Here is a 72,089-nt window from a genome sequence, read left to right on the forward strand (position 1 = left end):
TCTGTCATTCCCTTTAACAGAAAGCAGCACGACTTCAAACAGCCCATCGGTATTTTGCTGGTCACCGGTGCATTTGAAGGAATCTGCTTGCATGCAAGACCGTATGGAACAAGTATTCCACTAAACCATGCTTTACTAAAACCTAGCAGAGTAGATAGCCTACACGCATCTGCACTCATCTATTATTTGAACTCATTGGCAAAGTGAAACTAACTTCACCATGGTCTCATAGTCAACAACAAAACAGTTACTGTATACACAGTTACTTTCACTAATGACAATAGGTTACCATCGAAAACAAACCCTGAAAAAAGCACTTACCCCAATAATGTTTGAATGACTGAATAAAAAACCTAAGGACATTTATCCTGCAGAGGAGTATGTCTTCAGCTGTGCTTCATATTTGCCTCTGGCCTAATCACTTTTATCCGTCATTACCAATCTGCAAATGATGGTGAATAACTACTCTTTGTGAGATGTATTTTGTTATATCTTTATTCTAATTATGTTTCCCATTGTAATCGTGTAATTCGTAATGTTCGTGGATGAGAGAAGCAGGGTGCCCATATCACTGTTGACAATGCGCTCTTAAAATGACTCGCCACGGACTTCTGGACAGGTTTCTCTTGGCCAGTGGCGTAATGCGCTTTAGGTAGTGTATGATAGCGATTTTTAGACAAAGCGCTAGACCCCTCCTTAGGTCGTTAATTGCTACAACCCTTGGCGCGTTGCTAAAAAGAAATACGGGCATGGCCAAAAACTTGAGTCTACGATAGGAACAAGCTTTGCGTCGTGATGATTATAGACTTTGGACTGCATGTCAAATTGTTGTGTCTTATGCAGAGAACCGTGTTCAGTGCATTTAAAAAAGTGCCATTTTGAATGGCAAAATGTGTGTAAATGTGTTTATGCGGCTAATACACAAGACATTACTGTCAGTGTCCCCTTGAAATGCCTTTTTTCATTTTTCTTTCCTCCTGTACCACCAAGATTCTGTGACACTAAAAATATATCTCAATCTCATTACATGACAAGCTTGTTGCATTTAGTCTCAGAATATGCCATCCTGACATTTATACATTTCAGCAGTGTCACAAACTGCATCAAAAGACATCAGAGAAATAAGTTGACAGGGTAAAGCATTCTTAAGTGTTCTGCAGGTGTGAACACGTCTCTTGCAAATATCTGTATGTGCCACAACAATCTGTAAAGACTTCATGAAAGATTTGAAGTTATCCACATATCCAGCATAGTATACACAATAAACCATTATAATATGCAGGCGTGCAACATCATTTGATGATTTTCATTTGGATTCACCTGTTGTCATGATGAGGATGAAGAGTAGTGATTTACAGTGGGTACCACTTGGAATCGTCCAGTTTCACGCGTGATTCTCACGGGACCTCACGCATGAATCATGCGTCTTTTATTTATATTTCCCCAGTGAAGCTGCAATGACCCAAGTGAGTACCGTCACTATGATTGACTATATGCTCTGACTGCCCTACCAATGATTCTGGCTCTTTGCTGTTGCGGTCAAGCTGCACGTTTAGTACCCTGGAAACCCAGGTTTGCGACCGGGTGGGGTCACTGCTCTCTCCCTCTGCACTGGAGAGGTAACATGTAATTATTCCGTGTGTAGTGTGTGCTTTACCTCACTGTGTGCTGAGCGTGTTTCACTAATTCACAGATTGGGATAAATGCAGGGATCAAATGAGTATATATACTTATACACTGTCATGGCATACTGTAACTAGTTCATCATATTTACTTTCCAGATTAACCTGTTTTGCACACAATCATCAGATATCGTGCTACACTGATGTGTGAAGTGTATGTTTCAGAATATATCTGATTATTTTTTTAATCAGAAAACACTTTCACAGCTGGCCCTGTTATTCATTCGATGCTGCAGTGTGCTCCAGGTGTGACTACAACTCTGAGGGTTAATTTGGAAGAATTTCATCATGTTGGTTTGATATGTTAAACCCTGTGGGAAGATTACTTTGATGTGTTTTATCTTAACAACTATTTCTTGTGTTTAGGTTTTTGTTCAGCTTTTCAGTGAGTTTGTATCACTGGGCTCCTCAGGGCACAGTAGTAGAGAGCTGTGTCTGCCACAGACAGAACTGTAATGATGAGCTCAGTAGATCTGCTGGATGTTGTGGAATCAAACCGAGTGTCAGTGATATCACTATAACTACTCCTAGATCTGGCTCCTTTATACGTGGACTATAACAACTACAGTATTAGAGTGGATAGTTAACTTATTTGAATATCTGGAAAATACATCATGCAGCATTTAATGCTACATTAGTGAAATACAGTAGCACCCATAAGTTCATAAGTTATGAAATATACCATAAACCATAATGACCTTTTTGAAATGAAGACAAAGGTCATATCAGAACAACCAGAAACAAAGGCAGAAACACAGGACTACTTTTGCACTACTGCAAATGTTTTTGTATGGAGCAGCTGGGTGTTGCATCACTGTGGGCTGCATGGCACAGTAGTAGAGAGCAGAGTCTGACACTCGGGTGGAGGAGATCTCCAGGAACACTTGGGTTTTCTCTTTATTCAGTCTACCAGCAATCCGACCATCTTCCTCATATCTCTGGTCTTTCTCACCGAACACATTCATTAGAAATGTGGGAGTTGATCCTTCACACTGACGATACCACTGAAGAGTTACTGCAGAAGAGTAGTTGCAGGAGAGGATTGTGTTAGATCTTTCCATAGTAGTAATCTCAGCCCTGTTTGATGTTATCGGATTCCCTGATGATTGCCCTGTTGGATCATATTGAAGATTATAATCCTTGATCATGATTTCACAACTTTGTCATAACTCAGTCTCTCTCAGTCACAACGCATATGTTAAAAGCCATTAGGTAAGTACACAAGAATGTTTACCTGTGAGCATTGTGAGAAAAAGGATTGAAAAGATGCACATAATGCAGGTAAGTCAATTCAAGAAATAAACTGAGTATTTTGGCTTCTGTCGTAACAAAAAGTCTTCTGAACATTGCCAAATCTACAAGCTGTCAAAAACATTGAGCCATTCCTTCTGGTGTCACACCCTCTTGATACAGTAAGCTGATTGGAGGATTACATTAAAAGGCAAGAGAAACTCCTCCTTGGTGAAAAAGTGTTTGCGCACTGATTTTTACTGTAGTATACCTGTATGCTCTCATAGGGTTATTTTAGCCAATGTAATGCAAAGCCAGAGGCTTAAAGGGTTCACAGAAGATTCCTTAACTAAATGTTATTCATATCAGGTGTGATGAGAGCTTTTATTATGCAATGCCTTGTTATCATTTCTCCTCTTTCTCTATGTCCATCAATAGGTCAGGGCACAGAGGTTAATTTATGTTTTGTACAAAACAATTGATGAGGTGTTGTGCCACAGTGATTGCAGAGAGAATGCATGCTACAGCTAGAGCAGTGGGTCAGAGAGGTTGTTGTGTGGGTGTTATTCTCACTGTGGGCTGCAGGGCACAGTAGTAGACAGCAGAGTCAGACACTTGCAGATTCCTGATTGTCAGAGGAACAGAGCTGGAGGAGAAGGTGCAGTGGAATCTCTCACTGAATTCAGTGCCGTTATAACCAGATCCAAAACTTCCACGTCCCAGTAGGTAGTCAGGCATTTTACTCTGTTGCTGTTTGTACCAGAAGAGGTAAGGTTTGGCACTGGTTGTCTTATATTCACAGGTGAGAGTGACTGTTTCTCCCTCAGTACTTATCACATGGGGCTCCGTTTGATTAACAGTCTCTTTACTTGCTGCACACACTGCAAAGACAAACACAGTCCACATAAACATTCAGTCCATAATCCATATAAACATATGTATATTAAGATGTAAACAAAAGAAAATAAAAGTTATAGATATTTTTGAATGATAAACAAGGTTGTGAACCATACCAGCACAGATTGCAGTTAGAATGGCCAAGGTGTTCATCCAGCAGGTCATGGTGAGGCGGGTGAGGCATGGAAACGTGATTCTGGCAGCAGTGTGATCTGTAAGCCTGACAGACGTTTCCCCTGGTTCTTGTTACCGAGCTGCCTTTCTATGTCTCAGACACTGACAAGGGTGTTGTTGTGCCTATATGTGTACACATGTATACAATATGGAGCTTGACATGACTTCTGTCACCATAGATTTATGAGCAAATGCCGCCTCCCTCTGGACAAAATGGGTACATGCCATCAGTCTCACTGTCTTATACTGTAATTATGCCAGCATCCAGGCTGAAACCTACCAAAAGAAGCAGTTCTCTTTACTGGGAAGTGATTTGCTCTATGAATAAGTCATCCTGCCATACTCTGCTAGGTTTTAGTAAAGCATGGGTTAGTGGAATAGCTGTTCCACATGGTGTCGTGTGCAAGCAGATTCCTTCAAATGTGCCGACTATCAAAATACCAATGTGCTTTTTGAAGTTGCGCTGCTTGCTGTTGACAGATGTCATTCTCATTGGTCTAAATGATGTTATGCCCAAAACACACACACCCATGACTGATTAAGAATCATAGGAACGCCTTGTTGTGCCATCCGCCCGACATTTGATAACGAAAATACTCCCAATGTGGACTGGACATCCCCCTAAATTTAAATAAGCTTTTGACTAGTGACCATGTCTTTTAGACAACAATATGTGGTGTCAAATCCACATTAAATAATACAACATCAAAAGAAGTCCGCACACCGTGGATGTATACTGCAGATGATGGCTTTAATGCACTCCGGAGCATTAGTGAAGCAAGTAAGTAAGTGAAAAGCAAAGTACGATAAGTGAGCAGTGAGCAAAGTAAGCTAACATCCTCTGGCTGTTGTCCAGCCTTTATACCCCTTCAAGTCATCCCAGACAATACCCACTCTGTCTTAACTCCCACTCCCACTATCTATCCTTAACAGATGGCTGACCAGGTCACATATGGTCCTTCACCTTTGCCCTCTCATCCTGTTTTTCCTACATTCTTTAGGTTTTGATTACATTTCCTGGCGCCAAACCTTATTGATGACCCTGTCAGCCATCTGCTCTTTCCCTTAAACCAGTCTTCCTTTCCCCCACACTGAACATACTACAGAGTTCAGTTTCACAAAACAGTGATATTACACAGAATAAAGATACTACATAAAAGATATATAAACTAAAGGATATATGTCAATAAAGACCACGACAAATATTAGGGTCCTTTGTCTCTCTGGCTGGAGGTTTCAAGACACTGGATTGGTGAGGGGTTGATTTTTGGGCACAGGTGGACTACAGTAACATACACACTATTGAAACATGTTAATATCTTTATTTTTTTTATTTTTTTTTATTGAAGACTATGGGCCCTATCTTCATGGTCTAAAACATTGAATCCCATGAGCTGTCACTGTCAAAGTTCGTTTGTGTTCCCCTGCCTGACCATTGCTGTCCATCTCATACAGTAAGAATCAGTGTCCCACAGACTGTCAGTGTCACTGTCTTGATCCTTTTCTTGGTCTCTCTCTGTCACTCTAGTGTTCTCCTCATCAGAGTCCATACTCCATGAACCATCACTGTCCTGCTCTATGATCTGTCCTTTCCACTGTGTCCCTGCATCCTTGTTCAAATCATCCTTCAAGTCTCACTAGTTAACTAGTCCTGTTCCATTACTAGTAAACTAGTAAGGTCAAACATGTCAACTAGTTAACTAGTGAAGGCCAATGTGTCACTGGTTAACTAGTAAAATTATTTTTTGCATTACTAGTGAACTAGATAGCTCCAAAAAACAGCCACTAGTGTGTGTCTTGTGCGAACTAGTTAACTAGTGAGCTGCTTCACTGCCACACATGCAAACTATTGAGACTTAAATTGTTACACTAGTTAACTAGTGGACAAAAACGGTCAGCTTGTTTGTGTTTTTAGGTGTAACTAGTTAACTAGTGAACAAAATATGCATGCCACTAGTTAACTAGTAAGGCCCACAACACCCTCACTAGTAAACTAGTGGGTATTTTAGCCTTCACATGTTAACAAGTGACCATTTTGGCATCTCACTAGTTAACTAGTGGGGCTGAAATGGCCTTCACTAGTTAACTAGTGGGCATTTTGGGGCACACTAGTAAACTAGTGACACTTTTTGCACCTCACTAGTTAACTAGTCGAATGGAAATTGCCATCACTAGTTCACTAGTGGGTGTTTTGGTGTACACTAGTAAACTAATGACACTTTTAATGACTAATGACGCTAGTTAACTAGTGGGCATTTGTGTCTTCACTAGTTAACTAGTGAGCAGTTCTGCCTTCACTAGTTTATATGTAAGTGTCACACTATAGCCACTAGTTTACTAGCTAGAGTTCCTTTGGCCAGCATGTTAACTTGTGTGCCACATGCAAATGTTGTGGGTGGGATTTTGTGAAATTCTGCACTGTGATTGGTTGTCATATTCTATTTGGACATAGGGAGCCAATAGAAAGCCTCAATTTCCGGAATTCTCTGCCTCCTAATTTGAATTCTGCGCCACTAGTTTACTAGTGTGAATTTTGTCTTGAACTAGTTTACTAATATACATGTATGACCTCACTAGTTAACTAGTTTGGACAAATGATGCATCAACTAGTTAACTAGTGAGCCTACTGCCATCACCTAGCTAGCTAGTCAGCCATTTATGGTTCACTAGTTAACTAGTGACATTGACCTACTGCAACTAGTTAACTAGTGAGGTGTTTTGCCTTCACTAGTAAACATGTGCACATTTTTGGCTGTCACTAGTTAACTAGTGACACCCAAACGCCTTCAACTAGCTGACTGGTATGCATTTTGGCCTTTACAAGTTAACTAGTGGGCATTTCTGGTTCTCACTAGTTAACTAGTGAAGCTAAAATGTGTTCACTAGTTAACTAGTGAGCCTTTTGGCTCCCACTAATTAACTAGTGTGCATATTTTGGCCCTCACTAGTTAACTAGTTCACACAAACATGGCTCACTACTTAACTAGTTCACAAAAATGGCTTACATGTACATGACAATTATAACAATTATAACCATTTCTCAACGACACTGAGTGCTGTTGGTATGAACAAAACTGAAACAATCGGTTTTACCTAGCTCGAGTTGTTGCAGCTACAGTGCTACACACTGGGAGTATGAACATGGCTGCCTTAGCTGCTGGCTGCAGCAACTCGAGCTAGGACCAAAGTCCTTTTAGGCAAGTACCCCCAAATAAAAGTAACTAAGTAACTTTTACTTAAAGTACATTTTAAATTAACTACTTTTTACTTTTACTTGAGTACATTTTCAGATCGGTATTTTAACTTGTACTTGAGTAATATTTCATCAAAGTATTGGTACTTTTACATGAGTACAATATTTTCGTACTTTTTTCACCTCTGCTGGAGAGGTACTGTAACATGTAATTAGTCTATCTTTATTGGTCAAGACAGTAATTTTCCTCTCTAAAGCTCACCTTAGCCTATTCAATTAGATTAGGTCTGCCAATATCTCTACCTCCACTGTCTTGGCATAACTAGTTCCTTGTAAATTAAACTTGTTATTGGCACACGTTCACCAAGATCTACTTTCATTTAAAATATATTTAACAGTGCTACACAATCTTATGTCTCAGTTTATGTTTCAAAATTAAACTTCTTCAACAGAAAACACTTTCACGGCTGGCCCTGTTATTCAACCCATGCTGCAATGTGCTCCAGGTGTGACCACAACTCTGAGGGTTGATTTGAGAGAATTTCATCATGTTGGTTTGATATCATGAACCCTGTGGGAAGATTACTTTGATGTGTTTTATCTTAAAAACTATTTTTTGTGTTTAGGTTTTTGTTCAGCTTTTCAGTGAGTTTGTATCACTGGGCTCCTCAGGGCACAGTAGTAGAGAGCTGTGTCTGCCACAGACAGAACTTTAATGATGAGCTCAGTAGATGTGATGGATGTTGTGGAATCAAACCGAGTGTCAGGAATATTACTATAACTACTGTAAGATCGAGCTCCTTTGTATAGTATATACTGAGGTGCTTCATTTGGATACTGTCTGTACCAGTAAAGCCAAATATTGTCACTGCTAGTTTCATATGAACACTGCAACTTTCCACGATCTCCTTCCAGACTTTTTATGGTGGAGTTGGCAGGAGTGAGATGATCGGCCACAATGTCTGTGAAGAATTCAAAAAGGGTTATGACATTGAAAATGACCATGTGTGCAATACTGTATATCAACCAATGCTTTTAATTTGAATTCACCTGTTGTCATAATGAGGACCAATAGCAGTGATGTCTCCATGTGGAATATGCTGTGCTAGATGATGTGAGGATGTTCTTAGTTCTGTAAATAACAAACCTCTCTGAGGTGCCTCTCCTTGGGTAACTGGTACTAAAATAAGTCACATGACCTTCATTCAGGAAGGCCTCACTCTGAACACTGATTGGTAGAGCTACAGTGGCTATGCAACATGCAAACAACTATTAGATCATTAGGTCACTTATTGTATAACATATGGAAAGACATCTTGCTAACATAAAATATTACATGTGTGAAATACATAAGTTATGAAGGTCTTATCAGAACAACCAGAAAGAAAGGCAGAAACACATACTGTACTTCAGGACTACTGTACTTTCTACTTTTGCACTACTGCAAATGTTTTTGTATGGAGCAGCTGGGTGTTGCATCACTGTGGGCTGCATGGCACAGTAGTAGAGAGCAGAGTCTGACACTCGGGTGGAGGAGATCTCCAGGAACACTTGGGTTTTCTCTTTATTCAGTCTACCAGTAATCCGACCATCTTCCTCATATCTCTGGTCTTTCTCACCGAACACATTCATTAGAAATGTGGGAGTTGATCCTTCACACTGACGATACCACTGAAGAGTTACTGCAGAAGAGTAGTTGCAGGAGAGGATTGTGTTAGATCTTTCCATAGTAGTAATCTCAGCCCTGTTTGATGTTATCGGATTCCCTGATGATTGCCCTGTTGGATCATATTGAAGATTATAATCCTTGATCATGATTTCACAACCTTGTCATAACTCAGTCTCTCTCAGTCACAACACAAATGTTAAAAGCCATTAGGTAAGTACACAAGAATGTTTACCTGTGAGCATTGTGAGAAAAAGGATTGAAAAGATGCACATAATGCAGGCAAGTCGATTCAAGAAATTTTGGCTTCTATCGTAACAAAAGGTCTTCTTAACAATGCCAGATCTAGAAGCTGTCAAATACAGTGAGCCATTCCTTCTGGTGACACACCCTCTTGATACAGTAAGCTGATTGGAGGATTACATTACAGTTTTTCTCAGTCGCTTTGGTGCTTTTTGCAGATCAGAATGAAAATTCTCATAACTATTAGTTCAACCTCCACAACATTTAGTCATTTGTGCACATCATAGTAGCAAATTCTCCTTCCTCTGAACAAATTGCCAATGCTTTTGGACATGTATCAGTTGCTTTTATACAATTCTCTGCTGTTTTTTAACATTATCATTTGCTTATGTCATGTCAGTCAAAATTAACTATACTTATGGATACTGAATAGTCGTTACCTATAAAACGAATAGTCTTCATTTCATTGCTTGAGTCATCACATACAAAATTGTTGAACTAGTTATCAAATTCTGTCACAATGCTGTAGAATTGCAAAGAGCATACAGTAAAAATGTACGTATTCAGTGTCTTGTACTCACTTACTCCCCTAACTACAGCAATGTGTAGCTTTACCGTAGTTTTCAAATGGCTGTACAAGTAGTGTATAGTGCTGTCTTGAGCATGTTCAGGTAGTGTCACCGAGTTCTGACCTTTTTTTGCATTGGAAAACACTGAGAGAAATGTCATAATGAAAACATGACAAAGCCATTTGACTATCTTGTTCATAAACGATGGTGTCAAGACTTCTCATTTTGATTACACTGACAGTTTCATTGACATAAATATTTGCTTTTGAGGAATGGACTATACATTTTGAGCAAGTGACTTGCTTTTGCAGGTCATCCACTAGGTTTTGCAGTTTGCACTAATTGTTTTGAGAAATGCACTAACTGCTGTGCAAATTTTAATAGTGATGTGAGAAAAGCACCAAAGCGACTGAGAAAAACTGTAAAAAGCAGGAGACTCAAACAAACCCCTCCTTGGTGAAAAAGTGTTTGCACACTGATTTCTACTGTAATATACTGTATGCTTTCATAAAGTTATTTTAGCCAATGCAATGCAAAGCCAGAGGCTTAAAGGGTTCACAGAAGGTTCCTTAACTAAATGTTATTCAGATCAGGTGTGATGAGAGCTTTTATTGCAGTGCAATGCCTTTTTGTTCTCATTTCTCATCTTTCTCCATCAATAGGTCAGGGCACAGAGTTTAATTTATGTTTTGTACAAAACAATTGATGAGGTATTGTGCCACAGTGATTACAGAGAGAATGCATGCTACAGCACAGCTAGAGCAATGGGTCAGAGAGGTTTTTGTGTGGGTGTGTACAGTGTTGTTCTCACTGTGGGCTGCAGGGCACAGTAGTAGACAGCAGAGTCAGACACTTGCAGATTCCTGATTGTCAGAGGAACAGAACTGGAGGAGAAGGTGCAGTGGAATCTCTCACTGAACTCAGTGCCGTTATGGCCAGATCCAAAACTTCCACGTCCCAGTAGGTAGTCAGGCATTTTACTCCGTTGCTGTTTGTACCAGAAGAGGTAAGGTTTGATACTGGTTGTCTTATATTCACAGGTGAGAGTCACTGTTTCTCCCTCAATACTTATCACATGTGACTCAGTTTGATTAACACTGTCTTTACTTGCTGCACACACTGCAAAGACATATAAACATTCAGTCCATAATCCATATAAACACGTGCATATTAAGATGTAAACAAAAGAAAATGAAAGTTATAGATATTTTTGAATGATAAACAAGGCTGTGAACCCTACCAACACAGATTGCAGTTAGAATGGCCAAGGTGTTCATCCAGCAGGTCATGGTGAGGCGGGTGAGGCATGGAAACGTGATTCTGGCAGCAGTGTGATCTGTAAGCCTGACAGACGTTTCCCCTGGTTCTTGTTACCGAGCTGCCTCTCTATGTCTCAGACACTGACAAGGATGTTGTTGTGCCTATATGTGTACACATGTGTACAATATGGAGCTTGACATGACTTCTGTCACCATAGATTTATGAGTAAATGCCGCCTCCCTCTGGACAAAATGGGTACATGCCATCAGTCGCACTGTCTTATACTGTAATTATGCCAGCATCCAGGCTGAAACCTACTAAAACAAGCAGTTCTCTTTACTGGAAAATTACATGCTGTATGTGATCCTGCCAGCCTTTTAATAACATGATTTGCTCAGTGGATTTATAACATTATAGGTATCACAGTACTCAGAACTGAATATATATATGTTGTTTGTTGTTTTTTTTTCTTCTGCAGGGTCTTCACTGGCCTTTGCTATCTCAAGCCAGGTTTTTGTGTTTGTCAGTCACTGTGGGCTGCAGGGCACAGTAGTAGAGAGCAGAGTCTGAGAGTTCAGCAGACGAAATGTGCAGATAGAGTTTCTTTGTAGTCCTTTCCCCAGACAGATGACGGGCGATTTGTGAAGTCTCATTTCGCTCAAGAGTGTAAATGGTCAGAAGACATTGAGGGGCTGATTGTGGATACTGTCGATACCATTGTAGAGACTGTACAGTTAAAGAGGAATAGTTGCATGAAAGAGTTAAATCAGATCCCTTCATATCAGAGACCTTGATCCTGTCCGGAATAATTTCATTCCCATGAATTTGTCCTGCCAGAGACAGACATTTCATTTACTTATGCACAATACAATTTTCAGTTTGTATAATTAATATATTTGAAATTCATTATGGCATTTATAAACATGACATAATGTTTTAATAAAAAAACTGTGCTATTTGTGGCAGCATGTAAAAGCATAATATTGTGAAACTGTTACCTGTGAAGGCAGTGAGGAGTAGAGCTACATAGAGCAGCATATTTGGTTAGGAAAACTCAATAATGTTAAAGAAACAACACAACAGAGTGCAGCTGGTGTAGTTTGAACTCTTCTTGTGTGCAAAAACAATTTCAGAGCTTGTCATGCAAGCTCCTCCTTCTCAATCAGACCACCTAGTTTTCGGCAAGTGCATAATGAGTGAATGGTTTACTTGTAACTAGTACCTCCCATTTCAGCTAACTGAATGTGTGGAGACTGCAAGTCCTTCTTGATGAAGGACATTTATCTGAGAGGGAGTGAGATTATCAGCCATGACACCAATAATTAAATATTGAACAGCCGGAAACATTATGTCAATACTTCACAATACGTTAAAATAATAGATATTATATCTACAGTATAGATTTAATATGTGTACATGAAGATCAGCAAGACTGATTTATGTATGTGTTACAGTTTTTCTCAGTCGCTTTGGTGCTTTTCTCACATCACTATTAAGATTTGCACAGAAGTTTTGGACGTTTTGGACTTGGAAGTTTTGGTGCAATTCTCAAAACAATTAGTGCAAACTGCAAAACCTAGTGGATGACCTGCAAAAGCACGTCACTTGCTCAAAATGGATAGTCCATTCCTCAAAAGCAGGTATTCATGTCAATGAAACTGTCAGTGTCATCAAAATGAGAAGTCTTGACACCATCGTTTATGAACAAGATAGTCAAATGGCTTTGTCATGTTTTCATTATGACAGTTCTCTCAGTGTTTTCCAATGCAAAAAAGGTCAGAACTCGGTGACACTACCTGAACATGCTCAAGACAGCCCTATACAGTTCTTGTATAGCCATTTGAAAACTACAGTAAAGTTACACATTGCTGTAGTTAGGTGACTAAGTGAGTACAAGACACTGAATGCATACATTTTTACTGTATGCCCTCTTTGCAATTCTACAGCACTGTGACAGAATTTGATAACTAGTTCAACAATTTTGTATGTAATGACTCAAGTAATGAAATGAAGACTATTAGTTTTATTGGGAACGACTATTCAGCATTCATAAGTATAGTTCATTTTGACTGACATGACATAAGCAAATGATAATGTTAAAAAACAGCAGAGAATTGTATGAAAGCAACTGATACATGTCCAAAAGTATTTGCAATTTGTTCAGAGGAAAGAGAAATTGCTACTATGATGTGCACAAATGACTAAATGTTGTGGAGGTTGAACTAATAGTTATGAGAATTTTCATTCTGATCTGAAAAAAGCACCAAAGCGACTGAGAAAAACTGTAAATGCAGTAGGTGATCAGATCAGTGCTGTGGCCCACTGTCCTTGTCCACTGTCCAATGAGTTCAAATATTAGACAAGTGCAGATGTGTATAGGCTATAGTAATCTACTAGGTTTTAGTAAAGCATGGTTAAGTGGAATACTTGTTCCATATGATCTCGCGTGTAAATAGATTTCTTCAAATGCGCCGCTGACTATCAAAATGCCGATGCGCTGTTTGAAGCTGCGCTGTTTGCTGTTAAAGGGAATGACAGATATCATTTTCATTGATTTAAAGGATGTTACGCCCAAAACACACCCATGAGTGATTAAGAAACATAAGACCAACCTTTTTGCGCAAGGTGCCGACGATTGATAACAAAACCACCACCAATGTGTACTGGACAAACCCCGAAAGATATTCGCAGGTGACCATGCATTTTAGATCGCCAAGATATAGCCATTAGTCTGCCTGGGTGAAGGTTTTAAGACATTGGAGTGGTGAAGGGTTTATTTTTGGGCACAAGCGGGCTATAGTAACATACACAGTGTTGAAATATGTTAATATCTTAATTTTTATTTTATCGATGGTATATAAATAACAAAATAACATTCATGGCCTTTGTTGAGATGTATTGTGAAGTATGGAGATCATGGAGACAGCCACGGTTCTGAAAACTCCTTGAAATCCGTCTTTAGTTTCTGAATCCCATGAGCTGTCACTGTCAAAAGCAATTTGTTTCTGTTCCCCTGCCTGACCATTGCTGTCCATCTCATAAGAATCAGTGTCCCACAGACTGTCAGTGTCACTGTCTTGATCCTTTTCTTGATCTCTCTCTGTCACTCTAGTGTTCTCCTCATCAGAGTCCATACACCATGAACCATCACTGTCCTGCTCTATGATCTGTCCTTTCCACTGTGTCCCTGCATCCTTGTTCAAATCATCCTTCAAGTCTAAATTCCACAGGTCACAACTCTCCACTTCTGTCTTCTTTGTCATTTTCCTCCTCCCTCTTTCCATCCCTTCTTCTAAAATATCATTCTCTGGCTCTTTTACTGTGTTTCTTTTCACCTCATTGTTAAAGTTTGTGTCTCCGTGTCCACCACTCTCCTTCCCTGTAGCTGTGCTTCTGTCCTTGTCTTCTGCACTCTTGGCACATTCTGAGCCACGTGTTTTCTCTTTCCTCCCCACCTTCTCTGTCTCATCTTCATCTTCCTCCTCTACCTCACAGTCCTCCTTTCCCTCACTGACACTCTTTCCGTATAGATGTTTTATTTTGTCACTGTTCTGCTCTTCCTCAGAGTCCTTAATATCTGCATTCTTGTCATCTCGCTCCTTTCTCAACATGTTTCTACTCACTTTCACTACTAACTCAAATTCTGTAATGTCCGCCGAACTCTTCTGTTTATCCAGGCTTGTTTCAGTCCGTCCCTGTGTCTCCATCTCCTTTCCTTTAGCACTCTCTTGTCTTTTGTCTCTTGGCCTCTTTTCCTCATCCATGCTACTGAGTCCTCTCTTGTATCCAGACTCCTTTCCCTTAATCATGTGCTTCTTTCCTTTCACCATCTTTACCTCCAACAGTCTAACGTCCCCTCTCAGTTTCTCCATATTTTTCTCTAATTCCAACAGTCTAACGTCGCCTCTCAGTTTCTCCATATTTTTCTCTAATTCCAACAGTCTAATCTCTTCTCTCAGTTTCTCCATATTTTTCTCTAATTCCAACAGTCTAATCTCTTCTCTCAGCTTCTCTATATAGTCATATAGTTTCTCTAACTCCTCTCGCTCATTTTCCCTTAGCTTCTCCATTTCTATTTGTTTTTCCATCTCTCCTTTCCTAATATGATCCTGTCTTTTCTTTTGTTTATCCTTGTGACACTCTCGCTCCTCTCTCTCTCTCTTCTCATCCTCTCTGCCGGACTGGTCAGCTCTGGCACACTTTTCATCTCTACGTCCCTTAGGTAGCTGCTCTTTCTCTCCATCTTTGTTTCTAGTTAACCCCTCCACTCTCCCTCTTTCTCCCTCTTTGTGTTGTCTGTCGGGTCTGACTGTTTTGTTGATGTTATCCTGCTTCACTTCCGTGTGTGACGCTGACTTCCAACGTTCACTTCCAAACAGACGCTGTCTCAACCACCTCTTCCAATCACTCTCACTGTGTTCCTTCTTGCTCCCACAGAATGCCTAATTTTCCAGAATTGACAAAATAACATTATTAGAGTTTCTGACTGCTCTACAGTCTTCCTTTTGCCAATATTGTTACTGCTAATAACTTGGTAAATTCAGATCAACGTTACCCCCTCAATACACACTCACAGAGTACAAAAAAACACACACACACACACACAAACCTTGTCCTGACTTGTGCCCTGTTCCTTCCCGTCTGGGAGTGTCCTGTGTTTTCTCTCCCGTCCTCTACCTCTCTGTTTCTCTTGGCCTGAGTGGCTCTTCTTGGCACTCTGACTGCTTGGCTGCTCCCCTCTGGTCTAGATCGACCACATTTTAGGCTTTATGAATACTACAGGCTAAAATACGATGTGAAACCTCATGGTTTCATGAGATAAATTCAGTGTCTTATATTTCATGATTTTATAACTATTGATTGTTAAATTAGTATAGATTTCATGTTTACACTTCTAGATCTTAAACAAGGCAAGGAAACCTACTCATTGTTACATTATAGCCTGTACAATAAATTCATAAGATATTTTTTTGTTGCTTTACCACGTTTCAAAAATTAATGAAATCTTGTCTTCATTACCTTCCTCATTCTCTTCATTACAGCCCTTTTATCTTGTTGATCCATCAGTGGAAGAGGGTCAGACGTCTGGTGCTGGGAAGCCTCCCTGTAAATCCACTCTGTCTCTAACTGCTGGGTGTGGCTCAGCACCATGGCCACACGATGCTGGAGTCTCCTCTCCATCTCTCGGAGCTGTGCATCGACCAGGCAGTCCAGGTAGTGTCGCCACTCCTCTTGCTTGAGGAGGGTCATACCTCTCTTGGAGGTAGATGGTGGTAGCCCAAACTGGTAGACAGTTCAAAATAGTTAGATTATTTCTTTTTACTAGTGTACCACTGTATGTGTAGATTAAAATCTCTTGACTTTGTTAATTAACTTCCAGTTTACCAATATAATGACAGTCAATTATTTTTCTTTTTCTGAACTGATTATTTCAATGCCTATTTTCCTCTCTTGAATTATTGATGCTCACCTATTTATCATCAGTATTGCAATGTAATTCAACCCTGATCAAGAGGCACTCATTTGTTTTCTTTGCCTTGAATGAAAATAACTTTACATTTAAATGGTATCTACGTTGATGTCAGGCCAGGATTCAAGTATTTACATCACAATCACCAAATATTCCAAACTCTAGAATCATCTTCTGGTTTTGTATCATGTCCTTGCTTGGAACGTAATGGTAAACTGAGGAATTGTGAAATGTTTGGATGGTTTCTATGGCAGGTTTTTGCATGAGGCTGTGTGTTTGTCATTTGCTGTGGGCTGCAGGGCACAGTAGTAGAGAGCATAGTCTGAGACTTTAGCAGAGGAGACATACAGATAGAGTTTGTCTTAGTCCAGACAGATGATGGTCTACAGCTGGCTCTTTTTCATCAGTTTTGTAAATGGTTAGAAGATGTTGGGGAGCTGATTTAGGATACTGTTGGTACCACTGTAAATAGGCTGAAACTGAAGTGGAGTATTTGCATGAAAGGGTTAAATCTGACCCCTCCACGTCAGACACCTCAGTCCTGTCTGGAGTAATCTCATCTGCAAGAATATGCCCTGCAAAAAAGATAGCAACGGCATTTTACATATGAAGGGTTCAGATGCAAAAGCCTCTAAATGCCACCTACAGTATGTCAAATGAGATAAAGATGGTGAGTGAATGCTCTCCTCACATAGTATACGTTAATCAAATAATTTAACTTCAAAACACATCAAATAACACTCTCTTCCTGGTCTGAAATATCGATTTCTATGCAAAAACCTATAGGAACCGGATTTTAAATGCTCATTTAAAAGAAATGTGGTCAGACGGATTTAGAGGGTTTTGCATCTGAACTCTTCATATGCTAAATAACAATTCTGTTTTACATTTTTGAGCCTGTATAAACTTTACGACTAGACTGCAATATAAATATCCCAGTTTACTTTGTAGAAAATGTCTTACTTGAAAAGGCTATGAAGAGTTTCACTGAATAGAGTAGCATAGTAAACTCAGTCAGCTTCACAGCTCAGCAGAGTGTGCAGCAAATGCCCACCCCCTTATGGTTTATGAAGACCATTGTTGGGTTTGTGTCATGTCAGCTCCTCCTCAATTGAACTAGTTGTCTGTGAGGCTGTTACACTGAACATATAGTTTACAGTTCATTGTCACTGCCTACTTCTGAGTTTCTTGGCAGAAAAATAATGTAATTCACCCCAAGAACAGAATATATTTCTTTACATTTTGATCATATGCCCAAGCACATTTGCGTGTGTATGGACTATGTGTAACTGGTATAGCTAAATGCCTTTGAAATGTAGCTGTCATATGGACAATCAGTACAAGTGATCTCTCCATGTTCAAAATGCAGTAACAAGCCAGATCAGTGGTGCTTTGATGCAGTTCTCTGTAAGGTTCACCAAACAACACCCAGCTCAGTAGTGAACAAATCATGTGGCAGAGTTCCTGCACATTAATGAATAAATATTTCTTAATTGCAGTGAAGTTGAAATGTTGCATAAGTAGTGCAAATTGCACCATTATAAGATGTGTGTTACCATTAATAACTATCATTGTGTCATGAATATCCCACTCATACAAGTTTAAGGTGATTTTGTATGGCTGTTGAATAATGTTATAACACATTTCATTTTCAGATAGAATAACAAAAACCTTGTCCTAAAGTTAAGTAGGCAGACTCCTGCTCAGTGTATATGGGCCAATGGTTTTTGCACCAGTGCTGAACAGGTTCCCATCACTGTGGGCCTCAGAGCACAGTAGTACACAGCAGAGTCAGATATCTGCAGGTCCTGGATCGAAAGAGGAACAGTCTTTGTGCTAGTGTCGATGCTTGCGTTGAATCTTTTTTCAAATTCTTTCTCAGTTTGACCTCCGCCGCCCGAGGTAAGCTTGTTGAGAACAAATTTCGGGGATGTTTCTAGCTTTTGTTGGTACCAGAATAAATATGGATATGGATCATCGGTGATGTATTTGCACTGAAGGGTGACATGTCCACCTTCCAAAGCAGACATTTCATTTGGTTGTTCAAGTCTGTCTTCAGCTCTGCATTCTAGAAAAAAAAAAAAAAAAAAACAAACAGTAAGACAATAAGAGGTGTGGAGGAGTACAAATGTAAAATTTTAACATAGAAACTGAATGTAGTGAACTGAATATAACTTTACTTACCCAGATAACAAAAGACGAGTAAAAGTAAATAACAAGAGAACATCATGGTGTCTCCAGCAGACACTCCTGCACACCAAAGTTCAAATAAGCTCCAAACTAGAGTCCTTCTGCTTTTACTGAGGGTGTGTCCATTTTCTTCTTTTCTCAATACAAAGTGGTGGAAGGAGATGAGTAAAGGGCTTCTGACATCTCTATGATGAAAGAGGAAATGCTGCCACCATGTGGTGAATTGGAACCACTGTCAATCCACAGTTTGATGCGTTGCATACAATCACCAATAGATTAGTACATGACATTTCAACTCATTTCAAATATGAATATTCAGCCCATTGATAATTAATTGCATTGGAGTAGAGTTTATGGTAGGGTTGTATGTGTGGATTGTTAATGTGCTTTTATACACTGATTACAACTATGTTCCCAGTTGATGTTTTAATTACTGTACATTGTCACAAGAACAGAGTGCAGTGGTTTGTAAACTTCATGAAAATATAGTATTGATGAATTTTTAGATTGTTTTCAATAGAAAAAGGTATATGTGTTTCACTGATGATATTGTACATTATTATACTGCTCTTCTGAAAGCTGAGGAAGATTCCACTGAATTGAAAGGCCCATCCCAACGTTCATTCAAGTAGTACATATTTTGAATTCTTGAATTTTGTTTATTAGAGAAAGTCATGAGGGTTTTGCACAGTGTGGGTTGTGTTCCTGTCACTGTGGGCTCCAAAGCGCAGTAGACAGCAGAGTCTGAAACTTCAGCAGATGAAATATTAAGATCAACCCGTTTAGAGTCTCTGTACACTTTTACCGAGGCACGAGGATGAGGAGGAGATGATTCCACCTTAAAATCAACAGATGCCATCATTAGAATGATGAATTCTGGTTCATGTCCTGGATTCTGGTGAAACCATTGCAGATTGTTCATTGAAATGGCACTATATGTGCAGGAGAAAGAAGCTGTTTCACCCTCTGTGATGCTGATTGCCCTTGAGGTTGGGGTGATGTCATCTTGCAAACTGTAACCTAAACAAGTAAGGATTAAAATAACATTACGCATGAAGATATATACAGTAATAGTAATCTTGTTCAAGAAAAAACAACTCTAAGTTTAAGGTAATGGCAAGCCTACCTATGCAGAATAAAAACAGAAATAGCAGCACGAGCATGGTATTATAGTAAGTTACACTCAAGCTGCAGTCAATGGTATAGACATAAACATATGACAGTTATAACTGGAGTATACAGCATTAACTCCCTCATGGCTACATCACATCTCACCCACATGATCCCTCCCCTTAGTCATCTCTGCTCTTGCAGATAAGTAGGCCCTGACACTCTGGAGTGTGTTTCCCGTACAACTACTGAGGTTAGCTTTTTACTAACGTGGTACGATGCATCACTCAACTAACCAACATGTATTGTAAGTTACGACTGTTTCCCAAAACTGTCGTAGTACTTTGTAAGTTTGGACCATGACAGTTTCCAATGTAGTAGCACAATGACAATAAAGTTGAATCTAATCTAATCTATTCTAATGGGCCATTCCATCCAAAACCCCATCCAACTGATTTCCTCAGTTCCCAAAATGTTTAGAGACTGTTCAACGATAGGTATGTTGCCTTTGTACTATTCTCAATTAAATGTAGGGTTTACATGTTTTGCAGATCATCTATTATATACAGTGTCCCAACATTTTTGGAAAATAGATTGTATAATGCATGCATAACATTACACCATTTAGATTATGCTTGAAACTGATAATAATGCCATAAAGAAGGTTGTCTGTGCCCTTGTTTAAAAGCTGGGAAGGTTTTTGTTCTGTGCAGCTGGTGTTCCTGTCACTGTGGGCCTCAGAGCGCAGTAGTAGACAGCAGAGTCTGAGACTTCAGCAGATGAGATATTCAGATGAACCTGTTTAGAGCCTTTGTCCACTTTACCAGAGGCACGAGGATGAGGAGGAGTTGATTTCACTGGATCACTGTTGGATTCAAACAACATGATGATGAATTCTGGTTTAGATCCTGGATTCTGGCGATACCACTGCAGATTTTGTACAGCAACTTTGTATGTGCAGGAGAGAGAAACTGTTTCTCCCTTTAAGGCGATGATGTGTTCTTTAGAAGCTGGAGTAATGTCATCTTGTAAACTGTCACCTAAAAAGGTAAGGAATTAGATATAATGAAATACATTACATTGTGATTATGAGTATGTTATTACTTTTGTGGTAGCTGAATAACTGCAAGCATACCTGCGAACATTAAAACTAGAAACAGGAGAGACAGCATAGCAATGTTTTACACAAGGAATCACTGGTATAGACATGAACATATGACAGACAACTGTCACTAAAACATCCCTCATATACTGTACATCACACTCCGTCTGCATGACTCCTCCTCTCGTGCATCTCTGCTACATAAGACAGAAAAGTGCCCCTTAGGGCCTGAAGGAGGTGGTATGCTCCTCTGTGCACATTTGTGCGCCTCGGAGATGTGAGTCATTGACTCGGGGTCACAATTGTTGGGAGGCACACAACACCCCCCACATGCCGTGTTGATGACGCATTTCTCGTCACGTGCCGCGGGCGCAGGACACAGACGCAGGGTTATACCAGGCCTATCACACAGCTGCTTACAACTACATCTGCTGCCCCCAGAGCCTTGCTGCAATAAAGAATCTAAAACATATATTCACATATTCCTGTGTTCATTACATATCACAAAGCCATTAGATCAAGATAATTGTTTGCTTGTCCACAATATTTTGAATGAGGATTAAGTGTTGTAAAGACATTGCTTTCAGCATTTATTGTGCATGTTTAAAACAAAAATGTATAGGTCAGTAATGGGACAGTACCGGTTCTCCGGCATGGGATGAGCTTTTTACGATGACTAAAGTAGGAGTATGGTTAGCAGTGCTGTTTAACACAACCAGTGGCTGGGCTGATGGTGTCATTATTAAACAACTTAATCTTGTCATGGCAAAAACATATATTTTTCTTCATGTGTGGCCCTAATACGCCGTCATCGATAGTACAGTACATAAAAGTATAAAAGGGCAATAGTTTAAAAAGGTTTAAAAAGTAATAATTAAAATACATGAAAAACAACATAGAATGATTGAAAGACAGAATGCAAAACAACTAATTACCGGAACACCAACAACAACTTAACCTGTGTGCTTTATAGTGTCCTAGTCAGCCAACAACTTAACTCAGTGATAGTGATCCTATTCAAACACCCAGTGAACAGCAGCACTCTATATGGAGATTCTTGAAGTAGCCCCGAACTGTGCGAGCACACATATTCCCTTTCAGGGCCATAAATGCCCGACCAATAGGGCCTAATAATTACTCTATGAAGGGGGGACTAACAACCAAATAGTTAACACAACACATAGTTAGAAGAAAGACATGTTTGTCTGACATGTTTAATTGAAGTTTAATTTCACTGCTGGTTATGCCTCATGGAAATCAAATGTGAACTGATAGTGTCCAGACCAATTATCAACTGAAAATCGGTCTGGTGTCAGCCAGGCTACTGGGTCAGTGTTGCTGAAATAAATTAGCAGTTCTAAGTTGATCAACCACAATATCTGCGAGAGTTTGTAAGACCAGTGTTTTTGCCAGCCTTTTGCGTTCTTGAAACAGAAAAGACATTTTCATAACCGGATGCCTTTTGTAGGCAATTTACATCTGTGTGAATATCTTCACTAGACTGAATGCATTTTATGTATTTATGTTGTAATACATGTAAAATAAATGAATGACACCGACACTACGCACAAATTAATTTAAACTTAAAACTGCACTTCCCTAATAACTGCTGACTAGTTCTCTCATGTCAGTCACTGACAATAGCTAGTATGCCTCCAGAAAACACATGGGAAAAACACTGTTCAGTTCACCAAGTCATGATAAGCTATTGCCGTTGCACAGCACCAGTTGTGATATTTAACGGCTGAGTGTAATCATAGGTAATGTCATGTATGAAAACTAGTATTGCTAGACAATACTATAATGAGTGTCAAGTCGAGGGCAGCTAAGGTGTGGTGATGACATCATCGATACGCAAGTAGCCTACGCTGTTTCGCCGTCCAATCAAACACGTAAGGGCGGTGTTTTCGAATTTTTTCACCCTGGGACCAGGTTTCAAAAAAGTGTGTCTTCAGGCAGTGCGTTTACAGGATTCGTTTGGACGATCAGCCAAATCGATGCAAAACGTGTGTTTAAACCAAAGTTTAAACCAGAGTGACTTAGTGAGAGGACTCTGTTCTTTCTCTTCTACAATGACTGATGGGGGATGCTTAGGCTGAACTCTCAGCCTTTCTCTCTCTCTCCATCTTAGTCTCCAGCTCTCGTCTTTTCTCTCTATCCCTCTCTTTCTCCCTTATTTCTGGGTTTGTAATCTTATTATTTGGTATCTGATCTGTCATAGCTGATAAACTAGTTACTTGGTAATTGATTCAAAATGATTAATTAAATGGAGTCAGATTAAACAAGTTTGTAAGAATAACATTACCAAATAACTCTTCACCCTATTTGTCCATTGTTCACACACACGATGAACAGGAGAACTGACCGGTGCTTTGGGCCTACTCTCTCCTTTCAAGCGAGGATAGCCCAACGTGTATTCACGTCACACGGGTGAAAGATTTGAAGATTGAAGTTTTATTCGCATAGTATCCAGCAAAGTATACAATAAATCATTATAATATGGCTTGCAGCATATCATTTGACAATTGTTCTCCATGGGTTGGTAATAAATTACCACATACATTTAGGAAGGTCCCGCTCTGAACAATTTGATTGGTGGGATGGTAGTGACTGCTTCCATGCACTGGAGAGGTTACAAGTAATTAGTCTATATTTATATACCATAGGCACGGTCTTGGCATAACTAGTTCATCATATTTACTTTCTAAATTAACCTTGTTTGCACACGTTCATCAAGATCTACTTTCATTTAAAATTATACCTTAATAGGTCTACACACTCTTATGTCTGAAGTGTATACTTTCACAGCTGGCCCTGTTAATCAACCCATGCTAAAGTGTGCTCCAGGTGTGACCACAACTCTGAGGGTTGATTTGAGAGAATTGTGTTATGTTGGTGTGATATCATGTACCCTGTGGGAAGATTACTTTGACCTGTCTTATCTTAAGAACTATAATTTGCATTTAGGTTTTTGTTCAGCTTGTCAGTGAGTTTGTATCACTGGGGTCCTCAGGGCACAGTAGTAGAGAGCTGTGTCTGCCACAGACAGAACTTTAATGATGAGCTCAGTAGATGTGCTGGATGTTATGGAATCAAACCGAGTGTCAGGGATATCACTACGACTACTGTAAGATCGAGCTCCTTTGTATAGTATATACTGAGGTGCTTCATTTGGATACTGCTTATACCAGTAAAGGTAAACATAGTCACTGATAGTGTCATATGAACACTGCAACTTTCCACTATCTCCTTCCAGATTTTTTATGTTGGAGTTGGCAGGAGTAATGTGATCAGCCACAATGTCTGTGAAGAATTCAGAAAAGAGTTACGACATGGAAAATGATCATGCGTACAATACTATGTGTCAACCAATGCTTTTCATTTGAATTCACCTGTTGTCATAATGAGGACCAGTAACAGTGTTATCTCCATGTGGAATATGCTGTGCTAGATGATGTGAGGATGTTCTTAGTTCTGTAAATAACAAACCTCTCTGAGGTGCCTCTCCTTGAGTTACTGGGACTAAAATAAGTCACATGACCTTCATTCAGGAAGGCCTCACTCTGAACACTGATTGGTAGAGCTTGTGGCTGATTAACATTCTCACTATGTGTGTATGTATCCATAGTAGCATTGTCACATTGTCACATTGTCACATGAAACGATGTTGTAATTAAAAACACTGAAATAGTTTGCATGTCATTTAAAAAATCACCCTCAGAATGATTATTTTGTCTCTAATGATGTTTCATGATTAATTAACTCATGCAACATGCGAACGTGCAAACAACCATTAGAGTGGGGCATTAGGCCACTTCCTTAACAGTATCTAAGACATCATGCTGACATTTAATATTACATTTGTGAAATACATATACATATTCACATAAATGTACCATGAAACCTTTGAATTAAAGATGAAGGTCATATCAGAACAACCAGAAAGAAAGGCAGAAACACATACTTCAGGACTGCTTTGTACTACTGCAAATGTTTTTATATGGAGCAGATGGGAGTTGCATCACTGTGGGCTTCATGGCATAGGAGGCATTAATATGCAGGGTCAAATATCTCATATCCCCTGTGCAATGAGTTGCTTTGTTGTATAAAATATAAAAATATAAATGTAAAATATATGTGAAAATCTCTTTTTTTATCATTTTGCATTTTTATCTTTTGGTTTCACTCGTGTTTTTTACATGATTATGTGTATGCTTTTATATATAATTTAATTTAACTGCCCCCCCCCCTCCATGTTTATATAACTCAATAAACAGTTGATCACAAAAAAACGTTGTAACTCAGTCACTCTCAGTCACAACACAAATGTTAAAAGCCATTAGGTAAGTACACAAAGAATGTTTACCTGTGAGCATTGTGACAAAAAAAAACTAGATGAACAAAATATGACCGCCGCCCAGTCCAGCACATTTTTTCCAGAAAAATAAGTCACGCTTGTCAAATTGTGTTCATTTCCTACTTTGTTCCTTTTTTGTGTGTTTGTAATTGAGTGTGTGCAGAGTGTGTGGTTGTTTTTGTGTATATGTGTTTTGTGTGTGTTTTTTTGTGTTTGAGTGTGTGTGTGTGTGCGTGTGTTTGTGTGTGTATGTGTGTTTATGTGTTTGTGTGCGTGTTTGTGCGTGTTGTGTGTGTGCATGTATGTGTGTGTGCATGTGTAGTGTGTGTGTGTGTGTGTTTGTGTGTGTGTATGTGTGTGTGTGTGCCTGTGTGTGTGTGTGCCTGTGTGTGTGTCTTTATGTATGTGTACATCAATAAAGCAAATCAGGGATCACCTACTCTTTGCGATAAGTGCCATGGTGAGTCAGGACCTCAATTTAACATTCATGCAAAGGAAAACATCTCCTGCAGTACAGTGTCCCTGTCACTGCAATAGGACATTGGAATTGATATTTGTTTGGTGGCTTTTGGCCACAGGGAAGAGTGCCACCTACTGGCCAGCCACCAACACCGCTTCCAGCAGGAATTTACTCTTCCAAGGAGGTTTCTTATCCAAGTACTAACTAAGCCTGCTTAGCTTCAGTAATTCAGCAAAGTCAGGGTATCTGCTGTTCTGGCTGCTGGCTAAAAACAAAAGGTGAAAGGCATATAGGATTCTAACTGTCTCACTGAATTGCATTATGAACACTCAATTCTCACTGATACGGTATCTGCTAGACAACAAGTACCAAAACATGATTAGTTCATAGATTTCACATGTAAAATACATTTTATACAACCCCACCCCCATCTTGCCTGTTCATAATTCTGAGAAATTCTTGAATTGTGTGCATGAGTGCGTGTGCGTGCACGTGTTTATGTTGTAAAGTCAACTAAACTTGGCATGCATTCGGAGGGTGTCATAATGATCCTACACTTTCAATTTTAGTGCAGTTTTGACCATGTCAGCCAGAGATATTGTTATTACAACACCTACTTTTTTGCTTTTTCATTTTTAACTAGGTGGCACTATACATGAAATGAGTGGTAATGGGATGGGTTGACATGGCCCATTAAGACCAACATACAAAAAAGGTGGTCTTCCTAGGCCCTACGGTTCTCGAGATATTCACAGAAAACTGTGTCTGCCCTACCCTCCTTTTGGGGGGTCTAGTCCAGCGGGGGGGCTACAGATCAAAACGAAAAACAATGGTTCCATGCTATCCATGTGGGGCTACATGCCCACCAAGTTTCGTGTACCCCGGTCTTTCAGTGTCCCGGGAATCCTTGACAAAAAATTGGAAAAAAAAATCTGACTAAAATCTGACTTCGCTGCGCGGTCATAATAATAGATACACATAATGCAGGTAAGTCAATTCAAGAATTAAACTCAATATTGTGGCTTCTATTGTAACAAAAGGTCTTCCTAACATTGCCAAATCTAGAAGCTGTCAAATACATTGAGCCATTCCTTGGTGTCACACCTTCTTGATACAGTTAGCTGATTGAAGGATTACATTAAAGATTCAAACAAACTCCTCCTTGGTGAAAAAGAAAATAGAGTTGTTGTTGTTGAAAAAAAGGGAAAAAAAATAAAAATAAAAAAATAAATCTGACTAAACCTTTGCTGCGCAGCGGTCATAATAACATGTAGAAAATGTCTTGAAAGGGCTATGAAGAGTAGCACTGAATAGAGCAGCATAGTAAACTCAGTCAGCTTCACAGCTCAGCAGTGTGTGCAGCAAATGCCCACCCCCTTATGGTTTATGAAGACCATTGTTGGGTTTGTGTCATGTCAGCTCCTCCTCAATTGAACTGTCTAGTTGTCTGTGAGGCTGTTACACTGAACATATAGCTTACAGTTCATAGTCACTGCCTAACAACAGTGACCCAAACAACACAGTTCAGAAGCGAACAAATCATGTGGCAGAGTTCCTGCACATTAATTAATACATATTTCTTAATTGCAGTGAAGTTGTAATGTTGTATAGTGCAAATTGTGCCATTATAAGATGTGTTTTATCATTAGTAACTATCATTGTGTCATGAATATTCCATGCATGTACAAGTTTAAGGTGAAACACATTTCATTTTCAGATATAATAGCAAAAACCTTGCCTTAAAGGTAAGTAGGCAAACTCCTGCTCAGTGTATATGGGCCAATGGTTTTTGCACCAGTGCTGAACAGGTTCCCATCACTGTGGGCCTCAGAGCACAGTAGTACACAGCAGAGTCAGATATCTGCAGGTCCTGGATCGACAGAGGAACAGTCTTTATGCTAGTGTCGATGCTTGCGTTGAATCTTTTCTCAAATTCGCTCTCAGTTTGACCTCTGCCTGAGGTAAGCTTGTTGACAATAAATTTAGGGGATGTTTCTAGCTTTTGTTGGTACCAGAATAAATATGGATATTGATCTTCGGTGATGTATTTGCACTGAAGGGTCACATGTCCACCTTCCAAAGCAGACATTTCATTTGGTTGTTCAAGTCTGTCTTCAGCTCTGCATTCTAGAAGAAAAAAACAAGAAACAGTAAGACAATAATAAATGGGGAGGAGTACACATGTAAAATTGTAACATAGAAACTGAATGTAGTGAATTGAATATAACTTTACTTACCCAGATAATAAAAGACGAGTAAAAGTAAGCAACAAGAGAAAATCATGGTGTCTCCAGCAGACACTCCTGCACACCAGAGTTCAAATAAGCTCCAAACTAGAGTCCTTCTGCTTTTACTGAGGGTGTGTCCATTTTCTTCTTTTCTCAATACAAAGTGGTGGAAGGAGATGAGTAAAGGCCTTTGGGCATCTCTATGATGAAAGAGGAAATGCTGCCACCTTCTGGTAAATTGGAACCACTGTCAATCCACAGTTTGATGCATTGCATTAGATAAAGAGATCAATAGATAGAATAGATACTTTATTGACCCCCCAAGGGAAAATTCAAGGTCTCAGTAGCTTAGACACCACACACAACATACACTTACAGAACAGATACAAAACAAAATACACAAAATAAAACAAACAGTCTTCAGCACACAGCATACAAAGTATGATAAAGATCCACTTGAATGTACTCATAAGCATGAGGTGCTTGCAGTAGCAGTGCAGGGACTGACCCTGTGATTCAGTATGCATGGTAAGGTACTCTATGAGAGTGTGTGTCATGGTGGTGGTGTAATAAGTCCAACAGTGCAACAGTGCAAGGAGACAATCGAGAGACCAGCATTAAATATGGACAGTAAGAGCATAATGTAGACATGGTGATATATATAAAAAAAAAAGAATGTGGGAAGGACTGTTAATGTACTTTTACACACTGATTACAGTTCCCACAGTTGATGTTTTAACTTTAACAGGGGCCGGGTATAGTGGTTTGTAAATATACTTCTTTAAAAAATATTATTGATTAATATATAGATTGTTTGCGATAGAAAATGTATATGTGTTTCACTGATGATATTGCGCATTATTATACTGTAGAGGTCTGCACTCCCGGGGCAGTGACGCAAAGGAGTGCGGGGACATGTTTTGAGAGCTCTATTCGGGAAGAGGTGTGTTTGTGGGTGTGGGAAAAAACAGATGATTCCCTTCACCCCTGCAAATTATGCATCAAATAACATATAGAAATGATTCATGTATAGAATTATAGTTGAGCTGTATATAGTATAGTTGAACTGTATATTGTGTGGATCCTTTGAGAGGATGAGAGAAGCGTAAAGAAGGACAAACATCAGTGCAGCTCTCCACCAATCAGGCTTATAGAGTGGACAGATAGAAGCCATTTTCCCAAAAAGCACCTCAACGACTCTCAGACCATGAGAAGTAAAATCATCTGGTTTGATGAAATGAGGACTGAACTGTTTGGCCACAATTCCCAACGGTGTGTGTGGAAGAAACCAGGCACTGAGCTGCACTGATGTTTATCCTTCTTACGTAAAGCCTCTCTCATCCTCTCAAAGGAAATGATAGCTTCAGCGAAAGTTCTACTATGAAGACTTGTAGTGTAGCATTTACTCCTCCCATGCTTACACGGAGCCAATCTTAGCTGCCTACTTTCGGGAAAGCCCTGCAATCTGATCATTCACTCATTCAATCAGCACTAGCCTATAGGAATTCAGTGGGCTCTTTAAATATGTACCACTATCACCTAACCAGGGGCGGACCTGGACACTTTGAGGCCCAAGGCAAAGGATCCCGAGGCCCCTCCAACCCTCCCCACACCACAACCGTAAAACTAAAACACACTTTTTCCTGTAACAATGGGACGCTGAGGCATACTCAAATACAACAAATATTTATTGCCATAGATGACAATCAAAAAACATTAGTAAAAACCTTTGAAAGTATTACAATTATGAATGGTGTGAGTGTGTGTGTGTGTGAGAGAGAGAGAGAGAGAGAGAGAGACAGAGAGAGAGAGAGAGAGAGAGAGAGAGAGAGAGAGAGTGTAGGCTAGGGGTTTGGGGTCTCTGTGTGTGAATATACTCTATGTAGCTATGTTTGAGAGTCTGTCTGTGTAGGCTATGTGTAGAAGAGAGGGAGAGAGAGAGAGAGTGGGAGTGTGCGTGCAAATTAAGTGAGGTGTTCGATCTTCCAAAAAGACGACATCCAAAACAATAAACAGCGTCTGCACTGACCGAATAAACTAGCCATTTTCTGTTTATTTTTTCTCCATTTTTCATGGTCATGTAATAATGTTCAACCGTGAATCTTCTGGGTGGTTTATCTGCATTTTTGGGGAATTCAAAGTTCTTAATTTGCACAGGGCCTTTTTTAACGATTTCAACTCGCTCTGCATCTCTTACGGTGCCTGGCCATAACACAGGGTCGTCACTGATAACTGTATCGTGTTAGGGCTACTCACGTTACTGGTTTCGTTGCACCCAAAGCTTCTGCTACTGAAATGGTGTCCGTAGCAGCACCAACAGCACCAGTGCGGACTTCAGCAGTGTTGCACCCAAAGCTTCTGCTACTGAAATGGTGTCCGTAGCAGCACCAACAGCACCAGTGCGGACTTCAGCAGTGTTGCACCCAAAGCTTCTGCTACTGAAATGGTGACCGTAGCAGCACCAACAGCACCAGTGCGGACTTCAGCAGTGTTGCACCCAAAGCTTCTGCTACTGAAATGGTGACCGTAGCAGCACCAACAGCACCAGTGCGGACTTCAGCAGTGTTGCACCCAAAGCTTCTGCTACTGAAATGGTGTCCGTAGCAGCACCAACAGCACCAGTGCGGACTTCAGCAGTGACAGTGATCTTGTCCCTCACGACTGTTTCACTCAGATCATCATCATCATCAGTAGAAGAATGTGTAGTGCAAGTTGCCAGTGGTGGTGCATCAGTACCACAGCTGCTGCAGCTAGCATTAGCTACACCACCCAGCTCAACAGATGTTGCAGATGTTGTTGCATCACTGTCCAAATTACTTTCTTCCGTGGAAGAATTCTTCGACTGGAAGGAGTTGGTTAATTTAGGCAATTTCTTTCTAAATTCTTCCTCCTCCCTTTTTCTTTTTCTTTTATCACTTACACTCTGGAAACGTTTCATGGCTGCTGTCAACCGCTCAACTCCACACCTCACCAAGACCTCGTTCAGATAGCTAGTTGCTGCTATGGTGACAGGAAGCGGACCTGCAGTCATTTGATTTTATGATGAGTTTATGAGCAATCATGAGGCAAAATATTTTTTCAATCTTTATTGTGGATTAGAATATATTGTTTGGATGCGGTGATCATTTATTTAAAAAAAAAAAAAAAAAAAAAAACGAAAAACGATATGGGGATGACGAGGCCCCCTGGTGGCCGAGGCCCCAGGCAATTGCCTGACCATGCCTAATGGCAGGTCCGCCCCTGCACCTAACACCGCTTCTGCTTCTCAGTACACTGACTTTGACGTCCCCTCCACCTCCCCTCCAGCCACCTCTGCCAGCAGTTCACGTCAATCGGGCATGGTCTGCCTACCACATCATCTTCTTTCAGCCACCGCCACCAGTTGGTCCCCGTCTCGTCGTGGGGGGTAGGCTCCCCGCCCCTGCCTTCATCCATCGGCAGGAGACGAGAGCCGCTCATTGCTGGACGGATCCTAGACGGGGCCTACGCCAAAGACTGTTACCTATTCAGGACTCTTTATCATGCTTGTATCCAAGCCGTTCCTTTACTAATTAAATTGTTAACTGATTCTATTCTGTCTACTGAGTCTTTCTGGTAGAACTATGGATCTCATTCATATGACCATTGGGTCCTTGGTTACTTGTCTGACTAAGGCCCTTCGTCCCAGATTACTCAGTTTGGCTGAGCGGCCAGATCTACAGTAGGTAGACTGTTAGTTGTTCCAAACGTTTCCATTTGAGAATGATGGAGGCTACCTTGCTCTTGGACACTTTCAGTGCTGCAGAAATGTTATTGTGTCCTTCCCCACATCTGTGTCTTCACACAACCCTGTCTCGCAGGTCTACGGACAATTCTCTCGACCTCGGCTTGGTTTTCACTCTGACATACACCATCAACTGTGAGACCTTATATAAAGAGATGTGTGCCTTTCCTAATTATGTCCAGTGAATTCATTTAAGCACAGGTGGACTCCAATCAAGTTGTAGAAGCATCTCAAGGACTATTGATAGAAGTAGGATGCTCCAGAGCTCAATTGCAAGCGTCATAACAAAGGGTCTGAATACTTATGTAAATGGAATATTTCAGTCTTTTATTTTTTATAAATTTACAAAACACTCCAAAAATCAGTTGGAGTGTTGAAGTGTTGCAAGTTTTTTATAGTCAACAATTTCCATTTCCAACATTCCCATACAATGCAACTATTTATTATAATAACATAGTAACATTATTTGTGTGGGTGTGTGTGTGTGTTTTCACATTATTCAACAAACCCACCTTTATGACCCAGTAACCTTTTAGTCACTTAATAACTTAGTGAGCTCTGCAGCTGTGGTTGCTGCTGGAGCAAAAAATTATGCCATAGAGGATTACCCGGCAGATCGGCAGCATATCCAATCATATCTCATGGCACTAAAAAAGAAAGGATTAGACTCCAAGTGGTGTTTTAAATCAGCATTATATGAGTGTTGGTCTAAAACTATGAGCTAGCTAGCTAAATTCATGCAAACCTTGCAAATATCACCCAGAGCCTTACTGTTAGAAGCTTGCTAACATGAAAGATTTTCTTTCCTTTTTGTAGTGTGTTCCAGCTTGGAACACTGAACTGCAAAATGCAACCTGGAAGGCTGGTGGGAACGGCAGATTTCTGTATCTGTCCTGACCGTATGCATACCATCAAAATAAATTTGCACAGTAATCCAAAGTTTAGGAGGAAACAGGAAAGCTGATTGGGGTTGAGCTCAGAAATAGTCTAGAAATAGAATACGATTGTTGAGCTTAAAAATCCTAAATGTGGTTGTCAATAAATTGGACCTGTATCTCATCAGTCTCTTTCCACTCTAAGTTCTCCACATTGTCCTTTCAATTTGTATATCATATTACACCCTTTAATTACACAGATTGTTTCTTAATGTCGTGTCTTTGATCATGAGTGTCCAACTTTGAATCAACATTACTACTTTCACTCAAAACTATATATTGAACTTGGATATCATGTTATGAATATAATTTTAGCACAAAACAATTTAAATATCACACAATAATTTATAGGCCCCTTTTCCAAAGAAGTTGGAAGAACACTGTGTAAAATATAAATAATAGCAAAATGTGATGATCTGCAAATAATGTAAACCTATATTTATTTCCAAAAAGAACATAGACAGCATAATACATGTTGTCTACAGCTTCATTAGCATAGATACATTGATATTATGAAAAGCAGCTGCTATTTAAACTTTTTTTTCTCAAAAGTGAGTTTTTAAATTATGAATCTACACACCTCAAGCGCGTCTTGACTCATCATCAACAAACCACAAAGCAAAACTGAAATTTTACGAAGTCAAATCTGTGTGAGGTTATGTGATGACACACCATACTGTAGGCAGGTCAATCTATTCATTTCACCATCCTTACTTTTCAAAATCAAAGACTGATTTGTGTTCTTTCTCAATTTAAATGGCATTCAGAAGGTCACTGAGAAAGTCCACGTTCCTCGTTCCACATCTCTCTAAATTGACGAGGTGGTGGATCAGTCTGTTTTTATGTTAAATAAATCCCGCCTTTACACGTGTATGGGAGAATTCCCCCCAAAATGTTTACAGACTGTGGGTATGTTGCCTTTGTACTATTCTCTATTTAAAATTTAGCAGATCATAGCAATCTATTTTACTAAAATTGTGTCCCAACTTTTTTGCAGGCATACAATTACACCATTTAGATTATGAATATGCTTGAAACAGACAATAATGCCATAAAGAAGGTTGTCTGTGCCCTTGTTTAAAAACTGGGAGGGTTTTTGTTCAGTGCAGCTGGTGTTCCTGTCACTGTGGGCCTCAGAGCGCAGTAGTAGACAGCAGAGTCTGAGACTTCAGCAGGTGAGATATTCAGATGAACCTGTTTAGAGTCTTTATACACTTTACCAGAGGCACGATTTGATTTCACTGGATCGCCAGATTCAAACAACATCATGATGAATTCTGGTTTAGATCCTGGATTCTGCCGATACCACTGCAGATTTTGTACACCAACTTTGTATGTGCAGGAGAGAGAAACTGTTCCTCCCTCTAAAGCGATGTGTTCTTTAGAAGCTGGAGTAATGTCATCTTGTAAACTATCACCTAAAAAGGTAAGGAATTAGATATAATTAAATACTCATAATCACAGTGTAATGTATGTTATTAATTTTGAGCTAGCTGAATAACTGCAAGCATACCTGTGAACATTACAACTAGAAACAGAAGAGACAGCATAGCAATGTTTTACACCAGGAGCCACTGGTATAGACATGAACATATAACAACTGTCATTAAAACATCCCTCATATACATCACACTGCGTCTGCAGAACTCCTCCTCTTGTGCATCTCTGCTACATAAGACAGAAAAGTGCCCCTTAGGGCCTGAAGGAGGTGGTATGCTCCTCTGTGCACATTTGCTCATGTTGATGACATGTTCACGACACCCCCCGCATGCCGCGTTGATAACACATTTCTTGTCATGCGTGCCGTTCTTGGGACCCAGACGGAGGACTTTAGATCAATATACTTGTTTGCTGGTTCACATATTATAAATAAGAATTAAGCGTTGCTGAGACATTTCTGTCAGCATTTTTTTCGTTATTCCTGTGTATATTTAAACCAAAATGTATAGGTCAGTAATGGGACAGTAGCCTAGGTGAACCCAGACAAATCTTTGAGCACATTTAAATATGCTCTGCAGATCCATTTGGCCATCCTCCAATGTACTGAAAACCCAATCACCACTGCTTCTACGGTATGGGATGGGATTTATACGATAACTTAAGGAGGAGTATGGATAGAATGCTGTTTAACACAACCAGTGGATGGGATGATCGTGTCATTATTACGACATGGACAAGTATTTTCTTTTGAATTGAGTAAACAACTGCACGAAGAAGACATGTTTGCCCGACATGTTTAATGTACCAATTGAATTTTAATTTCACTGCTGATTATGGCCCTTGCAAATCAAATGTGAACTGATAGTGGCCAGACTAATTAAGTGTGCTTGCAAAGCAGCACACTTATTGTTCTTCTTAAGTTTTATTATTATTTTTCCCGTCTCCCTAATTTTTTGTCAGCCCTAGCGCCTAGGCCCTTTGAGACAGAGACACCGTTCCAACTTTAAAACGTCCGGTCAGTACCGGTGTAAGTTGGTCGCGAAGATGACGTCAGGTGGGCGTGCCGTTCGTCCGCCATATTGGATTGAACAGAAAGCGAAACTAAATTTTCACAGGTCACAAATTTGGTCCGAACGCCACGAAACTTGATGTACATTATCCTTGGACCAAGCCTCACAAATGTTAGCGGAAGGATTTTTGATTTTCAAAAGCGTTTGCCCGTCACAGCCAAACGAAATCGGCGGCGAAGCTCTGAAACAGGAAGTCGTCCATATCTCAGGAACACTGTCACATATCGATACCAAATTTTGTATATGAACTGGGGACTCCAGTGTGAGGGTGCATGGGCAAAAAAAAAAAAAAAGAAATATTCCAAAAGTTTCCATCATTTGGCAAACCACCTGCGGGATTTGGTAACTCACACCATTCACCTTTTCACCATTTACCTTCTATGACAATGCCTCCCATGTATGCACAATGTCTTAGAGCAGACATAATGTCCAGGTAACCTTGCCCAATCATGAAATCCTTGCTCTGCCATGGGATAGTATGGACTTAAGAAATGTAATAATAAGGAGAACAGTAGCTATATATAGCTTACATAATAGAATTGTTTTCACATTGACGGTATTCAAATTAAATTTTTCATTATTGTTACATATCATGATGGGAGAGTATTATTAAAAATGTTACAAGTATGCAAATGCATATGTTTACGGGCATTTAGGTTTTACTGTGTTGTTTTGTTGTAAAGACATGCAAGGCATTCTGGGCCATGTAATGAACAGTGGTCGGCAGCACTCCATAGGCTACGTATTAATATGAATAGGTGTTTCTGTAAACCTAGGGACAATAAACAGCTATCTCTGTTACAAAAACGAGCTGGTAATCGCTCATTGAAGAGGGAACTATGATAAAAAGATTGTTTTCCTAAAAGCATGGAGAGCCTTCAGAGCAAAGATTCTAGAACAGGGCTTCAGAGAGACACGTTTTGAGTTTGTGGCCAAGAACCTAAAATATCGGTTTCCATGTGCTGGATGGTGTGCGTCCTTTATGAAAGTAAGTGTTTTATACAGTTAACGTTACAGACATAATGAGTCATGTTGTAGTGGTCAACATAAATGTGCCCCTTCTGTTATTAGAATGCTAAGCGGAGAAGCATGCTAAGCAGAGATTTAGTATCATTCATTTCTTGTGTGGCTAGCTATAGGGAGGAGATGTATGTTGCTAATTGGGATTTATGTTGTTTAGCATAATGCCATGGTCATTTGATATGAGATGCTTGCACTAAAACTTCACACGTAACTTTAGGCTATTTTTTTTTACTAACAGTAATTCACGAAGCACTTTAGCCCTAAAAGTACAGTAGCACCTACGTCTGTGACAGCTTAAGGGAACTTGCATTGTAGGCATAACTAAGGGATGCAATAACACCACCAACAACCAAAACTAGCCTACTCATTGTCAACATGTACATGAAATGTAACGTTTCATGTGGATCAAATTAAAATGTTTTCTTTGCAAACGTAAGCATAGGCATATGGTGACAGATTAATTTATTAATGCTGCTGTGTGAATCACGGTAAGCGCAAATTAAGTGGCCACTTCTTAATGGGACCCACTGTATGGAAGTGGGATAAGTAAAATAGAGATGTTTTAAATAAGATAAGGTTAAGATGCCCGCTTGACAACGGCAGAGATAGAACTGGCCTTTGGCCATAGCAACCATCCATTTAGAACGACTGGCCTTCATAGCAACCAAAGATCTGAGCTGTGTTGCAATGTGAGGCAAAGTATAGAAAGGTGATGAAACATACAGAGACAGGTCAAGAAATATAGTGCAATGTAGACAGTAGTATACAGTTGATTTACAGACGGTGGTTTAGAGTAATATGAAGTATTCCTTTATTCTGAGATAGGCTACATCAATAGGCTCTCAAAACAACCCCAGGCTCACAAAACAATCCCAAACAGACATACGGTCTTTATAGAGCAAATCCATATAGATTATTTGTCAAATAAACCAGTAAAACATAATTTGTGGGATGGAATATATAACATTCACACTCATAGCTCATATTTTTTTAAATAAATCAGTGAAAAAAGTATCCTGACAAACAAGTAGCTTTTAATGCCTTGGTCATATTTCATAATTTCAATTCCTCTGTAGGTTACCTGATAGCCCAGTTTGAGAGGCGCAAGACACGTGACATTATTTATTTTTGCAGCCAATCACTGCTGTCATTTTATTTTATTGATTTGATCTCAGTCATAGAAGCTAAATTCGAAGGCAGGCCAAAGGTAAAATCCAACAAATCACATTCAACCCGCAAGCCAATAGTTGAATAGCCCTCTCCTAGAGCTTTTGGGATATTGCCACTGCTCCAACACTGAAAGGCACCGTTACAATGCCTGGATCAAGCCAGGTTCAGCATAGCGTATGCCACTGTCTGCTCACGTTGCTGACCGGACCAGGGCAAGCACACTTTCGCAGTTCCCGCCGGAAATGCAGTCTAGTTATTAATTGCAAATCGATCTGGTGTCAGTGTTGCTGAAGTAAATGTAGTTGTAATTTCTTACAACTGACATGCATGTCTCAAACCCATTGTAAGGTTTTTGTACAGCAGTCTGTGGTTTTGTGTCACTGTGGTTGCCAGGGCACAGTAGTACAGTGCAGAGTCAGAGACTTGAGCAGAGGAGATCTGCAGAGAGACTTGAGTTTTCTCTTCATTCACCCTCACAGATATTCGCTGATCTTCAGCTGATTTCTTATCTCCACCCATGTTAGCAGTGAGCACCAGAAACTGTGGAGCTGATCTGGGATACTGGCGATACCACTGTAGAGTATATGCTGAAACTGTGTAGTCACACGACAGCATCACATTTTCTCCTTCCAATGCCTTCTCATCTGATTTAGTTGATTTGATGACATCTGCTGAGGTGCTGCCTATAAGAGATTCATTTCAATGTGTATTAGTCTGACAGCAATATGTGTCACCAGAATTTACCCACTCCAACGTCATGATCACAAGGTCTCGCTCTAGTGCACCTGAAGATCACAGTCATGAAAATTTTCATTATTTCTACTCACCTATAAGAGAAACCAGAAGCAGAAAACAGGTCAGAGCCATTGTCACCTGTGATAGATGATGTTTGGAATCAACCCTGAATACACTCTACCTCAGTTCAGCCTCACTAACTCAGTCACAAACTCAAAGAAACACTTCCCTCGACACATTATTTGCCCAGCCCCTCCTCTGGAGTAATGTCACATGACACCAAGGTTACAACTCAAAGAGAGAGAGAGAGAGGGAGAGACAGCAAAGCAAAGTCATATGTAAAATCCAAATGTATGACCTCAGGTTGATATGTTTATCATAACTAAATGTAGGTCACTTTCCCTGTTATCAACATCACCATATGTTCACTTTATGTTCTAAGTATGTGTGACCGTGATTTGTTCAAATAAGAGTTGTTCCTGGACCAACATTCTAAAGATGGTCCTGGACCAACAACTCTTTAACCAATCACAGCCTTGTGATGTCATCAATGTGAGTCTTTCCCTCCAGAAACAACCAGTAGATCACCAATTTCTAAATAAAAATCTAAATAAAGGTAGGTCCTTGCATATTTGTGTGTAAAATAGTTGTAAAATAAAGTAATTCCGAGTGGAATCTGAATATATGCACCTTAGATTTTTTTTATTTTCGTTTTAGTTGACTTGGTTCCATGTTTGTCTAATGTTAGTTGCCAGGCTAGGGACCATACATTTATTGTAATACATTAGCTTCCTAATAGGTAATTCAGTGGCTACATGTATGCATCTTTTAAATAACTTATTTCGAAGGGATACAGTAGTTGAAGTAGCTTTGAAGCTCATTTAGCAATCTTGGTGCCGCTGTTATTATGTTAGAGGCTAGGCTAGGGAACATAAATTTATGCTACCAAATTAGCTTGCTAATAGGTAGGTGCAGCATGCAACTATATGAAGTGCCAAGCCGGTGTTATGTTAGTTCACTTGCTAAGGAGCACACTTTTGGACTACTAATGTACAGTAGCTTGGTAATAGGCTAAAGCAGTAGCTTTTGTTTGTACATGGTCCTGGAGCGACATTGCCATGTTGGTCTTGGACCGTCTTTACAATGTTGGTCCAGGACCCACATTGTCATGTTTGTCCAGGACCCACATTGTCGTGTTTGTCCAGGACTGTCATTACAATGTTGGTCCAGGACCATCTTTACAATGTTGGTCCAGGACCCAGATTGTCATGTTTGTCCAGGACCGTCATTACAATGTTGGTCCAGGACCGGCTTTACAATGTTGGTCCAGGACCCACATTGTCATGTTTGTCCAGGACCATCTTTACAATGTTGGTCCAGGACCCACATTGTCGTGTTTGTCCAGGACTGTCATTACAATGTTGGTCCAGGACCGTCTTTACAATGTTGGTCCAGGACCCACATTGTCATGTTTGTCCAGGACCAAAATGGTGGTCACTCCTGGAAGATGTACAACAAACAAAAGTGACTGCTTTAGCCTATTACCAAGAAGAGACCCAATAGTTGATATAGCTTTGAAGCTCATTTAGCAATCTTGTTGCCATGGTAATTAGTGCTAATGTTAGCTGCTAGGCTAGGTAAAATACAAAAAATAGCTTGCTAATAGGCAATACAAATCTGTCAGTTGTCGTTAGACTGTTTTTCTTTTTTGCTACATTTCTGAGAAATTTGCCATGTTTAAACCTTTATACAATAAGCTGCAAAATAATTTTGTCTGCTTTGTTTATTCCAGGCCCATTATAGGGAACTTTGTCCCTGTACATCACAGGGAAGTTGGTCAAGGTCCATCACAGTGAAGCTGGTCCAGGCCCATCACAGAGAAGTTGCTTCATGTCCATCACAGGGAAGTTGGTCCAGGTCCATCATAAGGAAGTTGACCCAGGTCCATCACAGGGAAGTTGGTCCAGGTCCATCGCAGGGATGTTGGTCCAGGCTCATCATAAAAAAATTGGTCCAGGTCCATCACAGGGAAGCTGGCCCAGGTCCATCATAAGAAATACCAGTCTGCACACACTCACACAATGGATGGTCAAGCGATACATCACTGTTTCAATTTAATTTTCTCCTCATTAATCTGTTTATACTATAATTAAAGGGGGTGGGACAGCAGTTTAAGAAAGATGTTTAGTAGGGGATTGACTTTTACCATGTTAAGCTATGGAGACTGACTGTGGGTTGTTAAGGGCACTTATTTGGAAAAATATATTGAAATATATTTTAAGTGTCAAAATGGTTTTTTTTTCTGTCAATTTTGAATATGTACATATATTTCAAAATATATTGTGAAAATATTTTTCAAATATTTTTTTGTGTATGGGGAACATTATATTAATGTGAACATTTACTGTTACAGCTATAAAAATGGCAGAATCATTGTGAGGTGGGCTACATGCTTCACAATGACAGCAAAGAGTTGTCATCGTTATGTGCTTTGTCCATCAGACAACGCAGCTTTCTGCGGCAAGAGACGCATGCTGCTTGACTTGGTTCCACTTCCTATATACCACATAACAATAATACTGGAAATTTAAATGAAGGATCAATATTCGGTTTTCCTTTATTTAATTTTAAAATATTCGGTCCTCAGTCGGGTATATTTTATATTTTATAACTTATGATTAAGTTACACTTCCAGAAGTTTTTATTAGATAGATTGGTGTTGGGTAATAAGTCTTAGTGAATGTCTGATAACAACTCTTTGCTGTCATTGTGAAGCGTGTAGCCCACCTCAAACATGGGTCTCTCCTCTTCCCTTTAGTGAAGCATTTAACAGTTCAATGTCCCTGGGGACAAATTACTTCCTCAGCCTGTCAGTTGTGCATGGCAGTGAGCGAAGTCTCCAGCTGATCAAGCTCTTTTGGTTTATAATAGTGCTGTTGATCTGCATAGGAAGTGGGGGAGGAGGATCATCTAGTCAGGGGCGTATCAAGTTTTTTTAAAGTGTAGGGGGTTCTGCAAGGATGGTGTGTGTTGAAAATGCCAGTTTGGCATGGCTCACCAGCAGGGGGCAGGCTTTAACCACACAGCATTTGGCTTGTATTGTAATATTATTGTCTATGATGAGAGGCTGCAACAATAGATGCTCCATTCTATTCTATTTTTTTTATCTATTTCTTTCAACCCCTCAAAATGTGTTCCATCTTTCCCTGATTTAACGAGTCAAGACTAACATTCTAATAACCTGGACTTCATTTGACTGTGCTTGAATCTAAGATAGGATATAGATTGCACAGAGAAGTCCTGCATACGACGTGCATGCGTCACTGATTCGACCCAAAGCGGCAACCGAGGTATGATAAAATGTCCAGATAAAATGTCCAGATTGTGCGTTTTCATGAGTTTCACGATCGTCATATATTTAATTTCCATTCCTCACAGAGTTCCCAAAATCACATATAAGATGTATTAGAGTGTCTAGTTTCGTAATTTAAAAAAAAAGAGCTAAAAACGTAATATTACGTTTTTGGCACTCAACGCATGGGAAGGTAAAACGTAATATTAAGTTTTTGGCACTCAATGAGTTAAATGGGACAAGTGACCCTGGATGTAAGGGCATTGTTGTACTTGGGTAAGTTTAGGGTTAGAGTTAGGCTAATCCATTATGGTATTGTGTAGAGGACAGAGGAAGATGCTTGTGTGAAATCTGTAGTTTTTGTACATGCACTGAGGGTGCAGCTGTCACTGTGGGCCTCAGAGCACAGTAGTACACAGCAGAGTCAGACACTTGCAGATTCTGGATGGTCAGAGGAACTGAATTTGAGGAGGAATCTAGTTCAGAGTGAAATCTCTCATTGAACTCTGTGCCATTTTCCCCAATTCCAAAATTATCTCTTTTGAGAATAAGTTTGGGGAAGTCCTTTGATCTTTTTATGTACCAGTAGAGCTCCTGTTGTGATCTAGTTGTTGTGTATTCACATTTGAGAGTCACTGATCTTCCTTCAACATGAATCACCTCCCTTTGAGTCTGATTAACAGTGTCCTGTCCTCTGCATTCTAAAAAGATAAAAATAACTTTAGCTCAGAACACAACTAAGAGCTCAAGCACTGAAAATAATTAGATATTTATAAACGGAGAAAGAAGTTATCAGCACTAGTTTATGCCTTACCAAGTATGCAAAAGACAAGTATAAAACTTTTTCCAACCCAAAGAATCATGCTTTCTCTAAGCTTCTCTTTGTTGTCAGTAGACTACAGCAGAGAGTACAAAACTATCCCTAGTCTTTTCTCTCACCGGTTGTCACATATTCAACTCCGCCCATCTTACTTGGAAACACGTGATCTGGGTGAGTCACTGGACCAGTGTCTATCTTATATTTTTGTATAAGCTTTAAAGTAATGTGGCATAATTAAAATATCATTCACCTTTTACTTGGAATAAATTCATAATGATTTTAACTGATGGAGTATAATCATGCCCACTGATGTACAATAAATCAATGCTCAAACTAATCCTATATTGCCACCATGTGGTCAATCTTTTGAATAACACACACTGGACACAAATTAATTTGCCCTGACATTATATTTCAACTCAGTAAACAGGTAGATGAACACACTCATTCTTACTTCATTTAAAAAAAGAACAGAAACTGTCCTGGTGTTTTAAAGCACTATAATTTTGGTCTAAAACTATGAGCTACTTACCTAAAGGTCATGCAAAACCTTACAAACACCACTCAAAGTCAAAGTCAAAGTCAGCTTTATTGTCAATTTCTTCACATGTTCCAGACATACAAAGAGATCGAAATTACGTTTCTCACTATCCCACGGTGAAGACAAGACATATTTTACCAATTTTAAGTCCACAGACAAACATAACATTCAAGTAAACAAAAAAGTAAGTAAATAAGTAAATAAGAGGGCACATATAATAATGAAAAAATAAGAGCAGCAAAATTTTGTTGAAATTGTGCATAGACAGTCAATAAAAAAAAAAGTGCAAAGTCAGGCCAATAAGAGGCTTGGGTAGTTCTGTTTGACCTGAGTAATAAAGAAAGTGGCATAGTGGTGCAAGTTATGTAAGAGCAGCAGAAGTGTTGTGTTTTCAGGACAACAACACCAAGTTGTAAAGTGTACAAGTGTGCAAGTGTTCAAGTGTGCAAGTGGAGTAGTGCAGGCGGCCATTGTGGGTCCAATGTCCAGGATGTTATGTAGCTGAGGGTGGAGGGGGGAGAGGAGGAAGAGAGTTCAGCATCCTTACAGCTTGGTGTATGAAGCTGTTGGTGAGTCTGGTAGTCTTGGAGCGCAGGCTTCTGTACCTCTTCCCAGAGGGCAGTAGATCAAACAGATTGTGAGCTGGGTGACTTGCATCACTCACAATTTTGGTCGCCTTGGTGGGAGGTGGGTGGTGTAAATGTCCTTCAGGGAGGGGAGTGAAGCACCAATGATCCTTCCAGCTGTGTTCACTATGCGCTGCAGGGCTTTCCTGTTGTATTCAGTGCAGCTTCCGCCCCACACAGCGATACAGCTGGAGAGGATGCTCTCAATGGTGCCTCGGTAGAATGTGGACACTCTGAGTGAGTGTCACTGGTAGAAGTTTGCCGACATGTTAACATGTCTATCTTTCCTTCACACAAACATATATCATCTAAATGAATATGAGGATACTAATTACTAAAACGTACACAGCTGCAGAAAGTTCAATTCACATATAATGAGCCCTGTCAATGCCAACAGGTTTTGTGCTTATGATTCACGTCTTTCATATCATTCCGCGAGTAGTTAGTTCACTTATTGCTATGGAACTTCATTGAAAGACAGATTTTGACAGATATATTTTGTATATGCCTGATAATTCCCAGTTTCTGTTAACCACTCCACTTCCAAGAGGAAAACTGATTGGGGTTGAGTTCAGAAATAATCTTGAAACAAATTTAATAATTATTGATTCCAACTCTGTGCTTTCAACTTCAGTATTGTACAACAACATATTTTTATCTCATAGATTATTTCTCATATTGTGTCTTTGACTATGAATGTCCAATGTTTAATCAACATCAGTATTTTAACTCAAAACTGTTATTTTGATTTAACATGAATATCAGCAGCATGAAGTCGTTAAATTATCACAAAATAAAGTAGCCTATAATTGAGGAATAAAATCAGACCTTTAAGACTATGAATAATTGAAAAAAGCAGATTGTCTCTGCCCTTGTGGGAGGGTTTTGTTCAGTGCAACTGGGTTTTCTGTCATTGTGGGCTGCAGAGCGCAGTAGTAGACAGCAGAGTCTGAGACTTCAGCAGATGAGATATTCAGTAGAACCTGTTTAGAGTCTTTATACACTTTAGCAGAGGCACGAGGATGAGGAGGAGTTGATTCAACCTTGATGTCATTGGATTCCCACAAGAGAATGATGAATTCTGGTTTAGATCCTGGATTCTGTCGATACCATAGCAGACTGTCCACAGCAACACTGTATGTGCAGGAGAGAAAAGCTGTTTCATCCTCTGAGACAAGAAGTTCTCTGGAGGCTGGAGTGATATCATCTTGTAAACTGTTACCTGAAAAAGTAATGGATTTTATTACAATGAAATACTCAGGAGTAGGTTCATCATATTGCAATGCATATTATTACAGTGCATGAGCTAGCTAAGTAACAGCAAGCATACAGTACCTGTGGACATTAAAACTAGAAACAGAAGAAACAGCATAATTTAAACCTAGGCTGGAACCACTGGTATAGACATGAACATATGGCAACTGTAACTAAAACATCCCTCCTATACATCACACTCCTTCTGCATGACTCCTCCTCTTGTGCATCTCTGCTACATGAGACAGAAAACTGACGCTTAACACCTTACACTGCTGCTTACAACTACAGTACATTTGCTTTTCACAGAGCCTTGCTGCAATAATGAATTAATCTAATACATTATATATTCACATGTTCCTTGTTATATATTACAGCACCATTAGATCAAGAAACGTATTTTCTTTTTATATACAGTATATACAGTTAAGAACAAAATTATTCATACCCCTGGCAAGTATTGATTTAAAGTTGACCAATATGTTTGTTCTGACTGAAAATGACACTGCCACATGGCTAAAGGTTGTAAGACAATGTGGTAGAAACATAACCTGACTCTCGCCAGTTGAATTTCGTTCCGCTTAGCTCTGCCTAGCTCCACCTAGCTCCACTCACATCCATCTGGGATCGCTTCCGTTGTTAATGATTTCGGCACCAGATTTTATGGTAGAGCCAATCAGGACACAGGGCAGGAGTTTCATAGATGTGACGTAGCGGAAAAGCGACTGTGAGACTGTTTTGATTTAGACAACGCTCATCAGCGTCACGGGTTGGCTTCGATGTGAGTGGTTGAAGTAGCACGTCAATAAAGATGACGGCCCAGCCTTCTGAAACACCTCTCCAATGGAGCGATCCCAGATGGATGAGTGGAGCTAGGCGGAACGAAATTCATCTGGCGAGAGTCAGGTTAGTAGAAACATGGAATAAAACAATAATAAGTGTTTTCATCTTTTTAACATTTTTATGAAAAATGGCATGTCCAAAATTATTCATACACCTTTTAGATATAATCAGTGGAAACATCTTCATTTGCATTCACAGCTTTCAAAATGGTTCTTGTAATACCTACCAAGCCTCTCTGTGTCTCCACAATAATTTTAGACTGCACCTTTTTAGCAGTAATACAGGTTTTGAGGCAGGAACGATTCTTTGCCATCACTGGCCTTGTGCTCACCTTTTTGACGGATTGAGGTCTGGACTCTGGCTGGGCCACTCTAAAATGTTGATATTGTTCTCTGTTAACCATTTCTTGCTTTGTTTGGCTGTATGTTTTGGATCAATGTGTGGTTTAATAGTCCAATGCCACCTATTGGGGTAAGTCTCTCGGCACACTGCCTTATCTTTTCCTCCAGAATGTTAATGTAGTCCCTTTTTCTTTGAGAAGGTCACCAGTTTCTTAACTGTATATATATATATACAAACAATTTCTTTTGTGGGGCTTTTGCCATAATTTGACAGGACAGTGGAGAGAGTGACATGAAGTGAGTGGGAGAGAGAGATGGGGTGGTATCAGGAAATGACCTGGGTCGGACTGTGGTTATGAGATTATGGTACGGGCTCTGTAACCAGTTGCGCCACAGCGCCCCCCAGAAATGTATATTTTTGTCCACAATATTATTATGAGGATGAGGTATTCATGCATTTATTTAATTATTTCTGTGTATGTCTAAGTCAGTAAAGGGACAGTAGCCTGCCATTGAGCACATTTGAATTTGCGCTGCAGATCCATTTGGCCATCCTCTAACTCATGAGAATTTCCAAAATCACTGAAAACTCAGGTATCAATCATCACCTGACAGTGTCCAGATCAATTCATACAAAAAGCCCCAAAAAAGAACATCGGTCTGGTGTTAGCAAAGGTACTGGGTCATTGTTACTAAGGAAGATTACTCCTGGCTCGGCTGAAGTAGATACACATTTTTTATAACTGAGAAGTACAGTACGTCTCAAACCCTTTGTAAGGTTTTTGTATGTCAGTCTGGGGTTTGGTGTCACTGTGGGCTCCAGAGCACAGTAGTACAGTGCAGAGTCAGAAACTTGAACAGAGGAGATCTGCAGGGAGACTTGAGTTTTCTCTTCATTCACCCTCACAGACATTCGCTGTTGTACTTTTGATTTCTGATTTTCTCCAGCAGTATTAGCAGTGAGCACCAGAAACTGTGGAGCTGATCTGGGATACTGGCGATACCACTGTAGAGTAAATGCTGAAACAGTGTAGTTACACGACAGCATAACATTTTCTCCTTCCAATGCCTTCTCATCTGATTTAGTTGATTTGATGACATCTGCTGTGATGCTGCCTATGGAAGAAATTAATTTCAATGTGTATTAGTCTGACAGAAATATGTCACACACCAGAATTTACACACTCTAACGTCATGATCACAAGGTCTAACTCAACAGCTGTAGTGTACCTGAAGATCACAGTCAAGAAAATGTTCATTATTTCTACTCACCTATAAGAGAAACTAGAAGCAGAAAACAGGTCAGAGCCATTGTCACCTGTGATAGATGATGTTTGGAATCAACCCTGAATACACTCTACCTCAGTTCAGCCTCACTGTCACAAACTCTCAAAGAAACACTTCCTTCAACACATTCTTCACCCAGCCCCTCCTCTGGAGTAATGTCCCATGACCCTACAGTACATGTATGTTTTTGCAAGATGCTTTTGTTGTCTTGGCATTTCCTCACAGGATAGAGGACCCTGGATTTATTTTAGGGCATTTTTGGACTCTAGTTAGATTAGGATTAGAGTTAGGTTAATCCATGATATTGTGTAAAAAAATGAGGAAGGATACTTGTGTGAAATCTGTAGTTTTTGTACATGCACTGTATGTGCAGCTGTCACTGTGGGCCTCAGAGCACAGTAGTACACAGCAGAGTCAGACACTTGGAGATTCTGGATGGTCAGAGGAACTGAGTTTGAGAAGGAATCTAGTTTAGAGTGAAATCTCTCATTGAACTCTGTCCCATTTTCCCCAAATCCATAATTATCTCTTTTGAGAATCAATTTAGGGAAGTCCTTTGGTTTTTGTATGTACCAGTAGAGCTCCTTTTGTGTTCTACCGGTTGTATATCCACATTTGAGAGTCACTGATCCTTCTTCAACATGAATCACCTCCCTTTCAGTCTGATTAACAGTGTCCTGTCCTCTGCATTCTAAAAAAGTAAAAATAACTTTAACTCAGAACACAAATAAGAGCTCAAGCACTGAAAATAGTTAGATACTACATACATATGTAAATGAAGAAATAAATTATCAGCACTAATTTATGGATTACCTAGTATGCAAAAGACAAGTATAAAATATTTTTGAACCCAACGAATCATGCTTTTTCTAAGGCTTTGTGTTATCCAGTAGACTCCAGCAGAGAGAACAAAACTAATCTTTCTTTCTGTGGTCTTGTCTCTCACAGGTGGTCACATATTCAACTCCGCCCATCTTACTTGCAAGCACATCACATCTGGATGATTTCTTGGACCAGTGTCTTTCTTATATTTTTGTATAAGCTTATTTTTGTCCACAGCACAGTAAAAGTACCATTTATGTTTTGCTTGGAATACATTATGAATTATTTTAACTGGAAAAAAGTGTACAGTATTCATCTGGATCACATGTGGATGAGAGTCTCTGGACCGGTGTTTATCTGGCTTTTTTGTGTAAGCTTCAAAAACACAACATACTAAAAATACCATTTATCTTTTACTTGGAATAAATTCAGAATGATTCTAACTGAATGATGAAGTAAAAAAAGTAACATAAAAAAACAAAGCTTACATTGCCATCATGTGGTCAATTGTTTACATTACAGAGACCAGCAAATTCATATGTCCTGACATTAAGTATCAGTAAACAGGTAGATGAAAGCATACATTCTAACTGTATGAGATATAACAAAGGTAAAAAAAATCAATAATATGATAGCTATTGCTAGTTATCGAGCAGTTTGCTAAAGCTTTTTTTTCTCATCAATTTGTGTGCATTATGCACATTTTGTTAACATTATTTTTTCTGTAAATTAAGCAGATCACTCTGGACAAAAACAAACTACTGTAAACAGAGGCTTAAAATAATTAGTTTCAGTATTGATGTACCGTAAAATCATAATGGTTATCTGAAGCGTGCACCAGAAATGTCAGTGCTATTTGGGTTAAGTTAGTGTTCCTGTCACTGTGGGCTCAGAGCAGTAATAGACAGCAGAGTCTGAGACTTCAGCAGATGAGATATTCAGATGAACCTGTTTTAAAGTCTTTATCCACTTAACCAGAGGCACGAGGATGAGGAGGAATTAATTTCACCTTGATGTCACTGGATTCCCATCAACACTGTCACTGTCCACAGCAACACTGTATGTGCAGGAGAGAGAAGCTGTTTCACCCTCTGAGACAAGAAGTTCTGTAGAGGCTGGAGTGATGTCATCTTGTAAACTGTTACCTGAAAAAGTAAGAATATAATTATTTCATGGTTTTATTATATTTTGGATTCCTTACCATTTATTTAGATTTTAGACCATAGTTTGGTTAATTTTGTTTCTAAAAAGCACACCTCTGGCGGAAATTAAGAGACCACTGCAAATTTGAATTAATTTGAATACTCAGTAACCATAGGATGACATCAGAAAAATGTGCAGTGGTCTCTTATTTTTTTCCAGAGCTGTATTTTATAATCTAAGTAGAGATGTATAGAGACTCTAACCCACCAGTACTGTAACTGTTAAGAAAAGAAACAGCATCAGGAACAGTTGGCCAGTGGGGTATGTTGACTGTGATGAATTGGGATATACAGTACCTGATCTCAATTACTGTCACATATTATCTTGTTTGACTCATTTGGAGTTGTTTTATTTATTGTTATACATTTATTCAAAATGGATTACGACATACAGGCATATGTATCTCAGCAGTCAGGTTTTTGTATGGAAGAGTGTGGTTTTGTGTTACTGTGGGCCTCAGAGCACAGTAGTACAGTGCAGAGTCAGAGACTTGAGCAGAGGAGATCTGCAGAGAGACTTGAGTTTTCTCTTCATTCACCCTCACAGATATTCGCTGATCTTCATCTGATTTCTTATCTCCACCCATGTTAGCAGTGAGCACCAGAAACTGTGGAGCTGATCTGGGATACTGGCGATACCACAGTAGGTTGTAGGCTGAAACTGTGTGGTTGCATGAGATTGTCACATCTTCTCCTGTCACTGCTTTCTCTTCTGATTTGGCTGATTTAATGTCATCTGCCAAATTGTGACCTGTGGACATCAAAAATGTGACCCTGTCTTAATCTTAGAAAAGCTCTCTTCATCACAGGAGTAATTTTAAAGTTGAAAGGTAGTTAGTTAGCTTTAAGAAGTCATCTGCGTAATTGTGAGTATAGATCACATTATTCATACTTTTTCATTGTGTAGATCACACTATTCATATACTTACCAACAAGAGCCACGAGAAGCAGAAGAAATCTCAGAGCCATCGTCACCTGTGATGGATGATGGATGACATCAACTCTGAGAAGCCTGTGAGAAACCTCACTCATTCAGCCTCTTTGCTACTGGATCACAGAACACTTCCTCAGACACATTCTTTGCCCGCCTCCCTCTTCAGGAGGAATGTCACAGCCTCACAGGATGTTATCATGACTGAAAGTTGTTCAGTTCTTATGAACGCTCTTTTCGATGATCTTTCATAATGTATTGTCCACCAGTCATTATCGTAAATTAAGTCCTTAAAGGGCAAACAAGGCCCTGACAGACCAATGTTGAAATTCACAGCGGTCATTATATAGTTTTAACAGACCTCCGAATGTTGGGAAGGCCCATTCATGTGAATTTTACTTTCTGCAGCACTCTGAAGAGCCATGTAATAAATCACTTTAGATCACATCATCAATTTGATCAAGTCCTTTAAAGCGACATCACAGAGACATTGTATGGGTTTTGTATGAGTGTTGTATTTGCTACTGTCACTGTGGGCCTCAGAGCACAGTAGTACACGGCAGAGTCAGACACCTGTAGATTCTGTATCGTCAGAGGAACAGTTTTTTGGTCTGTGTTAAGTGTAGCATTGAATCTCTGCTTGAACTCCTGGTCATTTTCGCTAAAAGCTTTATTTCTCAGTAATATATACTCTGGGGCTCCTCTTACTCGCTGAATGTACCAGAAGAGATATGGTGATGTGGCTATTGTCTCATATTTACAGTCCAGGGTCAGCAGGTCTCCCTCCCGAGCAGTTAGAGAACCATGTGATTGATCAACAGAATCCCTTCCACTGCAAACTGGAACAAATGAGTATCACACTTCACTAAATAGAAAACAGCAACATTTGTTAGTACCTATGTGTAATGATCATGGCAATGTGTTTACCTGAAAAGCAAGCAATTAGAAATGTAACACTCAGCCATCCCTCCATGGTTTTACTGATTTGGAAAGACCCAGCCTCACACAACCCTTTTCTTCTCTCTGAATCTCTCAGTTACTGTATGTCAGTGAAGCTACCCCATTTTGGCTGTGAGAAAGATGCCCTCTGGTGGCTGATCTGTGTATTGCAATTTTGGGACACCATTAGACACCTTAAACTTTGATGCACCTTAAACATCGACACATCGAAACGTTAGTCAAAGTTTAATAATGTTCTGCACCTTTTACTAAAGAATAAAGAAAATTAAGAAGACATTTGAGCTGCACCGTCTCTCCTTCTCTCTAACACTTTTTGGCTTTGGCTAAATATTTCTAAAATCATTTGAGTTTCACTAGTCACATGTTTTAACAAGGAACACTTGTCATTGAACTAATAACAGACGTGTGTCGAAAATTGACTTTATTTTCCATACGGAGAAATAACATATGCAGAGTCTAACCAAGGTCAATCTTGCCAAAACAGCCTTCAAACTTGAAAACACATGAGGCAAAAGTGCAAAACATCACAAAACTAACTAAACTAACACGCACATACAGTATTTTTGTATTGCAATCATTGTAGCCTACAGTTGTAACAGCGCGTAACAGTCGTTTTACTTCCCGTATGCGCTCATTATAAAGAACGTTTAACGTGTCCCAAAAACAGCTATCAACACCTTGCAAAAATGATAACAATAGGCCTTTATATGGCTCTGCTCCTGCCTAAATTCGAACTCAGAGCTGCCTGAAATTTGCAGACCTGTTCTGGAAATACGCGCATTAACCCACTCGACCGTTAGACAACGCTATCTGCTTCGAGTAGGCCTATTGGGTAGGACTGTAGCCTACACTGGTTGCTGTGGCACAGTCTTGAGTGACCGAATTCGTTTTCCTTTTGTCATATGAATGCTGTAATTTTGTTATCATTACTGTTAAGGAGATGCTGTAGGCAAAGGCTATATTTAACCTCGTTAGTGTAGTAAAACAAATCAGAACTATTCACGAGGTTTCTGGGCAGCATATTTATGTTCTGTTAGCAAGCGAACTTCTCATGACTGCCGACAAAGTAGCCTACTGCCAGCTGACGAAGCTCTCATTTTAAAACATTACTGAGAGACAGGCACTGTACAATCAAGACATCTTGCCACTGAATCCAAAACTATGTTTAACATTATGTACAAAGCTTATAGGCTACAGTGGACTAGCATGTTGCAGGGGCTGCTAAAAACACAAGAGAAACGCACTGAAAACTCGGCCAATCACAGCCCTTGCTGTCGAACGCTCCATCAGGTTCGACCGTGGAACGCCACAGCGGACTATGCTGCCCCCAAGCGGCTGCAGTTGTACTTACATTTCACCCAGCTGCATGAATCACCTTGATGGTGAATGAAGTGTCAATTCTTAACTGGGACCCACTGTATCATAAGGATTAGACGAAAGGCGCAGACGCCACCTCTACCTTTCGTCTCTGTGAGGTAGAAATATCTTCTCCAAAACCTGGATTAGGAGACCATTAGAATTGTGTGTGAGGTAGAAATATCTTCTCCAAAGCCTGGAAAGTATTGTACTGAAGAGCCAGGGGTTACAATTTTGTGATAGGCAAACACAAATAAATGGGCAATTGATGAATCTGGATGCACTTTGCAATAGGTTTAAAAGGAAGCTCCGGTCTAACAACAACCTAGCATCTATCTGTGGATGATTACACGTATACATTTTCATTTGGGAACAAAATGACATCAATCAGTGCAGTTTTGAGTCTGCAGCCCTTATTGTCCGTTGCAGTCTGGCCCTGTCCTGTTTGGTGGCTGACCCAAACCAGAAAGTGATGGAGGTGCAGATGATAGACTAAATGATGGCTGAGTAGAAAGTGATCAGCAGCCCCTTAGGGAGGCTAAACTTCCTTACCAAACATCAATCACATTTTTCAAAGTTTTAGCAGTGTTGTGCATGTGTATAATTATGGTAAAATCTTGTTCTGGAATCTATAGCAATAGACTATAGAATGTGTAATTGGTCTATCTTTATTGGTCAGGAGAGCCATTTTCCTTGTTTAAAACTCACCCTTGCCTATTTAATTTGATTATGTCTGCCCGCATTAGGGCCTACCTTGGCATAGCTCATATAATTTCTAAAATACCCTTGTTGTTTGTATGTTCATCTGGATCTACATTCATATAGAGAATGTATCGTCTGAAGTGAACAGTGAACAGAAAAGACTACTGGAGAATGTCACAGTTGGCCCTGTTATTCAACCCATGTGGCAGTGAACTCCAGGTGTGACCACAACTCTAAGAAATTCATCATGTGAGTTTGATAATGAAACCCTGTGGGCGGTAAGATTACTTTGATGTGTTTGTCTGAAAAAACTATTATCTATGTTTAGGTTTTTGTTCAGTTTTTCAGTGAGTTTGTATCACTGGGGTCCTCAGGGCACAGTAGTAGAGAGCTGTGTCTGCCACAGACAGAACTGTAATGATGAGCTCAGTAGATGTGCTGGATGTTGTGGAATCATAATGCTGAGGGTCAGGAATATTTTTTTCACCACTCCATGATCTTGCTCCTTTGTATAGTATATACTGAGGTGCTTCATTTGGATACTGCTTGTACCAGTAAAGCAAAACATTCTCACTGCTTGTTGTATATAAACACTCCAACTTCGTAGAGTTCCCTTCCAGACTTTTTACATCGGATTTAGCAGGGGTGAGTTGATCAGCCACAATATCTGTAAAGGATTCAAGTAAGGGCAATGCAAAACATGATATTCTTATCTCTATATGCTATATAACTTTTACATGATGTGCAACACACCAACTACTGTTTTTAATTTGACTTCACCTGTTGTCATAATGCAGTGTGTATAGTCACCATAATATGACATTCATTTTCAGCATCATTAGATGTTGTTCTTTCTTTTGAATTTACCTGTTGTCATAATGAGGATGAGCAGCAGTGGTTTCTCCATGTGGAATGTTGAATGCTGTGGTGGATAAGATCGCTGTTCTTAGTTCTGTAAATAATATTCTTCTTTAAGGTGCTTCTCTTTCGGCTACTGCATTGACACTCAAAAAAGTCACGTCTTTCATTAAGGAAGGCCTCACTCTGAACACTTTGATTGGTGGATCTACAGTGGTCAATGGAAGTTACGGTAGCCTTGCTTTGAGAAAAGGGCCCTCTAGTGGTTGATCTATGTATTACAATCTACATATTGGAACGCTGTACAGAAATGTGGTAATGTGTGGTAGTGTTTCATTGCAAAATGTTACTGGGTTATACCCAGGGCCATAGCCTATACACAGACACTTACTTGCCAACTGGGATTTGCTAATTCACTGAGGAGTAGCAGAACATCTGCTGTAGAGGAAACACAATATCCATGTCTGGAGAATTTGTGATGGTAAACATATTTATTTATAAAATATTATGTAAATTTATTATATATGTATAATATATAATGTATAATGTATATATGTATAATGTATTACTGTATGGCTGCCCTACTCTAACTATGAAAGCATGTGATGCCTCTCTTTTTGTTTGTAATTTGTAATTCATTAGTTAAACGTAGCAGAGTACTGCATTATACAAAATGTGTTTTACTTGCCACATGATATTTTGTATTACTATTCTTTGAAGTCACGATGAGAAGTGAAAAACAAAGGAACAAAGTTGACTCTTTCAAGTGTGTTACATTTTCATTTCGTCTCTCAGTGTAACTGAATTACAGGCTCTTGAAGGTGTAACTGTGAAGTATACTGTATGATCAGGCAAATCATTCGAAACAAGTCAGTCTTTTTTGTATGGAGTTTCAGAGTGTAGCTGTCACTGTGGGCCTCAGAGCACAGTAGTACACAGCAGAGTCAGATACTTGCAGATTATGGATGGTCAGAGGAACAGTTTTTGAAGTGGTGTGGAGGGTAGCATTGAATCTGTCCTTGAACTCATCACTATTGATCTCTTCTCCATATTGAGATCTTTGCAGCATATATGTTGGGACGTTATTTGCCTGCTGCTGATACCAAAACAGGTAGATTTGAAATCCTGTGGTGTCATACTGACAGTTGATTGTCACCATTCTGCCCTGAGAGCTGATTACATGTTCTTTTGGTTGATGTACAGAGTCATCATTGCCTTTGCCAACTGCAAATGAATAAATCCAATATCAATGGCAAATACAAAAAAATATATGACACATGTATAACATGTTAATATATATCAATTGAATTTAAAGAAGCACATTAAATAAACTTATATGAAAGTAGTCTTACCACAGACACATGCCAGTAGGATAAATAAGATCATTGTCATGGTTTATGTATTTATGGTTGTGAGAGAAAGCACAACCTGACTGATGTCCTCAATCTCTCTGCCAGCCAGTGTGTACCTGCAACTTTATGAGATTTAGAGCCAAATATCTATTCACAGATAAGCACAGAAATGTCTCCCTCATGGGGTGGAAAGTAGTATTGCATTGAGCCAGGGAAGTGTGTTTTTATCTTGTGGTGGGGAAACAATAATGCGTAAATGGGCACATCTAAATCATGGAGAATGAACAAGGGCAAATTTATAATGCACAATGTTATGATGAAACTTGAACCTTTTCTTTTGTTAATGTTCAAGTTGAACATTCACCTCGTCCATGGAAGTGAAAGGGAAACAAATATTATCATTATTTACAATACAAATAAATAAATAATGTTAATTGTACAACATGGTGATGGCTTGTAGTTTTTTTAACCATTTCTATTTGTCAGTATTTTATTTCCAAGCAAGCTAACAAGCCAACAAAAAATCATTATGCAGTACAAGCAGAGATGAGAGAGTAGTTTTTCTTCTTCATGTGTGAGACTGAGGTTTTTGTATGACAGTGAGTCTGTTTTGTTCACTGTGGGCTGCATGGCACAGTAGTACACTGCAGAGTCTGAGAGTTTAGCAGAGTTGATGTTCAGGAAGATGTGATTTCTCTCTTTGTTCAGAATCCCAGATAAGCGGGGGTCGGTGCTTGAGTTCTGAGCCTTATCAGAATAAACAGCCATGATAAACTCGGGCTCTGATCTTGGGTACTTGCGATACCATAGTTGATAGTTAGATGAGGAGTAGTTGCAGGAGAGGGTTATGGTTAAACCCTCCACTGTGTTGACCTCAGCACTGTTTGAAGTGATTGTATTTCCGAAGGTGCAACCTGAAAACAATTGGGGGAAATTGATTAAATAAAAGATGCACAAAGTACCTTATAGCAGGTATTAAAATGAAACCTACGACAATGACTAGAGCTATTTGAAATTACATTTATATTAAAGATGTATTATTCTTAAATTAAAACTGTGAAAAAATAAACTAGATTTACCTATAAAGGCTGTTAGCAGTATTCCAGCGTGGAAGAACATTGTAGTGGACTATCGGAAGATAGAGAGCACTACAGCTTGAACTAGATGAACACTCTCAGACCCACATCTCAGAGAACATACTCCTCCCTCTCACCTGTTAGTTTGACACTACAATCAGTATCAGGGATGTAGTGGTAAAATATACAAAGTGGTTCATTCATTTTGTAGCCTATCCTTTGGCTAGCGAGTTTAACCCTCCTACCATATTGTATATGATAGTGTTATTTGGATATTATTCATCAAATAATGATTCATTATATTTGAATAACCAACAGTGTTAACTTATTCACATTGCCAACACGTTTTTACAGCATGTGTCATAACAATGCAATGACAGTCCTTCAAACGAATTTGGGTCTCCCTTTTATTTCTCTGCATTGTGTAGGCTACACTCAGAAATTCATAACATAAACAGAATAGAAACGAAAAATGTCCAAATCCAATGTTTATTGTGACTTCCAAGATTCTAACTTAAGGTAGGCTAATTAACATTCAGCTGACTTGGTAATAGTATCTATTATGATAGCGTGACTTCTATGCGACCATGCTGCACACCCCTAATCAATACTCCTGACCTTGGTTGAAAGATTACAGAAGCAAGGTTTATCTTTAACAATATCCTGGGTAACATATGCTATCACCAGTTAATACTATTTTTACACATAATAGAATCTGCATAATTTGAAAGCCTGGTCACTACCACTGCTAGCTTGTGTGGCTAGTTATTTTGCTTACTTACACTCTGCTTTATGAAAAAGCTTCGTATGTCCCCTTTCTTCTTCTTGGGTGGCATAGCTGATCTACACACCACAAAAAGGGGTTTGTATGTATGCTGAAGGGAAAAGGGAATATCAAAATGTTTCACTCTGGCCTTTCATGGGGTAGGCCTATACAGTATATTGACAGACAGCCCTGGTACATTACCGTTGTCGTTGACACACCCGCTCGCTTCTTGACTACCAGTGCAAGAATAAAGCAATGTGTGTGCAGCATGCGTGTCAGATAACCCTTCCCCCTCCCCCTCGGTTTTTCAGCCAATCAAATGACGACGTTTCTTGTACTGTCGTGCTGGCTGTCGGAATGATCAGCAGCACAAATGAGTTCGCTAAAATATTGGTCGGGACAATTTTGTCATCTTAAAATATTGGTTAGGACTAGTCATGAGCGTCCCACCCTAATTCTACGCCCATGTTGACCGGGAATACACATGGGTGTTCTAAAGTTAAATAAAACACTCAAATTGTTATGAAAATGATCAAAATTTGTTTTGTGTGTTCAGATGCCCTGTGTTAAAGTCATGGAGCCTCATGGTAGTTAGAATAAGTTAACAATATTTTTGAGAGACAAGAATTGTCAATCGGTCACATTCAGTGGTGGAATGTAACGAAGTACGTTACTGTACTTAAGTAAATTTTCCACGTATTTGTACTTTACTTAAGTAAAATTTATAGTGCATACTTTTGACTTTTACTTCGTTACATTTTACAGCAATTATCTGTACTTTTACTCCGCTACATTTCTACAACACCATAGTTCCTTTTTACGATACATTTTATGATCAGTTTTTTTTTCTCTCTCAAAACACGCTTTGTTTTACCGGGGGTTGCTACCAAAGATTCTGGAGCGCTACGTGCATTCTTAGAAACATAAGCTTCTAGTCTAGACCAGGCAAAGCGTGAGCTTGTAGCCATCTGCATTCGGTAGGCTATATTCACCAGACCCATGGCTACACTGTACATGCAACTGTGTTCTGTGCCTTTCTCTGTCTGTTATCTGCAGCGTTAGGGCCTCCTCACCGATGAGATTGCTATCCGCTGATCAGCGAAGTTACAGGCTATGCCCATGCTTCTGTCACACGTCTGATCATTTGCGGCACAAATTAATGGTAGACTATTAATGAACCGGTGGCGGAAAAAAAACGTAACATTTTCCAGATTAGGAAATATTCCTTAATTGTGTGTGATTAAATAAAGATGCATAGCCTACAATTGGGGGTAGTAACGTGAGCGCTCATTCAATGTCTATGCGTCTGCGCAAGTGAAACTGAACTTAATCATAAAGACACCTTTCTCAGCAACTTTTCTGTTCAATCAGCATAATTGGCATTACGATCCACCCAACGTTTCCCTTGTCTACCCCGTTAAACTTCAGGCTCTCGTGTTTTGCTGAATGATATTACTCAGCAGATCACCCTAGTAGATAACCAGAATTACAGTCTCTAGAATTGTAGGTCAGAATGTAAACTGGGCCACAGATGGTAAGCACAATTGCATTAACTTAAAACTATCTAGTCGAGTATAACCTAAAACTAGCTTAATTAAAATGCCACAGCCCATACTGATTTTTCCTTTTAGAATATATATATTAAGAGAATAAATCATTATGCAAATACTTTTACTTTTAATACTTAAAGTGCATTTAAAAGCAGGTACTTTTTACTTTTACTTAAGTAGGGTTGTCATTGTGGTACTTTTACTTTTACTAAAGTAAATATTTCTCTGTGTATTTGTACTTTTACCCACCACTGGTCACATTTGACAGCGAGCACAACAGGAGGGTTAAAGGGAGCTCTCCAGTGTGCGGATCTTCACTTTTTCTTTGAACCGTATTTTCGATCCTGCATGGGTTTTTCTTTCTTTCGTTCATTTAACTCTAGTGCCCCCTGTAAAAAAAGCATAGGCATTGGTCTTAGCAATTTTGCCCTACATTGTAAAATATTCTCACAAATACATATTTGCACATCACTTGGTTTCTTTCAAAATGCAGTACAGCAAATGAAGTAGTAAACATTTGCAAGTTAAAGAGCAATGTCATGCCATGCTATGCTGCTATCCAGTGGCCATTTCTTAACATCCACAACTTCTTAGGCTCCTGAATTCGAATTAAGGGTATCTTTAAAATTTTTATTACAATTTTATTATGGTTAAGGACGGTTTTGTATTACAATAGAAAATATCAGATTGTGTGACAGTGACTTAATGCTATAGTGCTTTGTGTAATGTTGACCCAGGAGTTTTTGTATGAGAATTGAGTGTGCAGCTGTCACTGTGGGCCTCAGAGCACAGTAGTACACCGCAGAGTCAGACACTTGCAGATCCTGGATGCTCAGAGGAACAGTTTTTGCTGTTGTGTTAAGCGTGACATTAAATCTTCCTTCAAAGTTTTTATCAGTGGCACCATCAAAATTTGTTTTCCGCAGCATGTATCTGGGGAATCCGTTTGGTTTCTGCTGGTACCAGAAGAGATACTGTTGAGATGCTGCTGCAGTGGTGTCATACTGACAGCTGAGTGTCACCATGCTGCCCTCCAGACCCGTCTCATCTTTAGGTTGAGAAACAGAGTCCCCCACTGCAGAGCACACTGGGAAGACAGAAAGTATTTTAGTAGTATTTAAGTAGATTTATATATCTATACAATATATTACAGCTATAAGAAGCTTCATAATTTTACCACAGAAACAGGCAGCTAAAATGAGAGATGTCTTGATCCAGTTGGTCATGGCTTGACTGTACTGAACTGAAAGCCAACAAGCAGTGCAGCTTCATGTGGAGTCTCCATCTGTCTGCCCAAACCTATGTACTTTATTGTGTCATGAGAACCTCGGATGCCTCTGGGTTTGCTATAGAATGATGCCCCCTTCCATTTGCAATGGGTACTGCATACACAATGTACAGTAGGCTACAGTTGTTAGACAAGATGGTGGTAGTGGAATTGAATGAATACATTTCTTAAAAATGTTTGTTCTTAACAAATGTGCTGTTGTCTAACCATTATGAATGACTGAAGTGCAAAGACAGAATACATTACAAATGAATACATATTTTTCTCCTCATACAGTATTTCCAGTCGCAAAAGTCCAATATATTTGTGTTGTAGTATTATGACAAACTGTGACATTTTATTGAAGTGTTGAAAAGTCTTATTTGGTTATGATATTTGCTTTCATATGTCACTGTGACATATACCTGTCAATGATAAAGCTATTTTTAGGGGGTTTCATTAAATGTAGGCTAAAGGTTTGCATTTTGCATGTGAACTTTATTTGCAAGTTGGCTTTCTGAACTTTAAACACCAACTCAGTTACAAATCAGTTACACATATAACTCAAATAAAATATACATTTAATTTAACAATCTGGTTTTAACCCAATCTGCTAGATTAAGATAATCCAACACTGTGCTAATCAATTATATTATTTATATTATAGATATTAACCCAGCACTTTTAAAAGCAACCCTATGCATTTTTGTTGGTTGTGAAATTATTTTTGAATTAAGTGATTGCTATAGCCAAAATTACTTCAGGGACTGATTTTACAGACATTTATCTGGTTTGGACAAGGATTTTTTTATATCTAATATACCTATATCTATATGTATCCCTCCCCCTGATCGAAGTACATGAAAGTCCAACGTCTGCTTGAACTACTCGTGGCGCCACGCCCCCTCTCCCCGATCAACATAGACCAACCCTCCCCATGTCCCATAGACCCAGCTTCATGAGAGAGCACAAATTCCATTATTTCAAACTCACTGTTTTATTTATTTTAGAACCATATAGTAAATAATAATAAATAATAATAACATAAATTATAATAATAACTTCACCCAAATGGGCCCTTTGAACAGCAGTGGCTCATTCTGCTCTATAAACAAACAGAAAACAACCAAATGAGAAAAAGCACATTTAGCCCCAAAATGGTCTCTTGAACAGTGGTGGTTCTGTCCGTGTGTGTGTTTATGAGTGATGTTGTGTGTTATAAGTGTTTGTGGCAGATTTTGATGCCTTGATGACTGATACTGACAACTGATACACACACACACCCACACACACCTACAAGACTTTTAGCACTTTTACATCCCTCTCCCTATGCTACAGACCTTTTATTTATTTTCTTATTTCATCACACGTCAAAACACACACACACACACACACACACACACACACACACATATCTGACTTTCTCCAACTTTTTGCACACTTTTTTTTTATTATTTTGATTTCTCCTCCATCTACCCATGTCCTTGATTGCCTAGCCTTTCTGCCCCCCCCACCCCACCCCACCCCCATCCCCAACACACACACTTACATCATCACTGTCATCACTTCACATACATACAGCACTCCTCTACATACTTGCTGCACACTGCCCCCCCCCCCACACATACACAGCACATTGTCTTCAGGATATTCTCCAACACACATCCTCTACATACTTACAGCACACTGCCCCCACCTACCCACACACACACACTACACACATACACACACAGTCACTGCTCCACTCCCGCCCACACACACATCTTCACTGTCATCACTCACATACATTACATACAGTACTCTGCTTGCAATAGTAAGTCCCTGACCCCCAACACACACACCTTACATCATCACTGTCATCACTTCACATACATACAGCACACTGCTTGCTACAGTAAGCCTCCTCTACATACTTGCTGCACACTGCCCCCCCCCCCCACATACACAGCACATTGTCTTCAGGATCTTCTCCAACACACATCCTCTACATACTTTGTGATGTCACGAGAGGCTGCGTTCTGGAGGGCCGCTACGTTCCCCTGAGATGGCTGCAGTCACGGACAGCTTTGGCTCCATCTGCTGGGGGAGTTGGAAACTCCACCCCTCAAACACACGATATCCCAACACACCTGAGACCGATCAGGGCCTGATGAGCTGAAGGGCTTTTTAAGGCCCAGAGACACAGTTGGTGGTAGAGTGGGATTTGAGAGACAAGCTCAAGTTGTGCTCTCAGAGGAGCTACAGACGGTCGAAGTGGCACTTTCTACCTGAAGACTGGAATACTTACCTGAAGACTGGAATACTGACCTGAAGACTGGAATACTTACCACCGGATTGGCCACGGGCTGCGGTGCTGTCTAAAAGTAAGGCTGAAGACTAGTTTTCACAAAGAGATTTTACCTGAGGGAATCGGGACTATGACTTTTCGTTTGAAGAGACCTTGTTTAAGTTTTGACGGTTGAACAATCAACCTTATCCTTAGTTACCTTTTTGTTAATTCCCCAGAACTTGATTAAAAACCTTCGTTATACCCTAAATTTGTGTCCTTGCACTGCTGAACTGTCCCGCCGAGAGCCGTGTAGCCTCTCATGATATCACATATGGTGGAGAATGCGGGCATAGTTCATACGCGAATAGTGCATGTCAGAGAAGGACACTGAACTTCTGATATCCCAATTTTCTAAATTGGCCGTAGACCTCCCGCCAAACAAAATGGAGGCCATTTTGAAAGCCCTGGTGGCTGGCCAGCAAGCCCAGACGCAAGCGAACGTGGCTCTCTTGGAGGAGCAAAAGAGAGCCAACCTCCTGAAGTCAGAGGAACTGCAATTGCAGAGACAGTTGGCCGTTCGTAATGTCCGCCCAATAAGGGCGAGTGATTTTATAACCAAAATGGGGGCCACAGATGACGTTGAGGCGTACCTGCACGCCTTTGAAGCTACAGCCACGAGGGAAGCGTGGCCCAAGGTACAGTGGGTTGGACTGTTAGCCCCCTTTCTGTCGGGGGAATCGCTGAATGCTGTCCGGGACCTGGCCTCTGACAGGGCGACTGACTACGAGGCACTGAAGGCGGAGATCCTCAGCAGAGGTGGGCTCACCAAGTTTGGCATGGCCCAGCGGTTCCACAGCTGGACCTTCCAACCAGACCAGCCCCCTCGTGCACAGATGCATGAACTTGTCCGGATCACGAGGAAATGGCTGGACCCGGAGAAGAGTACGACAGCTGCAGTAGTGGAGGCCGTGGTGGTGGACAAATACTTACGGGCCCTGCCTTATGAGGCGAAACGGCTCATTAGTCAACAGGCCTTGACGACAGCGGACCTAACCGTGGAAGCCGTGGAAAGATACCAAGCCACAGCAGAGATGCTTCGGGCTTCCAGGAAGGAGCCCCAGAGTGCGTCCCCGCCACAGACGGGAGGAGCCCGTCCAAAGAACCCCAAGGGATCCAATCCAGCCACTTCAGGAGCTGTCCAGGCTCCAGGGGGAGCCCGAAACCAGCCGGCACCAGGAAGAGGACACCGGGAGAGTGAAACCCGCCAGTGTTACCGGTGTGGGGAGATGGGACACATCTCCTGGCAGTGTGGGAAACCAGCGGATGAGCCTATGCCCACTGCTGAGTCCTCCAGCTCACCACCCGCCCACCTTTTTGCTTCGCTCGTGGGAGTCGTAGATGGCGCCCAAGAACGACCCCCCACCTGCCCGGTGACGGTGAATCACCATGATGTGGAGGCTCTGCTAGATTCCGGTAGCCGGGTCACCCTGGTGCATAAGGATCTGGTGGATTCATCGTATCTGACCCCAGGGAAAGTCCTCCCGGTCTCCTGTGTCCATGGAGACACCAGAGACTACCCCACCACTGAACTCGCGATGACCACCACCAGGGGAACCATCCTCACGACAGCGGGTGTGGTTGATTCCCTACCCGTTCCTGTCCTAATTGGGCGAGACTGCCCAGCCTTTCACCAACTGTGGAGGGAGACTCAGGAGAGGCTGACCCGAGTACCTCGGAAGCGGAGAGGTAAGACGTATCCGGAGAACCCGCAAATACAACCCTCAGAACCATTAACTCCAGCCTGTGCTCTTGCAGGGATGGCAGGTGCCCAGGCTGACTCAGAGACTGGTCCAGACACGGGGGTGGAAGGAAGAGAACATGGTCCCAGGAAGTGCTCCAATCTCCAGCGAGGAAGACGTCCATGGCACCAAAGAGCTTCCCCTCTCTCACAGGCCAGTATGGTACAGCCCAGTTACAGGATCCCACTCTTACAAATGCTTTGAAGAATGTGCAGGTGATAGAGGGAGTGGTGCTAGGGGATAGGACAAGCCCTACCTACCCCCATTTTGCAGTAAACCGGGGGTTAGTGTATCAGGTGGTACAGAAAAATGGTGAGGTGCATGAACAGCTCCTTGTACCACAGCCCCACCGGCCACCGTGCTCAACCTAGCACACACCCACCGGCTAGGGGCCCACCTAGGGGTGGAGAAAAGCGAAAGAAAGGATCTTTGCGGCGCTTCTTTTGGCCAGGGGTGCACAAAGAGATAGAGAACTATTGTCGGTAGTTTGCCCTGAGTGTCAGCGGGTGGCGCCAAAGCCCACATATAGAAACCCGCTCATTCCCTTGCCCATTATCGAGACCCCGTTTGAGAGAATTGGACTGGACATCGTTGGGCCCTTACCGAAGAGTTCCAGGGGACATCAGTACATTCTGGTCATCCTGGACTATGCAACCCGATATCCGGAGGCCATCCCGCTGAGGAAGGCCACGTCCAAACAGATCGCCAAGGAGTTGTTCCTTCTGTCAACTAGTCTGGGGCTCCCGAAGGAGATATTGACAGACCAAGGGAGTCCATTCATGTCCAAAGTTATGAAAGAACTCTGTACTCTGCTGAAAATCAAACAGCTGAGAACGTCGGTCTACCACCCCAGACAGGCGGGCTCGTCGAACGTTTTAACAAAACTCTAAAATCCATGCTGCGGAAGGCGATCGGGGAAGATGGGCGCAACTGGGATCAGCTGCTACCGTACCTACTGTTTGCGGTGAGAGAGGTACCTCAATCGTCTACTGGTTTTTCACCCTTTGAGCTCTTGCTGTCTTACAGACCCCGAGGACTGCTGGACATCGCCAAGGAGGCCTGGGAGGAGCAACCGTGCCGACAGCGGACCCTGATCGAGCATGTCGGGGCCATGAGAGAGAGAATGAAGGCTGTCTATCCCATGATGCGTGAACACATGGAGACTGCACAACGGCAACAACAAGCCTCCTACAATAGGTCTGCTCAACCCAGAGAGTTTAAGCCCGGGGACCAAGTGCTGGTCCTGGTGCCAACCGTGGAGTGCAAATTCCTGGCAACCTGGCAGGGGCCATATGAGGTCATTGAACGGGTGGGAGAGGTAAACTACAAGGTGAGGCAACCGGATAAAAGAAAGCCTGAGCAGATTTACCATGTTAACCTGTTAAAGAAGTGGCACGCCAGGGAGGCGTTGTTCAGTTGTCTACCCCCCACAGAGACCAAGGAACCAGGGAGAGAAGAGGTTCAGGTGGGTCCAAGCCTGTCCCCACATCAACGGCAGATGGCCCTGGAGTTGGTGGATCGCAACCGAGATGTCTTCTCCTCCCTACCTGGGCACACGGAGGTGGTCCAACACGAGATCCGCACCATGCCTGGCAAAACGGTAAACCAGCGCCCTTACCGCGTGCCGGAGGCTCGTAAAGTGGTGATTCAGGAGGAGGTAAGGAAGATGCTGGAGCTGGGGGTGATCGAAGAGTCCCAAAGTGCCTGGGCAAGTCCCATTGTACTGGTTCCCAAACCAGACGGGTCGGTACGATTTTGCAATGACTATCGGAAATTAAATGAAGTGTCCGAGTTTGATGCGTACCCCATGCCTCGGGTGGATGACTTGATAGACTCCTTGGGGCATGCTCGCTTCATAACCACCCTTGACCTCACCAAAGGCTACTGGCAGGTGCCCCTGACCCCGGCGTCGAAGGTGAAGACGGCCTTTGCCACACCAGGGGGGCTCTACCAGTATACCCGGCTCCCGTTTGGTCTCCACGGAGCGCCTGCCACGTTCCAGCGTTTGATGGACCGCGTCCTCGCACCCCACAAGAGGTACGCTGCAGCATATTTGGACGATGTAGTCATCCAAAGTCCCGATTGGGCCAGCCACTTGCCCCGGGTACAGGCTGTGATTGATTCACTCGGGGAAGCAGGGCTCACAGCAAACCCAAAAAAGTGTAGGCTGGCCTTCAGCGAGACGAACTACTTGGGGTACACCATTGGGCGGGGGTTGGTCAAGCCTCAGGAAGCCAAGTTGCGGGCCATACAGGACTGGCCACGGCCCATCACCAAAAAACAGGTGAGGTCATTTTTTGGGCCTAGCCGGCTACTACAGACGGTTTATTACGGATTTTGCTACCATTGCTGCACCTCTAACAGAGCTGACAACCAAACGCCACTCACAAATGGTGAGGTGGACTCCCCGAGGCGGGGCGCCTTCCGTCGACCTGAAGCAAGTCCTGTGTTCCAGTCCGATCCTGGTGGCGCCCGGACTTCAAGAAGGACTTCATTGTCCAGGCGGACGCTTAGGGGGGGGTCTGGGTGCTGTACTGCGCCCAGGCACATGACGGTGAGGAACATCCGTTCTCTACCTCAGCAGGAAGCTACTTCCAAGGGAGAGGAACTATTCCACTGTGGAAAAGGAATGCCTCGCTGTGACCTGGGCCCTGGAATCCCTGCGGTTCTACCTCCTGGGTCGGCGGTTCCGCGGTGGTGTCGGATCATGCCCCTCTACAGTGGATGGCCAGGAACCGGGAGACTAACAGTAGGATTACCAGATGGTTTTAAGCTTGCAAGCATTTAACTTTTCTGTTGTTCACAGGGCTGGCAAAGCGCCACGGCAATCGCGGATGCCCCCGTCCCGGCGCGACGCCTTCTTCCGCCTCCTTCACCCGGCGAGGGCGCCGGTCTCGAGGGGATGTGTGATGTCACGAGAGGCTGCGTTCTGGAGGGCACTCGTTCCCCTGAGATGGCTGCAGTCACGGACAGCTTTGGCTCCATCTGCTGGGGAGTTGGAAACTCCACCCCTCAAACACACGATATCCCAACACACCTGAGACCGATCAGGGCCTGATGAGCTGAAGGGCTTTTTTAAGGCCCAGAGACACAGTTGGTGGTAGAGTGGGATTTGAGAGACAAGCTCAAGTTGTGCTCTCAGAGGAGCTACAGACGGTCGAAGTGGCACTTTCTACCTGAAGACTGGAATACTTACCTGAAGACTGGAATACTGACCTGAAGACTGGAATACTTACCACCGGATTGGCCACGGGCTGCGGTGCTGTCTAAAGTAAGGCTGAAGACTAGTTTTCACAAAGAGATTTACCTGAGGGAATCGGGACTATGACTTTTTCGTTTGAAGAGACCTTGTTTAAGTTTTGGCCGGTTGAACAATCAACCTTATCCTTAGTTACCTTTTGTTAATTCCCCAGAACTTGATTAAAACCTTCGTTATACCCTAAATTTGTGTCCTTGCACTGCTGAACTGTCCCGCCGAGAGCCGTGTAGCCTCTCATGATATCACAACATACAGCACACTGCCCCACCTACCCACCTACACACTACACACACACACACACACACAGTCACTGCTCCACTCCCCTCCCGCCCCACACACACATCTTCACTGTCATCACTCACATACATTACATACAGTACTCTGCTTGCAATAGTAAGTCCCTGCCCCCCTACATACACAGCACATTATTTCATCAGGAAGCTTCTCCAACACACATCCCCAACATACTTACAGCACACTCCCCAATACACAGCACATTGTCTCATGAGGAAGCTTCTCCAACACACATATTGCACACTGCCCTCTCCCCCACATACACAGCACACTATCCCATCTCCCCTGTCATCCCCCCAACACACACACCAAGACCCCTGGCAGTTGGGTTAGCCCCTTGAGCCGTGGATCTGCCCAAGGTTTCTTCCTTGGTAAGGGAGTTTTTTCTTGCCCCTGTTGCTCTTAGGTGCTCCTTGTTGGTGCCCCCACCCAATCCCAATCCTCCCCCACCTTTTTTATGCAGCCCTTGCCACTTAATCTACTAATCCCTCTTCTACTGCACCCCCATTAATGCACAAATAGGCTGACACCAGACATAATTTCACTGCATTTCTTACTTCCAGTAACTATATGCATGTGACAATAAACTTCCTTGTATCCTTGTATCCTTGTACTGGGGACTCCCATGTGGTTCAATGTCAGCCATTTTCACAGTCATGAGGCCATCCTTAAAAATATTCTTGTTTGCAGTAACAGCCAAAAAAATTGACTATACAATACTCAGTGCTATACAGTGTATTATACAGTCTCTGCTCTGTTTCTATGGAAGTTCCAAAAATCAACGTTGCTCTATTAAGTGTCGTTAAACAATTAAATAGCATTCAACAGATTGAAGCGGAGCTTTATCGATTAGTTTCAGTTTCTCTCGCGCAGACGCCTGCATTAAATGAACGCTCATAGCCTATACCACCACTTTATTGTAGGCTATGGGTCCATGTTTAATGACATCGATAGCAAAAACGTTTGTTTTCTTTTTTGTCGGTCCCCTTGATCAACTGCGCAGCAAATTATCAGACGAAGCACCGGGCCTAATTTCACTCCACGACTCCACGGCAGTCTCCACGTTGCGGACCCACATCAAAACAAAACTATTTCCTGATTGCTATTTCCTGGTTGAGAAATGCTATTTTCTGATTGGCAGGTTAGCTAACTGAACAGCAGCTCTCTGAACTGAATGAGTGCACAGACAGCAACGTTGTGTGACATGTTTGTAAAATATAGCCCTAACAATAATTCATAATTTTTCGGAGTGAGAAATGCCATGTGTGGCACGTGGACGTGTGAAGTCATTGAAATGCGTGTAGGTCTGATAAAGAAACTTGTATCCACGTTGGTTATTTTTTTTCAAGTTCACTTTCAAGCAATGTACGCCTCGACTTGTGTAAACAAAAAGGCTAAAGATTAGAACTATTTGTGAGGGTGGAGGATGAACGAACAAAAATCTAAATAAACGATAGAAACACAATTTTGTATCTTAAAACTAAATTAGTTGGTAATGGGACTGTAGTATAAAAGCAATATTACACATGTGGTCATGGGGATGGTAAAGGATATCCCCAAGGCTATAATTTACACAGCTCTGGAAAGAATGAAAATAATTAAGTCGCATGGTACACACACAGGTCCATTTTATATGCTGGAATATTCAAGAAAAAATCAGAAATTGAGCAATTTATACATTCTTTCTCCTTTAATACAGGACAGGTTTTTGTATGGCAGACTGTGGTTTAGTGTCACTGTGGGCGCCAGAGCAGAGTCCAGAGTCAGAGACATGAACAGAGGAGATCTGCAAAAACACTTGAGTTTTGTCTTCATTTAATTTCATCAGCAGGCGAGGATCTATTTCTGACTCTTTCTCCAGTTCTCCAGTGCTGTGTAGCATTAGCAGGAGGAACTGTGGAGCTGATCTGGGATACTGGCGATACCACTGCAGAGTATATGCTGAAGAGTAGCGGCAGGACAAGGTTACATTAGATCCTTCTTCAGCATAACTTTGGTTTTGGTTTGGTGTAATAGTATTTCCCAAAGTAAGACCTGAAGAGACAAATTTGATGAATGTGTTTCAACACAATCAGTTAAAAATGTATTGTTGCACCGTTTTTGTGATTGAATGTGAACTCACCTGTCATTGCACTGAACATTACATTACATTACATTACATTACATTTGGCTGACGCTTTTTTAACCAAAGCGACTAACAACATGGTAAACAGTAAGTTTTAGAACAATTCTCACAATTTTAGGACAGTTAAAAAAAAAAAAACACATTAGAGTACAGTAAGAATAAGTGCGTCGGTGAGTGCTGTATTTTAACAGTTACTTGTCAGTTTAACGGCTGGTGAGTGCTAGGATCAGTAAGACTTGTTGTAAGTGTTGATATGAGAGTAGATGTTCTCTAAAGAGCTGGGTCTTCAGGATTTTTTTGACAGTGGAAAAGGATGTCCCTGCCCTTGTAGGAACTGGCAGTGTGTTCCACCAACGAGGAACAACAGATGAGAAAAGTTTGGATTGGCTTGAGCGTACGGTGGTAGAGCTAGGCGTCGTTCGTCAGAGGAGCGCGGCGGTCTGGAGGTAGTGTAAGTCTGTATGAGGGGCATTCAAGTAGGTAGGAGCAGAACCGAGACTACTTTGTAGGCAAGCGTTAGAGACTTGAATTTGATCTGCGGGCCGCCATAGGTAGCCAGTGTAGCTGGATGAGCAGCGGGGTAACATGTGCCCTTTTGGGTTGCTTGTAGACCAGGCGCCGCCGCCGCGTTCTGGATCATCTGAAGTGGTTTCACTGCGCAGGCTGGGAGACCTGTCAGGAGGGCATTGCAGTAGTCGAAGTCGTGAGATGACTATTGCCTGAACCAGAAGTTGGGTAGCATCTTGAGTCAAGTAAGTCCTGATTTTCCGTTATGTTGTAGAGTGCGAAACGGCATGACCGGGCGACTGAGGCAACATGATCTGAGAAGTTTAGTTGGTTGTCGAGAACAACTCCTAGATTTCCTCTTTCCTGTGAGGTAGGATTCAAACCAGGAGAGAGCAGCTCTGGAGATTCCCATGTCAGCGGTATAGAGAGAAGGATCACGGTGATTAACCGTGTCAAAGGCAGCCGATAAGTCAAGCAGAATGAGTACTGATGATCGAGCGGTCTCCTGGCTTCTTTTAAGGCTTCTGTTACAGACAGCAGAGCCGTTTCGGTAGAGTGGCCGCTTTTGAACCCAGACTGATTTGGATCCAGAAGGTTGTTCTGTGAAAGGAAGTCAGAGACCTGTTTGGAGACTGCTTTCGTTCAATGCCTTTGGATAGGAAAGGCAGTAGTGAGACAGGGCGGTAGTTCGACTTGAGCAGGGTTGAGAGAAGCTTTCTTAAATAACGGTGTTACCCGGGCCATTTTGAACGCTGTTGGAAATGTGCCGGAGGTTAGCGAGGCATTGATCACATGTGTGATAGCTGGAGCGATGGTCGGGCTGATGGACTGAAGTAGGCTCGTAGGTATAGGGTCCAGCGAGCATGTGGTAGGACGGCTGCATGTCAGGAGTCTGGACACTTCACTCTGGGAGAGAGGCGTGAATGCTGAAAAAGATGTTCCAGCAGTCCCTAGAGGTTGTAGGAGTCGCGGTATCTGAGTCAGATCGTTGAGTGGGCATGTAGAGAATTGACTGCTGATTGCCGCCACTTTGTTTGTAAAAATGAGGCGAGGGTATCTGCAGTAAGGCTGGATGGAGGAGGAGGCAGCTTAGGGTTGAGTAGCGATTTGAAGGTTGAGAAAAGTTTTCGAGTGTCTGTAGCGCTGTTGATTTTGTCATTGTAGAAAGCAGTCTTAGCAGCAGTGATGCTGGCTGAGAAGGAGGTCAGGAGTGTCTGGTAGTTTTTGAGGTCGTCAGCTAGTTTGGATTTGTGCCATTTCCTCTCCAGCGGCTCTGAGTTTGGTGCTGTGATCCGGGTATCATTTAGCCATGGATGAGAATGTTTGGATCGAGCTGGCCTTGTGGTAAGAGGGCACAGCTCGTCTAGACACGAGGTCAGTGTGGAGCAGAGCGAGTCAGTGGCTTCATTAACCTCCAGAGAGGAGAAGGTGTTGAGTGGAGGTAGACCGGAGGCAACCACAGAGGAGAAGTGCGTTGGAGACAGGTTCCGGATGTTGCGGCGGAACGTGACCATCGGCTGAGGAGCGGAGGCTGTTCTGTCAGGCTGGCGTTGAACTGGATGAAGAAGTGGTCAGAAAGATGGAGAGGCGTCACCATGAGGGTGTCTGTGCTGCAGTTCCGAGTGAAAATCAAGTCAAGCTCTTTGCCAGCTTTGTGAGTCGGTGGGCTTTGAACCAGTTCGAGGTCAAAGGAGTGGACCAGGGCCAAAAAGTCCGCTGAGCCTGGGGCATCTAAGTGGATGTTCATATCACCGAGAACAAAGAAGCGGACAGTTATGCTCAGGGATGGAGGATAGCAGAGTGTCAAGTTCGTCAATAAAATTCGCCTAGTTGGCCTGGAGGGCGGTAGATGACCAGCATGTAGAGTTTTGCTGGGGCGATCACTGTGATGGCATGGAATTCGAATGAGACATATTTGTTTGAAGGCAGTAGCGGGGTGAATTTCCATTTGTTGGAGATCAGC

General features: G+C 41.1%; 1 protein-coding gene and 3 gene segments (V, D, J or C); all 4 read right to left on the reverse strand.

Annotated features, from left to right (window-relative positions):
* Positions 1–2,669: 2,669 nt before the first annotated feature.
* On the reverse strand, positions 2,670–3,818 carry LOC125298244. The segment is given in 2 exon segments: positions 2,670–2,793; positions 3,486–3,818. Coding segments are annotated over 2 exon segments (357 nt in total).
* Positions 3,819–13,734: 9,916 nt separating this feature from the next.
* Positions 13,735–16,479, reverse strand: LOC125301761 (trichohyalin-like). Its single transcript, XM_048254489.1, has 4 exons — positions 16,385–16,479; positions 15,934–16,197; positions 15,524–15,658; positions 13,735–15,356 (listed from the first exon to the last, which is right to left on the reverse strand). Exons 2-4 carry the CDS (start codon positions 16,162–16,164, stop codon positions 13,791–13,793), a joined length of 1,932 nt encoding a protein of 643 aa, XP_048110446.1. The 5' UTR covers positions 16,165–16,197; positions 16,385–16,479; the 3' UTR covers positions 13,735–13,790.
* A 3,886-nt stretch (positions 16,480–20,365) lies between these two features.
* Positions 20,366–20,877, reverse strand: LOC125305459. The segment is given in 2 exon segments: positions 20,366–20,724; positions 20,820–20,877. Coding segments are annotated over 2 exon segments (396 nt in total).
* A 32,439-nt stretch (positions 20,878–53,316) lies between these two features.
* LOC125307940 lies at positions 53,317–53,911 on the reverse strand. The segment is given in 2 exon segments: positions 53,317–53,671; positions 53,872–53,911. Coding segments are annotated over 2 exon segments (363 nt in total).
* Between the last annotated feature and the right edge of the window lie 18,178 nt (positions 53,912–72,089).

Source organism: Alosa alosa, chromosome 1 (assembly GCF_017589495.1).
Source record: "Alosa alosa isolate M-15738 ecotype Scorff River chromosome 1, AALO_Geno_1.1, whole genome shotgun sequence".
Classification (NCBI taxonomy): domain Eukaryota; kingdom Metazoa; phylum Chordata; class Actinopteri; order Clupeiformes; family Clupeidae; genus Alosa; species Alosa alosa.

Coding starts and splice junctions, on each gene's coding strand:
- LOC125301761 (XM_048254489.1), bottom strand. CDS start 16,164: ATGACCCTCCTCAAGCAAGAGGAGTGGCGACACTACCTGGACTGCCTG. Junction 15,659..15,933: donor TAATGAAGAGAATGAGGAAG/GTAATGAAGACA, acceptor TGGTCGATCTAG/ACCAGAGGGGAGCAGCCAAG. Junction 15,357..15,523: donor AGGGCACAAGTCAGGACAAG/GTTTGTGTGTGT, acceptor CTGGAAAATTAG/GCATTCTGTGGGAGCAAGAA.